Source organism: Nelumbo lutea, chromosome 4 (genome assembly GCF_056320005.1).
Source record: "Nelumbo lutea isolate HS-2025 chromosome 4, American lotus-T2T, whole genome shotgun sequence".
Lineage (NCBI taxonomy): Eukaryota > Viridiplantae > Streptophyta > Magnoliopsida > Proteales > Nelumbonaceae > Nelumbo > Nelumbo lutea.
The window spans coordinates 47,144,094-47,216,182 of NC_142687.1; the positions used below are offsets into that span (position 1 = coordinate 47,144,094).

General features: G+C 37.8%; 3 protein-coding genes across 6 annotated transcripts; 2 read left to right on the plus strand and 1 right to left on the minus strand.

Moving 5' to 3' along the window:
* Positions 1-2,560: 2,560 nt before the first annotated feature.
* Positions 2,561-24,806, plus strand: LOC148855604 (ubiquitin-like protein ATG12). Of its 3 annotated transcripts, none has more exons than XM_088983266.1 (6): positions 2,561-2,827; positions 2,929-2,987; positions 4,718-4,786; positions 5,186-5,248; positions 17,536-17,642; positions 24,534-24,806. In XM_088983266.1, exons 1-5 carry the CDS (start codon positions 2,794-2,796, stop codon positions 17,593-17,595), a joined length of 285 nt encoding a protein of 94 aa, XP_088839392.1. In that variant the 5' UTR covers positions 2,561-2,793; the 3' UTR covers positions 17,596-17,642; positions 24,534-24,806. The 3 variants fall into 3 exon arrangements, with proteins under 3 accessions (XP_088839392.1, XP_088839393.1, XP_088839394.1); XM_088983267.1 differs by having other exon boundaries at positions 2,566-2,827; positions 24,513-24,806; XM_088983268.1 differs by having other exon boundaries at positions 2,566-2,827; positions 24,688-24,806.
* A 1,189-nt stretch (positions 24,807-25,995) lies between these two features.
* Positions 25,996-42,855, plus strand: CRS1 (maize chloroplast splicing factor-like protein). 2 transcript variants are annotated; one of them, XM_088983263.1, is made up of 10 exons: positions 25,996-27,291; positions 27,966-28,071; positions 28,185-28,496; positions 29,280-29,410; positions 30,917-31,267; positions 31,370-31,526; positions 38,310-38,602; positions 38,738-38,797; positions 42,195-42,373; positions 42,498-42,855. In XM_088983263.1, the coding sequence occupies exons 1-9, from the start codon at positions 26,365-26,367 to the stop codon at positions 42,258-42,260; spliced, it is 2,403 nt and encodes an 800-aa protein (XP_088839389.1). In that variant the 5' UTR covers positions 25,996-26,364; the 3' UTR covers positions 42,261-42,373; positions 42,498-42,855. The 2 variants fall into 2 exon arrangements, with proteins under 2 accessions (XP_088839389.1, XP_088839390.1); XM_088983264.1 differs by having other exon boundaries at positions 42,521-42,855.
* A 3,923-nt stretch (positions 42,856-46,778) lies between these two features.
* Positions 46,779-56,536, minus strand: LOC148855606 (putative disease resistance protein At4g33300). The gene is made up of 5 exons (XM_088982529.1): positions 55,719-56,536; positions 50,372-50,772; positions 48,255-48,607; positions 47,918-48,135; positions 46,779-47,769 (listed from the first exon to the last, which is right to left on the minus strand). The coding sequence occupies exons 1-5, from the start codon at positions 56,362-56,364 to the stop codon at positions 46,943-46,945; spliced, it is 2,445 nt and encodes an 814-aa protein (XP_088838655.1). The 5' UTR covers positions 56,365-56,536; the 3' UTR covers positions 46,779-46,942.
* Between the last annotated feature and the right edge of the window lie 15,553 nt (positions 56,537-72,089).

A 72,089-nucleotide genomic window follows, 5' to 3' on the forward strand; every position in this document is an offset into this window, starting at 1 on the left:
TTTTTATTTTGCTTCAAACAATTGAAATATTTGTGCACAAGTCAAAAATGTTCTCATAAAAGACCCTAATGGGCTGTTCAACCCCACCCGAAGTGAGAGGGATTATCAAGACAAAAGGTCTTTAAAGTCATCCTATGACCAAAATTCAAGAGGGAGGCCTGACATCCTAAACCATTAGTCAGCCACCTCAAGTTTTTCTTTGAGGGGTTTGAAACCTTCCTTCCAAGGGACTAAAAACAAAGTATTTCCTTAATCATCCAAGGCCCATTTTTTAGAACATTGTCATAATCCGATTTAGAACAAAGAGTATCTGATAGTAACCATTACATATAGTTTGAATCTCAATTTTGTAGTTGATTTTCCATTCATTGATCTTTTCAGCAACAATCTTAATTACCTCTGGCTCTCCAAGGAATTTGCCAAACAGGCATAGAGCCCAACAAAAAACTTTTCTTGACTTTCAGATTCCATCCATGTTGACAGGTCAAGCCACATTGGAGATCACTAACTTACTGGAGCTTTCTTCATTTTTTGTGCCGACTGGTTAGCTTCCAATTGAAAATCAGAGTTTGAACGACATTCTGGCTCTGCTCACTTCACCAACTCGAACTTCGTCTGCATGGGTTTGCCCTCACCCTAACCTGATCTTCCATGCTTCTACTCGAATTTGACATAATGACATATAGTTTCTAAACCTGACCCAACCCTACAGAAATCCGAAACCAACCAGACTTGCTTCTTTTCAATTGTATTTTAATATAGTGTATTTGAAAACCCAAGTAAAGATGGCAATCTAATATGCCCTTATTGGGTCTCCAATTTACCTCGCTTCAATTAGAAAAATTGTTTTAACTATTGATCAGGTTTATAGTGGGTTTTAGGGAAGCCTAAGCTTTGATGGCCAATTGTCTGGTCTAAGCTTTGGTGACCCAAAACCATTTTGGCCACCGATTTTTAGGTCAACGGTTCGATTGTTTGGCCTAAACGAATGATCCATTGCAATTTAAAAAAATAAAAAATAACAAAAAACCATTGCCTAGGTTGAACAGGTTGATGGTTTGATTGCCTGGGTCAATGGTTGTTGACCCAATCAACGATTTTTGGCAAAGGAACAATTCAGGGGTGAAACGGAAACAGTTACTTGCATGGTTTTCCGAATGCTCTAATTGTCCATGTCAACAATAGTCGAAAAACCCAATTCATCGAACCCTCCTTGATCTTGACACTAGTCCCCTGATCGATAATGTGTACGATATGTTGTTTTTATATTGTCTTATCTTTTATATATAAATATTATAATATGACACCTACAATATATATTATATATAATATTTTATATTTCCTATCAAAAAAATAAATTTTTATATTATGTATTGTATATTTTATACAATACATTATATTGTATAATTGATGGTTTTTGAGCCATCATCGACTCGGATGGTTGGACCCATAAATTGTCTATACAATTGGTTCCAATTTACCCCTAAACTGATCCTTTGCAAAAAATTGTTGACTTGATCAACAACCTGCTAACTCGAGCATTCGAACCATCAACCTATTTCACTCAAGTAATGGTTTTTGACCATTTTTTATTTTAATTATGTTTTTATTACTTTATTTTTTTTTGAATTCGAATGGGCCATCCATTCAAATTGGATGGTTAAACCATTGGTCCAGAAATCAGTGGCATAAACAATTCTAGTTCCAGGTCGATTTTTAGATATTCAATCTCAATAAATATTATTAAAAAAGTTTAATGAAATTTCAACAAATTTATCAAATAATACATACCACTAAAATAATGCTTACAATGAATTTAGTCCGACTTAACTCCACAAGGAATTACATAAAGTTCTCTTTATAGCTCAATTTCTAACAACAAATCCCATGGTCCTGCCTAGTATTATATTATATTATATAAAAAGGATACATGCCTTAATTTCGGGTCATAGAAGTAAATATATCTATGATTAATACTTGCTCATACTTGCGTTGTGTTACACGAGTCTGCTACAGGTTTTTTTTGTAATACATAGGCTTGAACCCGACCCAATCCAATCCGAAAAAATAGGGTTAGAGTCTCATATTTAGCTACTTGAATGTGAAAATGACCTAACCTGGCCCAACCCGAAAAAATTGGATTGGGTTGGGTTGGGTCATGGGTCAACCCACTGATCCATTTGTCAAGTTTAATTGGGATTATTTATACATTGTTGGAAGTTTCCACTCTTTATTTTTTTTTTATTTAGTCTTTGCTTTTTATTGTTTACTCTTTAAATTGTTAAATGTTCAAATTTTTTATTTTATATTTAGAATTTTAAGGTTAATTCTTTTAATTTTGACAATTTTCATGTAAATTTCAATTATTTTTTAGGATGACCCAAATTGATCCATAGGTCAACCCTAACTCGAACATTTAGGATTAGGATCTAGCATTTGACAACCCAATCCGAAATTTAACCCAACCCAAAATTAACCCGAAGTAACTTGATCCATCCCAAACCCAAACCCGACCCACCCAACCCAATTGCCAGGTCTAATACGATTTTGCTTTTCAAAATGAGAAGGCAGGGTTGCTGCTCAGCGGCGGTCAGCTCAGCACACAAGCACAAAATTTCCAGGCTGGTCCAGGCAAAGAACTCCTATGATTCATAGGACTCCTATAATTATCACCCACACAGAAGTCAGAAATTGCCACCTTCCGCAGCAAAGAACTCCTATAATTCATGTATATGCTGCAACACACTGGGGCAAGAATAACCTGTAACGCTGCAATCTGTTTCCTTCAAAAGGATGACTTCAGAGCCCCCGAATTCAGCACGCAAAGGCAAGTAGTCTCTGCGGATGATCTGATTTAACTTAGGGCCAGGGTTTCTGTTTCTGTTTGACTCTGTTTCTGTTTTTTTTTTTTGGTTGTTTTTCCTGTAGTTGTCGTGCATCTTAGAGCCACTGGAGATGCTCCTATCCTGAAGCAAGCCAAGTTCAAGGTACCACCCTGCTTGCCAAGATCATGCCTATTTTGGTTTTGCTTTTATTTTCAATGCTTTTTTTTTTTTATTATTTTCCCTGAAATTTGGGGCTTTTAAGCTTTATCTTTGGAATCCTATATCGGTCTGGTCTTTTGGTTCTATTTGTTTTGTTGGCAATGTGACTTCTTGCATCTTTTGTTGGATAATTGGTGATTTGGGACGTGCATTAGGGTATTAGTTAGCTTCTCAATGTTCTGAGAACCTTCCCCCTCTTTTACATAAATGATTTTTCGAGACAAATCATGGTGAGAAGGTGCTGCTGACATCAGTTGTTTCAAATTGACACAGTCCGACGTCTATGTCATACAAATTTTACCTATGTGGGAATTTCTGCCTTCATTTTTTTTTTGAGAAACATCTGCCTTCATAATAATATTACAAGTTCTATAGCATTGGTACCAAGTTAGTGCCTTTAGCAAGGTGCCAACTGGCTAGTTGGTAAGGTCTATTTCTGGTTGTAGTGGAGACTTGGGATCGAATCCCACCTGCACCAGGGTTGGGGGAGTCATGGATTTGAGGGATGGGCTACCCCATGGAGCAAAAAAAATAGGTTAGTGCCTTCATACCTGTCTCAAGCATTCCAATTGTTTGGGGATTCCACAGAACTGTTTTTTTTTTTTTTTTTTTTGATCATTTCAGAGAAGTGCTGAAAACCAGCTCCAAAGGCTACTAAATTTTGTAGAAAACCATTTGGTTGTGTATACAACAACTGTAGTTGCGTTTAAGATGGTTCTGAAAATGCACTCAAACAAATACCAATTACATGCTAGTTTCAATTGTGTCCAATTCACACCATTTCTGCATACAAAGCATTATACATAGAACTTCTTTTTACTGGATGTACCATGTACCAGTACTATCCTAGTCTTTGTATCACTCACCTAGTCCTAGCAACTAAGCTCATGGGTTGGTTGACAGCCTTCTCCTTGCAAACCGTATTTGTCTACCAATGCCTCAAGTCTGCATTTCTCCCATTAATATGAGCACAATTCCCAGAAAATCAGACACTTAAATTCACATTTCTATGAAACTGGTAACTCTGTCTTTTTCATACATTTTATGTCTTTATGGAAGAGTTGCCACCTTAGTGAGGAGTCGAGACATGGCATGATCAACCCATTAATCTTACTACTATGAGAGTCTCATTATGCAGGGCAACCTGTTTTATTACATTATCAATGAAATACATCAAACTACCCATTATCTAGGACAACCAGTCTCAGTCTCTTAATCAGTAGTTCATAGTGAGGGCATTCACCGTCTAAGACAGCTGGTCTCATCAGGAATTGTTGCAACGGGTCTGTATTATCTTGTGTTCCTACCTTTTTCTCTATGTTCCTATTTGATATCTAATGAGTCATATAGACCAACCCACCATATGTTTTCTTCCACACAGTTTCGATTTGTTGTTAGTTGTTACGTTGGGGCTCTCACTTCACTGCCTATATTGGTATGTTCCAAACTTGAGAAAAGCTAATGTATTTTTCTGGTAGTTGTAGAATGATACATGGAAACCAGTACATGGGTACCATATCATTTCAGAAACTTCAATTTTTAGTGCAAATTTTGTAACCAATGCTATGTCCAGCCGTGCCCTTTGATATCTGCTAAGAGTTGCTTTTATGTTGTTTGTTAAATAGTCATTCATAAGTGTTGTATTTGTATAATAAATGCTCTTAAATTGGCAGATAGCTGGAACAGACAAATTTGCTAAAGTAATTGACTTTCTGCGGCGGCAACTTCACAGGGACACATTGGTAAATGCTTTTCTAAAGATTACTAGTAAGCATGAACGTGCATTTGCATGTGACAGTATCTCCAAGACAAAACTATTTAGAATTCATGGGTAGTTTTTGAACAGTTATAAGTGGGCAGTTTCTTAACTGTTATAAGAGGACAGTTTTTAAACAGTTATAAGTGGGCAGTTTCTTGATGGTTATAAGTTGGCAGTTTTTGGAGTGAGAGTAAAGGACATATATGCCCTTTCTTATGCCCATTGTACATTGCTTAGATAAGGGGTAAAAATGTCTAATGAAAAGTCCAGAAAATGGGGCTATTTGCTCTTTTATTAGTAGTATAGATATAGATTTATCATAATGTTCTTATCTATTCTGGCTATGAGAATATTGATCAACTTCTTTTTTTTAAATTTACAGTTTGTGTACGTAAATAGTGCCTTTTCACCTAACCCTGATGAATTGGTGATCGACCTATATAATGTAAGTTGTCAACTCAACTGAACAAATCTTATGGAGTCAGCTATCAATATATGTAATGTAGATTCTTGGACATATATAATGCATGTAGTATTGTAGTTTCCATAGTTTTCAAGACACCAAGGCGAGGCTCAATGAACATGGGGCGCCTAGGTGCCTAGGCCTTGCCTAGGCAATGGAATCTAAAATAAGAATCCTACAGATTTCTATCCCTCCTGAACTAGTTTTTTGGTTTTATACATTAACCTACAAATCTCGAAACAAACTTTTGTGCTTGTGGTTCTTGCAGTCTTGTTTCAAGTATGCAAAACAAAATATTAGAGTTAGAAGCTAGAACTTAAAAGAGCAACTGAAGGGGGCGTGACCCCGGTTTTAGACCAAAACAAGAAAAAAAGAATTGAAGAAGAAAATAGGGAGATGGAGCCCCTGCTTTAGACCAAGAAAAGTTGGGGAAAAGTACTCAAATAAAAGAAAAAATGACGAAAAGAAGGGGGCAGAGCCCCTGTTTCAGACCACCCATGATGAGAAAAAAACTGAAAAATTGCAAGAAAAAATGGCAATTTTCTCCATCCTTGCTGGTTACCTGTCCTCCAACCCGACCGGGTTGGGGATGAAGCTTTTCTGGTGGGGATGGGGAATTGTTTTGATACCTGATTGGGGATAGGGACGGGGATGGGGAGTGAAGTCCCCACCTCGCCCTGACCCATGACCCCGAAATTACTCATGAGGTGCCTAGAATCACTCTAGGGTATGGGAATCATAGTTTAGAGGTGGCATCTTGCGCCTCTTTGTGGGGATTATATAATATGTATCCTTTGTGCTTTTATTAATAAAATAACCTTTATCTATAAAAAAAATAAAGAAAAAAAAGTCAGGCCCACTTCTTTTAGCTTTATTCTATGATCTAGATTAAGGGCCCGTTTGGCAAGTCTTTTTGGGAAGATCTTCTGGTAGCTCTGACAGTCAAAAGACGCATTGAGCTTTTGCATGAAGATTTGAGCAGCTTGAAGCTAGTTTGGTAGATGCACGTCTTTCCGTGCATTTTTCCCTGTCTTTCCACGTGAGAATAAAACACGAAAGATGCAAAAAGCTTCATTTGAAGCTTCCTGAAACCAGCCCAAATCGGCTTCTCGCGTCTTTTCGGCACTCCGGCTTTTGGTGGCTAGATCTTCTGCAAACCAAATAGAAATAGACCGAAAATTGGTCTTCCTGGCTTGTAAATAGACGAAAGACAACACGAAAAGATGCACCAAATGGGCCCTAAGGTTACCATAATGGATCTGTATTTTGTGACTTGAAAGTGAATGATCATCCAGTACAAGTTAGGAAAGGGCTTCTCACTAGACCTGTTCATGGGCCGGGCTGGGCTCGGGCTGGGCTTTGACTCTTTATTAACAGAAAAATGTTAGGCCCGAGCCCGAGCCCGGCCCGACCAACGGGCCTACAACTTGGGCCCGAGCCCGACCCTGATAAAAAGCCCGAAGCCCGAGCCCGACCTAATAAAAGAAATTCGAATTTTTCCCTATTCAAATGGACATTTTCTATTTTAATTTAGATGTTTTTTCCCCCTATTTAAATGAACAATGGGCCTACAAGTGAATCAACAACATTCTCAAATCAAAAAGTTTATTCAAATGGACATCACATAGGGTTTTTACTTAGGTTTAACTATAGGTCGGGCCGGGCTGGGCCGGGCTCAGGCTGGGCTATTTTGGCAAAATCCGAGTCCGACTCGAATTTTATGCGGGTCGGGCTTTTTGGCTCGAGGTTAAGCCCGCGGGCCAAAAAGCCTATTCAAGCCCGTCTGGGGGTCGGGTCGGCCCGTTGGGCCACTAGGCCCATGAACAGGTTTACTTGTCACAAATAGAAATAACGGATTTTAGGGAGAGACACCACTACTTGGAAGGCAGTGAGCAGACCTGAAGAATGTTGCTTCAATCTGTGGAGGTGTTTGCACTTGCCTCTCTCTTGACCCATAGAAGAGTAAAGCCCCTTGTTAGAAAATACTGTTACATAATTTCTTTTTCTTATGATATTTCGATCTTGTGGATCCCATGTTGCATGTTATTTGCTAATGCCATAGTTTTTCTTGACAGTGTAGCCGACCAGAGATAGGTGGAAGAGGAGAGGAGAGAAGAGAAGAGAAGAGAGGAGAGAAGAGAGAAGATTTGCAATGTAACAGTACTGGCGGCGCCAATGTTTATTTTACTATATATAGGGCGATAGAAATAACAAGGGAAAAGACCCTGTGCCCCTGAGTACAATAACAGACATAACTGAAATAAAAAACGAAATAAAAAACACTTTAACTAGACAAACAAGCTCTAACAACTGCAACTAAGTTATTTTAACATTATTCCAACACTCCCCTTCAAGTTGGAGCATAGATGTCAATCATGCCCAACTTGTCACACAAATCTTTGTGTCGCACATGATGAAGACCTTTGGTGAAGATATCTGCAAGTTGCTCTTTCGAGTTGACATATGATGTGCACACTTCTCCACTTTCAAGTTTCTCTCTGATAAAATTCTTGTCCACTTCAATGTGTTTCGTCCTATCATGCAGAACTGTATTAGCAGCAATATTGATGGCTGATTTATTGTCACAGTAGAGTGACGTAGGATTGCTTACTGCGAAACCCAGCTCACCTAACAGATTTCTTAACCACATGATTTCCGCAATCCCATGAGCCATCGCTCTATACTCTGCTTCAGCACTGGATCTAGCCACCACACTTTGTTTTTTGCTTCTCCATGTGACAAGGTTTCCTCCTATAAAGGCACAATAACCACTGGTAGACTTTCGGTCATTGATTGCTCCTGCCCAATCTGCATCAGTATATACTTCCACTTTTAAGTGACTGTGTTTCTGGAACAACAAATTGGCTCCAGGAAACTTCTTGAGATATCCTCTCTGCAGCCTCAAAGTGAGTTGTCATCGGGCTGTGCATGAATTGACTAAGGACACCCATTGCATAGGCAATATCAGGCCTGGTCATAGACAAATAGAGAGGTCTCCCCACGAGTCTCTGGAACATCTTTACATCTTTCAAAAACTCTCATTGACTGTTTCCCAGATGGTGATTAGGTTCAATAGGTGAATCAGATGGTTTTACCCCCAACTTGCCTGTATCTTCTAGTAGATCTAGTACATACTTCCGTTGGGAAATAAAGAGGCTAAGAATTTTTTGTCTCTGGATTTCAGCCTCCCAATCTCCTGTGATCACTATGTCGTCCACATACACAATAAGAGCTGCAATTTTACCTTCACCTCTTTTTACAAACAAGGTATGATTTGACTAGCATTGTTTGAATCCCATTTGTTGGACTGCTACATGGAACTTACTAAACGAAGCCCGAGGTGATTGTTTCAATCCACATAAGGACTTTTTCAACCTGCACACCTTTTGTTCACTGCCTTTGGCACAGAACCCTGGGGGTTGGGTCATGTACACCTCCTCTTCCAAGTCACCATTCAAGAAGGCATTCTTGATGTCCAATTAATGAAGATCCCAGTCAAGATTTGCCGCCAAGGAAAGGAGAATCCGAATGGAGTTCATCTTCGTTACAGGAGCAAAAGTCTCTGCATAGTCCACTCCATATACCTGTGTGAAGCCTCTTGCTACCAGTCTAGCCTTGTACTTTTCAACAGTTCCATCAACTTTGTATTTCACTGTGAACACCCACTTGCACCCCACTGGTTTCTTCCTACATTGCATCTGTCCATTCAGGTTTTGACAAAGCTTCTACCACGGTCTTAGGGATGGGAACACTATCCACAGAGGAGAGGAAGGCACGGTACGAAGGTGAAACATTCTCATAGGACACAAAATTAGAGATAGGATGATTAGTGGTACAAGATCTAACACCCTTTCTCTTAGTAATAGGAATATTAAGATCATTGGGGACATGTGAATCAACATTTAAAGGAGCAATAGGAGCAAGTGTACCTGGCTGATGAGACGGATCTGCCTTGGGTGAATCCGATGATGTTGGTTGCATAGTGTCCAGTTCCACGGCTCTTGAACTCTGCTGGCTCTTATGACGATGATGGAAAACCTGGAACGGAGGAGGATCGGGTAAAGGAGGTAGTTGAATCTGAGTCGTCGCCTGTTTCTCCTCAACCCTACTCTCCCCCTGAGGAGAAACCGAGAAGAACGGTTGACTCTCAAAAAATGAGACATCAATGGAAACATAGTACTTGCGGGCAATGGGATCATAGCAACGATACCCCTTTTGAGATGAGGGGTAACTAAGAAAAACACAAGGAACAGACCGAGGGTCAAGTTTACCACGAGTAGGTGATAGGTTGTGGACAAAACAATAACACCCAAAAACACACATCGGAATGGTGGACAACGGGGCTGTAGGGAATAGGAGCTGATGTGGGGCCTTATACTCTAGTAGCCGAGAGGGCATGCGATTGATGATATATGTCGCACACAATACTGCATCCATCCAGAACTGTTTTGGCACATTCATATGAATCAGCAAGCCACGAGCAACTTCGAGAAGGTGACGATTTTTTCGTTCAGCCACACCATTTTGTTGGGGTGTCCTGGCACAAGAGCTTCGCTGAAGTGACCCACTCGAAGCAAAGAACTTCGTGAGATCACTATGGAAATATTCCTTTGCATTGTCCGACTGGAAAATATGAATTTCCGTTTGGAACTGATTGAACACCATGCGTTGAAAATCTTTCACAATTTGTGGCATTTCGTCTCGAGATCGCATGGGGTAAACCCATGTGTATCGAGAATAATCATCAATCAAAGTAACAAAATACTTATAGCCAGCCGTAGTAGGTAGAGTAACAGGGCCCCAAACATCAGAATAAACAATATGAAATGGAAATTCAGATCTTTTATTTCTTAAAGGTAAAGAACTTCTACAATGCTTACTCAGCTGACAAGTTTGACACTATAACTGACTCATTGACAAGGACTCAAACAACTTTGGGAACATAACTTTTAATGACTCAAAAGAAAGATGACCTAAACGACTATGCCATAAATAGGCCTGACTCTCACTCGACGAACTTGTGGACTCAGTCGCCACTAGACCAGCATTATTCTCCAACACGTAGAGACCATCCACCATGCTTCCTCTACCAATCGTCTTCCCCGAGGTCAAATCCTGAAACACACATGAAGACAGAAAAAAGGTGACTGAGCAGTTCAAAGAGTGAGTAATACTACTAATGGACAACAAATTAATAGGTAATTTCGGAACATGCAGGACATTAGGAAGAGTAAGGCCAAGTGGGAGAGATATGGTGCCTCGACCAGCTATGGTAGAAAAAGAACCATCGGCCAGTCTTACCTTATCTCTCCCAGAGAGAAGGTTATATGTCTGGAACAAATTTGACTTACCGATCATGTGATTTGAGGCTCCGGAGTCAATAATCCAAAGTGAATCAGTAGTATGAGATGACACATGGAAGGTTGTGGCATTACCTGATGTAGACGCAAATGAGGTAGGAGTAGGCCCAGAATCCACCTGGCGGGGAGTCCTACCATACAATTCCAAATTTCACGGAAGGAGTTGATAATATCTTCCTTAGGGTCAGAACCGAGATGTCTCTCCTGAGTTACGGAAGGAATAGTTTCTGTCGATGCCATATTAGCTGAGTTATACCTTCTTTGATTTTGCTGGCCTGTTTCTTGCCCTGATCCGGTGCTGACTTCTTACCCAAATCCTGTGCCCATTTAGGTTTTCCATGGAGATCCCAGCATGTATCTTTAGTGTGTCGTGTCTTCTAGCAGTGAGTGCACCAAAGCTTGCTTTTATCTTCTGGTTTTTCCTTAGTGTCACCCCTTTTAAAGCCACCTCCGACATTTGTATCTGAATTTCCCCGAACCGCTAGGGCAACTGACTCCCCTTCTACACCATTCATCACACTTCTTCTGCTTTCTTCTGACTGCACCAAGGCATACACCTCCTGGACTGATGGCAAGTCTTTACTACCCAAGATCTGTACCCTGATGGACTCATATGACTGATTCAGCCCTAGGAGAAAGGCAAACACGCGTTGCTGTGATACAAGTGACTTATAGGCCTTTGCATCTTCATCACACTTCCAATTCACATTCTGATAGTGATCAAGTTCTTTCCATATTGATGTCAAATCAGAATAGTACATCGAGAGACTCCTCTCCCCCTGCTTGCAAGTAGAAGATTCAGCTTGTAGTTGATATATCTTGGCATAGTGTCTCTGTTCTAAATAAGTGGACTTCGCTTGTTCCCATATCTCACAAGTAGTTTCAGCTCACATAAAGGTCTTCCTTACTTGTGGCAGCATTGAAACCAAGAGCCAAGACATCACCATACTGTTCTCTTGGTTCCACCTATCATGCTCAGCACTTCCATACATCGGTTCCTTACTCTCCCATTGATGTATCCTATTCGCCCCCTTGTCACGGGGTTAATCAGCGAGGCCCCGTGCGGCGCTCGATGGGGTCGAGAAAGCCTACGAAAGCAAGCAACAACACACACTAGACAACAAGAATGCACACAGATTAGACAAAAGGTAACTTGTATTGCATTAATCAATGGTAAGCACAAGCACATAGTACAGTGTCGAGGGGATCTCGTGCTTAACCTTTACACGCTTATGAACTCACTCGACTACCTACCTCCCCTCAAAGAGTACGTTAAGCTTTTGGGGGAGTGACAGTAAGAAACATCAAAAGAATGAAAATTCATGCTATGTATTTACAATAACGCCATTGGCGGTCCCCCCTTACAAAATACATGCGTAGCCCACCCATGACACACATGTTGACACCTTGAAGGCATGCGGTTGGCACTCTGAAGGCTCATGGTAGGTGCTTGATGGCGCGGCAAAGGAGTCACTCGTGACATTCTCCCCCACTCAATTCAATCTTCGTCCTCGGAGATTGGCTTCGGCCGGTCCCGTAGAGTCACTACTGCGGAAGGAAGGTTCTTCTGCTGCTCGCGAACCTGCTGTTGTCCAAGGCCGAGGTGTATAGTCTTGTAGCATGGTTGGGTTGGCCTACTCTGTTGGGGTTTCCTAGGGCTAAGTCCTTTCCTAGCGGCCTCAAGGTATGTTAATGGCTGATTCGACCTGGTTATTGGGTAGGTTTGGGCCAGGTAAGGGTCAAAATGATGGTTTGGATTGTTGGGGTATTGGTTTGCATGAATATTTCCCCAAGGGTGACTCAAAAGGCTACTACATGATTCAGTCTCAGGGATGGCGCGAAAGTGGTCCCTAGGCAGCTTGGGTGGCACTCGCTTTCCCCTGTGGTTGTGGTGATGGGCGATGTTGAACTTGGACACGGCCTTGGGTCTTCTGCTTTGCTTGATGGTTGTCGACGTGCACGAACTCTGTTGCTGGAGAGGTGTAGACGGCTGGATGGCCTGCTGTTTCCTACTGCTGCTGTAGTTGTTGGCTCGAGGTGCGGCTTCTTCAGCTTGTAGAGTGGGGAACTTCTCTGCTTCCTTCATGTTGGCGTTGAACAAGACTTCTCTATGAAAAAGTTGTAGTGCAGAAACTTGCTTCTCATGAACTCGGGTAGAAGTCACAACTGGTACCATGCAAGGGGAGCGCTCGTCCAAGATGCATAGAGAGTTGATGTGAGGCAGGAGCGCGGCTTCTGCTTGTCTCATGAAGTCCATTCCCAAGACAACTCGGAAGTCATCCAGGGGTACAACTGAAAGATTAATCTTGTCTGTCCACGGCCTAACTTGGAGGTCAACCCCACGAGCCGTGCCTTCAATCGCCTTTGCCCCGGAGTTCACGGCCTTGATCCACCCTGTCTCTTTCACGGTGTTCAGCTTGAGTCGCTTGGCCTCGGCAACTGAAATGAAGTTGTGGGAGGCCCCTGTATCAACAAGGGCTTGAGTCGGCTTCCCGCCGAGGAGGATGTCTACATACTTCAGCCCCTTTTGGGCTCTCTTTGGCCTTCCATGATTGGCCTCTTTCTTCACCATGGCGTTGAAGAGTTGAAGGGCGCCCACTCTTGGCGCCTGCACAGACTTTTCCTCATCACTTTGCTCGTCATCACTAAGCTTGGCAACAAGGGCATTGATCTTTTTCTTGGTTGGGCAATTGCGAACCAATTGATTTCCCCCACAAAGGAAGCAAGAAATTGGGGACCCAGCGGTTCTGGGCTTGTAATGGTGCTGAGGGCCTTGCTCTCCTTGTGGCTTCTTCCCGTAGTCTTGTCTTGCTGGCTTGTTGAAGCTGGAGTTGTCGTACGGAGGGCGTGAGCGCCTTGCTCCCCCACTCAAATTAGGGGAACGCGGGCTTTCTGGCTTAGGAGCTTCTTCATCTAACAAGCTGGTCTCATTGAGTTGCTTCGCCACTGCCATTGTTGTGGCGAGGTCCTGTACGTTGCGGTATTGGAGTTCTAGCTCGGCCCATGGCTTCAGTCCGTCCATGAAGTTGAACAGTAGATCCTTGTCGGACATGTCCTTGATCTCCAAGGTAAGGGCTGAAAACTCTTTAACGTAATCGTGGAGTGAGTCCCCATGTTGGAGTGCTTTCAACTTCTTCCGCGCCAAGTACTCCACGTTCTCTGGGTAGAATTGCCACTTTAGTTCTCGTTTGAAATCAGCCCATGTCTCAATGGTGCACGTACCCCGTTCAATGTCTTGGCATCGCCTGCGCCACCATAGCATAGCAATGTCAGTCAAATACATGATCACTGTACGAATTTGCGTTAGGTCATCATCAATGCCAGCGGCATGGAAATATTGTTCCATCTGCCACAAGAAGTTGTCAAGTTCTCTAGCATCTCGGGAGCCGGCATAAGGTGTGGGCTCTTGAATCTTCACCCGAGCAGGGGCCAACGTTGTGGAGGGGCTTGGAGTGCTGGCCACCAGTCTCTTGAGGAGCGACATGTCTCCTCTTAGTTCATCCACTTGAGTCTGGATGTCGGAAGGAGAGGCCAGGGCTACTTTCATGGCCATCCATTCAGCTTTCATCTCATCCACCTGGTCTTGGATGTCAGATCGAGATGAGCTCCCTTCTTGTCGAGATTTTGTTCCAAGGACTTCCTTGAGGGTTCTATTCAGGACGTCTTGGACCTCATTCATAATGCCATTTAAACGGGCTTCTAGCTCCACCATGGAGCTCTCAATTGTTTTCACATTCAAGTGGATTTCTTCTACACGGTCACGCATCTCCCCAACAGTCACTTCACAGCGAAGGATGCGTGTGTCGAAGGCAGCAAGCATGTCAGCGCTGACTTGTCAGGCTTGCTTGTCTTGGATGTGCGACCCTTTGGGGCCTTCTCTACAGCGGCTTCATCGCCTAGAGACTCATCAGTCTCCCTTGCATGGGCAAGGCCATGCCTAATCTCGTCGGTGAGTTCCTTGTTGTGCTTCATTGCGCCACCACTAGTGTTGCTATGCAAGGGTCACGAGCGTTGAGGAGCAACCTGCTCTGATACCAACTGTCACGGGGTTAATCAGCGAGGCCCCGTGCGGCGCTCGATGGGGTCGAGAAAGCCTACGAAAGCAAGCAACAACAACACCAGGCAACAAGAATGCACACAGATTAGACAAAAGGTAACTTGTATTGCATTAATCAATGGTAAGCACAAGCACACAGTACAGTGTCGAGGGGATCTCGTGCTTAACCTTTATACGCTTATGAACTCACTCGACTACCTACCTCCCCTCAAAGAGTACGTTAAGCTTTTGCGGGAGTGATAGTAAGAAACATCAAAAGAATGAAAATTCATACTATGTATTTACGATAACGCCATTGGCGGTCCCCCCTTACAAATACATGCGTAGCCCACCCATGACACACATGTTGACACCTTGAAGGCATGCGGTTGGCACTCTGATGGCTCATGGTAGGTGCTTGATGGCGCGGCAAAGGAGTCACTCGTGACACCCTAGCAGTGATGTAGAGTTTTATCCCCCTAGACCACTCAAGGTAATTCAGACCATCAAAGGGAATGATAGCCATGGGAAAGCTCATATCCATTCCCCCACTCACTCCATTGTGACTCCCTGAGATCTCTGAAGTAGCAGAATTCTCAGTCGACATGGTCAAGTAGTTAATCAGCCCCACACACTGGACTTAGGACCCCTCCTTACTCCACAAAGCAATGCTCCGCTCAGTTCACACCCACACACTCGGGTTTACCAACTAGATTGAGCACAAACAGTACCAAATTTTGGACAAACCTGAGGTAATACTCGGCAGTTTCAGACCTGTATAGATTTATCAGTCCCCACCTACCAGAATTCCAGAATGGCTAACAGCCCCTAATCAGCAGGAGAGATCCTTCTTGCTTATGTCAACTCAAACCATTGAGAAGACAGGTCAGCATTGACCTACAGTTGTCTTAACACATGAACAGGATCACACGATCCAAGAAAACTAGGGTTACACAGGTTCGACAGCATTCAGCCGCCCCAGATTCATAGGGTTTTCACTCGGCACATGACCAAGGAGAGTAAAGAAGAGAAAAAATAGGGAGAATTGTACCAGTCGTAGCTATTCTGTAGTCCAGAATCAGATTTCCTTTCTGCTAGTCTGTTCGATCTACTCTTTGGGTTGATCGATCTTCTCTTGACAGTAGGGTTGATCGATTTGCAATGTAACAGTATTGGCGGGGCCAGTGTTTATTTTACTATATATAGGGTGACAGAAATAACAAGGGAAAAGACCCTTGTGCCCCTGAGTACAATAACAAACATAACTGAAATAAAAAGCGAAATAAAAAACACTTTAACTAGACAAACAGGCCCTAACAACTGCAACTAAGTTTTTTTAACATTATTCCAACAGTTTTAATTAAAGAAACTAATGAAAGATTAAATGCAAAATTAAGCTTATGGACAAATTCCCTAAAAACAAGAGGTTTTAAAATAAAACTAAAACAGAATATATGATATGTAAATTTAATATTAATAGGAATGCAGATTGGGGTACACTTAGGATTGGAGACCAAAAGATAACTCAATGTGACTGGTACCTTGATTCAATAATTCATGACCAGGGAGAGATTGAGGAGGATTTTGCCCATATAATTAGATCAGGATGGGTAAAATGGAGGGGTGCATCCAGAGTTTTATGTGATAGGTGAGTACCATTTAGAATGAAAGGAAAATTCTGTAAAATAGTTGTAAGGCCAGCTATGTTTTATTGGGTAGAGTGTTTGGGAATCAAGAAGCATGTCCAAAAAACGATTGTGGCAGAAATGAATATGCTGATATGTATGAGTGAAAAAAATAGGAAGGATAAGACCAGAAATGGGGTCATTTATAGGAACTTTGGAGTAGCTCCAATAGGTGATAAAATGAGAGAAAGTAGACTCAAATGCTTTAGTCATATGCATAGAAGACCATTGACAGCACCCATAAGCAGAAGTGATTTGTTCAAGTTGAAGGAACTAGAAGGGCTAGGGGTAGACCAAAAAAGACATGGGTAGAAGTAGAAAGAAATGATTTAAGTGCCAAAAATTACTTAATGTGACTTTGGTTTTTGTGAGTTCAACATAATTTACAGAGGCCTGGGTACTGATTGATATTCAGTAGCAGTTAGTTCTGTCTAGGTTGCTGAAGTGGCTAGGCCAAGATGCCCATTTAGTGGAGATTCTTTGTTTTACATCCTAGTGCAAAAAGCTAGTCTTGTATTTTGTGGTGGATTTTTGAACTCAAGTGAAGAACTGAAATGTTTGATGGAGCTCACAGGCATTTCAGTGGCAAGTACTTTAGAAATCCTAGACTCTCAATCTATAGGGTTAATAGTGGATAGGTGATCGTCAATGGTGTCAGATTCTAATGGTGCGAGATTTGTGGTGGAGTTGCAGATAGAAAGAGACACAATTGAGAGTTGAGCTAGAGTTACAGAGAGACTATGGTGGAAGCAATGGATGCAATGCTGCCATGAAAGGGAATGCCATGTCATTGTTTTAAAGAGGAAGAATGATGTGGTGCAGGAATTTGGAAATGGATTATAAAGTGCAAAGTGTGGTTTACAGTGGGCTTTTGAATTCTTCTGGGCTGATATAGGTTTAGTATACATTTTGCTTCCCTTACAAAAAAAATGTTAGATACAACATTACTCTATTTTTGAGCATGTGATGGCTTTGGTACTAATGAAAATTCAATTCCCTCTTTTTTTGCTAGATTAAATATCACATTTTCATTAAATCAAAGGCATGAAAATTCTATTCTCTTCTGGAATGTACATCTGAATTCTGATAAACTTGAGTTTAGTCATGGATAATTGCTCTTTGTCCTACCTTATGTCATTGATGTCTTGGATATACATTATCATGATTGTTGCTCCTTTGAAATTACAGAATTTTGGGTTTGATGGGAAACTGGTGGTCAATTATGCTTGCTCCATGGCATGGGGGTAAGAGCCATTTGCAGCGTCTGAACAAGTATTTCTCAGACATTATATCTGGTATGTAGTATTGTCTGGGGTATTCATTTTCAGTAATTTTCTCTTCAGATTAGGTTCTCTAAACATTTCAATGATTATGTAACCAACTTTTTGCCCTTGAAAGACACCATCTGTGTTCTTGACACCACAGACGAAGTTATTTATATTGGACCAATCCCCTTGATTGTACTTGGTGGTCATAGTTAATTAGCAAAGAAATAAACTCTGATCATGGAAAGATTGTATGTGGCAATTTTCTTTTCTTTTCTTTTTGTTTGTTTGTTTGTTTTATTATTTAATTTTTTATTGGTAAGAACAAAGCTATGTTTTTTTTTTATTCATCAAAAAAAAAAAAAAAACAAAGCTATGTTTTTTAATCTAGTAACAGTCAAATTTATTATATATTCTAGAAAATTTTATGTAAGAAGAGAAGTGCCATGCACACCAAGAAGACTGTCATTTTTTGTTGATAAATGAATGAAATTGTTATTAATAGTGAAACAGTGAGCATACAAACAGCCTATGAAGAGGCACAAGATGCGACCTCTTCTTTAAGGATGAAAGCACAAAACTCACACTAAACAGAAATCAGTTTACAAAGTTGCCCAGTACAAAGAAACCCTCGAGACCCCTTGTTTAGCAAGAGAATCAGCCAAAACATTTTCTGATCTGCTAACCCACTGAAAATGAACTGACATGTTTCTTGTAAGCCAATTAACTCTTTTTAGGAGATCCCTATAATCCCAATTAACAGTATTTGGGTTTGCCAACCAACCCACAACTACCTTGGAATCTCCCTCAATTACCAAATTCTCCACTCTGTGTTGGTTGGCAAGCTGTATTGCTTGTACTGCTGCTAGTATCTCAGCCCTTGTAGAGTCTCCAACTCCCACTTATCCTGAGTACAAGGAAAGAATGTTGCTATCCTAATCTCTCAAAACTCCTCCTATGCCCAAAGGTCCTGGGTTCCCTTGACTACTCCCATCAAAGTTCAATTTCATAGCGCCCTCCAGAGGGGGTATCCAGCTAGCTTGTATTCTAAATTTCTAATCTTTCGAGAAGATGTAGAAGCCACTTGTGCCCAGTTTCTCCTGAGATCATCATGAGAGTAATTCTCAAAAAGTGCTGAAGTTTTCAGCCAAAGGGTTTCCCTTGTCAAGATACACTCTTTTACTTCAGCAAGACTCCTTTGGTTTCCTTGAAATATTCTGTCATTTCTTTCCTCCCAAATAGTCCTATAACAAAGCTGTTCTAGCACATTTCCACATTAATTTCCCCCTCTTCATGGGTCAACCAAAGATAGACGGATCGAAGAGAAAATTCACATTGGACGGCAAGTTCCACCTGCACCCAAACAACAAGAAAATCCAATTCCAAATAGCTGCAACGAAGGAGCAAGATATCATCAGATGGGAACAGTCCTCTGCATTTTACAAAGGGTGCACCAGTTTGGGGACAAGCACATAAAAGGTTTCTGTTTTTGCGAGTTGTCCAAAGTTAAATTAATCTTACCATGATAAATTTCCCAGAAGAAAACCATTGTTTTAGGGGGGATGGGCCTAGACCAAATTTCTTTAATTGGAAACACCCGCGAGGAGGAAGTGGAGCTGAGGGACTTGAAGAAAGAGGCACAAGAGAAGGAGCCACTCGGAGTTAAGGTCCAAATTCGTCTGTTAGGATTAAGAGGGTCTAAACAAATAGAGTCAAGGAGTAACAGCTCAGCTATACAAGCAGACTGCTCTTCACTCAACCCTCTATGAAAGCTAAAATCCTAGTTTAAGGACAAAGGGAGGACAGGAACCTGGAGGCTAGCTCCTTTTTAAAGAGAGATTTGGAATAAAGGGAGGGAAATAGGTCTTTGAGAGGTTGGTTACCCACCCAAGTATCTTCCCAAAAAAGAATAGAATTACTAGAGCAGGCATCATACCTTACAAACTTGAGGAAATTTGTGAGAATGGCAGAGATTGCCTTCCAGGGTGTTGTAAGAGTAGCCCATCGAGATACCCCAACGTATCAACCACTTTTAGAACAACCATAGATGCTAGCCACCACCTCATGCCACAATCTCTCTCTTTCTAAAGGCCATCTCCATGACCATTTGCCTAGTAGAGCTTCATTCTTATAAGCTAGGTTCCCCAACCCTAGTCCCCCTTCTTCCTTACTTCGGGTAACTACCTCCCACCTGATCGGGTGATCCTTTTTCTCCTCCCCTAGCTCCCATTGGAAAACCCTTAGTTTTTTTTTTCTTCATAGTTTCCCTAGAAGGAATTCTAAAGATAGACAAGAAATAAATCGACGGATTGGCAAGCGTAGCCTTGATTAAAGTTACTCTACCCCCTAGAGAAACATAATTCTTTTTCCAAGTTGCCAACCTTTTTTCAAACTTTTCTACAATAGGGTTCCAAAAACGACTCTCCTTTGGGTTAGCACTTAGGGGAAGACCTAAATAGGTTAAGGGCCACTCTGAGATGGGACATTCTAAGCATTCCACAACAACTTCCACCTCCCTACCTTCCAAATTTAATCCTACCACACAGCTCTTCTCAAAATTTATCTTTAGGTTAAAGGCATTCTTAGAAAGAGTTAAAAGACTCCATAGTTGTCAAGGTGACGCCTAGGCGACAAGGCGCCCTTGGAACTTTTTTGAGATTATAATTATAAAATAGACATTATTAAACAAAAATATTCATTTTTGTGTTTATAAACTAATTTCTGTTTATTTTTTTCTTATTTGTTAGGGTTTAATCAACACAAACATTGCTAACATTTGTATTGAACCCTCAAAGACTTCAGAATTTGAACCAATAAGTAAGGTAAAAACTTAAAGTGTTGTCTAATCAACACATTTCTTCCTCCACATCTTCTTCTTCTTCTTCCACCTTTTCTTTTCTTCTTTTCCTATAACAAAAATAGGGGTTCAGTCCCCATATTTATTGAATTTTCTTTTCTTTCTTATTTTTCTTCTCATAAATATGTTGATTTTCTAGACATAAACATGAAGTTTATAATTTTCTTATGAAAATTATGGATAGTTATTAAGGAAAGATGGTTATGGAACCTAGGGAACTACCAGGATATGTATTTTTCACCTAAAAAAATCCATCGCCTAGGCGACGCCTAGGTGCTCGCCTAAGCGACTAGGTGACAAGGCACCCCCCTGTTGCCTAGCCTCACCTTGGAGCCTTGAAAACTATGAAAGACTCTTTAGATGTCTCACTCTCGTCAAGTCACCCCCTCACAAAAGATTATTATATCATTTGCAAACTGGAGGTGGGTGATCGGAACTTAATCTCTTACTATTCTTCACCCCTTTATTGACCCAGTCTTGTTTGCTTCAGATAAAAGTCGACTCAGCACATCAACAACTAATGTGAACAAGAAAGGGGAGAGTGGGTCACCTTGTCTTAGTCCCCTACAAGCCGGAAAGAAGTCATTTACTACTCCATTTACCAAAATTGAGTAATGGTAAGAAGGTAACCAACAATCCAATTACACCACCTGTTCCCAAAACCACACTTTTGTAAAACCTCTAACAAGAAACTCCAATCCACTAAATCATATGCCTTTTCCAAGTCTAGCTTGCAGACAAAGCCTTGATTGCCTAAAGTCTTTAGGGTGTGTAGCATTTTTCTTCTTTGGAATCATAACAAGAAAAGTAGCATTAACTCTAGGGCTAATGACAAAATTATCCTCCAATTCTTTAAAAACCTCAAGCAAATCCTTTTTCACTCTATTCCAACAATCTTGATAAAAAGCCATAGTGAAGCCATTTAGCCCTGGTGCCTTAGATCTATCCATTGAAAACACTGCATGCCTAATTTCCTCCTCAAAATTCCTTTCTAACCAGCTGTTATTCATTTTAGAAAGTTCTGGCCTATCCAACACTTCCAACTCCTCTCTACTTTCTAGAGGCCTCCATAGGATAGATTTGAAATGATCTACAAAACATCTAGCTATCTCATAATGAGATTTAACTTCTACACGATCCACTTCTAGCTTACACACCAAGTTTTTTCTCCTCTCATTAGCCACTTCATGGAAGAATTTGGTGTTCCCATTGCCTTCATTAATCCATTTAACCTGGATTTTTGCCTCCAAGAGATTTTTCCCGCAACAGGACCTCTTCTAGTTCCTGCTTCAATCTTCTTCTTGACCCCCTTTCCTGTTCATTCAAGGTATTTTGGGATTCCTTTACATCTACTTCCTCAATTTGGGTCATTATATTAGCTTTTAATTCCTCTAATCTCCCAAATTGATCCCTGTTCCGTTCTTTTAATTTTGCTCTCAATCTTTTCAACAACTTGTGGAATTTCATCCCTTTCCATCTCAACCCCCTCATTACTTCTCTCCACCACTTCTCAACATTGTTCACAAAATCTGGATGTGTCAACCACATATTTTCAAATCTAAAAGGCCTAGGTCCATGGCTAAAAGGTTCCTAACCTATCTCAATAGGGCAATGGTTGGAGGTGACTCTGGGCAAAGCTTTGGCAAACAAACCTCGCTAGTGACTTTCCCAATTCTCATTAAAGAGAAATCTATCCTATTTTGAGCAAGTTAGAACTTCCTGGAAGTTGGACCAAGTTAATTGAGCTTGCAAAAGGGGAATCTCCTTTAACTAACAAGTATTAATGAGATCATTGAACTTCCTCATGCTGGTAGTGATGGATTGTTGCAGGTTATTTGATTCATCAGTAAATTGAAATACATTGAAATCCCCCCACCCCCCAAAACACCAGGGACCCTCCCATAACCCTTGGATACTGTATAGTTCTTCCAAAAACTCATTTCTCTCTCTATAGCTGTTTGGCCTGTACACATTGGTTAACACCCATGTGAAACCTTCCTCTACCATCCTAAACTTTAGAGACACCGAAAAATTACCTATTAACTCCTCCACGGTCTCCACAATATCTTCTCTCCAAAAAGTGACTATACACCCTGAAGCCCCCCAAGAAGGTGTAGAGACCCATCTTACCCCTCTAGTCTTCCAACACTTCTCGCCCACCTTCTGTCAATTTCAGCTAATTTGTCTCCTGTATTATCACAATGTCAGGCCTTTCTCTTCTAAGGAGGTTCTTAATTAGCCTTTTCTTCCTTGCACTGCCTAAACCCCTCACATTCTAGCTAATAATTTTCATAATAGCAATTGTTTGAGAGCCCACCTAGAGTTGTCACCCATTACTTGAAATTCTTCCTTCTCTCCCCTCTCCCAGTTAACTCGATATTCTTTTTGATGTCTGAGATCAATCTTTCCACTTCGGTTCTTTTCTTTTTCCTCCATCTGTTTTCTACCCTAGGTTTTCCTTGATGCTCCCTAGGCACTTTTATTTTTCTCGGCCTTTTTTGCACTTTCCTCCAAAGAAATATCTTTCTTCTTGTACTCCTCAAGGAGAGCACATATTAGTTCCCATATCCTCTCTAATTCCTCCTCTTGCTCCTTTTTGGAAGATAAATCCTCTTCTTCCTTTTCACAACCCTTAACCATATTGTCTCTTTCCCCTTCCTTCACCCTAAATTTGGGTGGGCCCTCCGAAAGATCTGTAACTTCCTTGGTCTGTTTAGAGTTTTCCACCATTAATTCCTCTTGCTGTTCATACTCCTCAAGAATATTGCAGATTTGACCCCAGATTCTCTCTAATTCCTCCTGCTTCTTTTCCAATGGTAAAACTCCCCTCCCCCTAGACAACCACTTCCCACTTTCTTAGAGATTCCTCTAGTGGCCATTCCTTCAAGTTGGGACGCTGGAATACCTGTTCCTGGCAAAGAATCCTCATTAATACCCAAAATTTAATTGACAAACATACCTGGCCCAAAGGGTGAGGACTGAAAGGGCGATTGAATCAAATTTGGATAGAGGTATATCTGAATCCAATCTGATAAAAATCTAGGATATTTAAATTCGATCAGCTATCCAACTCATATGTAATTCGAATTCAATTCGTTTACATACCTGGATATCCAATCGTTAGAAATATTAGTAAATTTGTATAAAATTAGCATAACTTTACAAAATTAAATATAAAACAATGGTGTTGCCATAATACTACAAGTAGAAAAAAATAGTAAAGAATTTTACTACAAAAAAATGGTGTTGCCACAAAACAGTAAAAGCATAAAGGAATTTGTGCATTGATAGCTTGCTTGATGCAAGCATAAAGGAATTGTTCCTTCCTCTCCTTTTAGGTAAGCCACCTTTGTTCCTTATCCGTTTCTTTTCCTTCAGTTCACGATGTCTAGCGTTAGCACTGGTAGCTTGCTTGATGCAAGTAGCAAGTCCACCGGGGCCGAGGTGGAAATCTCGTGCAACTCGTGCACGAAGCTCAGTAAGGGGGAAGCAATTTGTGCCCCAAGGTCTAGTGAGTCATCCTGTTTTTCCTAGCATTTTACCACAAATTACATACATCATTAATGTGGAGTCATCGGGCTAGTTTCCATGTAACAGAAAAAATATAAAGGAGTTCCTGTCTTGAAATCCTAAAATGGCTTCAATCTGAGTTCGTTTTTTTTCCCTGATTTGTAACAGAAAATATCAATGTGGTTTCTGGACACCACCAAACATTTTTTTAGTTAAGCATATAATGCCATTTCTATTGTCATACTTTGATTGTTGAGATATATACTGGTAAAATTGCCAGAAAACTTCAGTGAGAAAGTGCATGCATGTAACATGAGAAAGATTGCTTGTAGAGATGGACTCGGTTATTGCTATAGAACATTTAAGCAAACTAAGCAGTAAAATTCATAGTGATCCGCCATAGTTGTTTTTTTTTTTTTTCTTTTTGATGTAAAAAATGGCTGCTGTAGAATGTACAAACTTATCAAGGTCATCTTGCTATTGGTTAAATGTATAAAACACTTTCTTTGTGGATATGCTAACCTTGAACATAGGACACCATGGTTGCATTGCAGGTTTGCAGGTGGATTGCGTACAAATAATTTGATTATTTCATTTCATCAAGTGATTATTCTTCTCAATATGATGTTCTTAAACAGTGATGTCTTTTTTTTCTCTTCCACTTTCGGAATAGGGGAGTGCTCTTATTGATGATTCTCCAAAATTCAGGGTTCAAAATGTTCCATAAAACTCTCTTGGTGGAAGAAAACGTGACCGGGAGATCATACTTGATGAAATTTGGTGAACCTAAGAAATAATGAGAATTCTCTCATTTGTGAAGACTTAAAGTATAGTTATGTTTGATACATGGAATATCGTATAGGTTTTTCACGGTTTCGGCAATCGGAGTGTAGCATAGGTGTAGTTAACACTGTTAACTCTTATCTTATTCTTTTGAGAGATGTAACTCTATCCTATGAACATGATTAACTAAATAATTAGAAAACATGCTTAAGCAACACCCCTAATTAATTTTCTAAACATTAACTTTTAAAATCTTTTATAAACTCTCCCATTTACACGTTAAAAACAATAATCAAAATGACAGTGCCAAAAACACCTAGTAATTCTCTAGATGAAAATTCTTGGAAGCTATTATTTTTTAAAAGGATTCTGAAAATGAGAATTTCTAGAATTGATGCCAAACAAGGCCTTAATACCAAAACAGAATAGGGGTATTTGATTTTTATCTAATAATTCCCATTTTTCGAGTTGAGATTTTTGTTTTTGACAAGAAAATAAAATTTGGAGAATCCATATAAACAAAATGATTAAAATTAAGTTTAAATATCTTCCTCTAAGCTCCCTTGCAATTCCAGGAAATATTGATAGGACTTCCCTACTACAATGGGGGAAAGAAAACCTTGGTGAAGAAACCCCAACTACGGGTAAGACAGAGAACTGAAGCGTAGAAAATTGGAAGAATGACGGTTCAATCCAGGGCCAGAATTTGTAGGCGTAAAGTACTGCTGGGGTAGGTGCTAATTCGGAATTGATGTTAATTCACGGGCGGGCGTTGGTTTATAGCATGGTTTTTAAAACTTATCCCAAACTGGTCAGGGGTCCAGTTATCGGGTCAAATGGTCCAACCGTTCAAATCGAATGGTCAGCCCATTCTAACAAAAAAATTAAAAATTAAAAAAATAAAAACTGATTAAAACCGTTTGAACGATTCAAATGGTTAACCGCCCAGGTTAGCGGTTTGCTAACCAAAATCAACGGTTTTTATGGAAAATCTGATTTTGGGGAAAGTAAAACCAGTCACCTGATCGGTTTTTGGTTTTTCCGGTCCAACCGTCCGGTCTGGTCTGATTTTAAAAACCATGATTTATAGAGTGTGGGTATTTAACCTTTTGAATGTTTATAGATCTGAATTCAGAAATCTGCATTGGGCCTGTTCATACTTTTTCGTAGAAAATTTAGGCAACCAAAACCAAAGCAAGAAAAAAAAAATGCTAGAAAAATGGAAAGAGAAAATCCCAAAACTTACTCATAGAAACAAGCACGAGAGAGTGGTTACCACTTTATGATACCGAATGATTAGTTGCAATTTTTTTTCTGGTATCATGTCTTCCCGGCATCATAGTCGAACCAAAAAAATTGAAAACAGTCATTTTAACCGGGACGTTTAAAGGTCACATATTCCCGGTTGTATGGTCCGACCGTCCGGTTTTTATGGTCTCACAATTGCTAAAATATTGGCTTAAAAGAAGAACAACAAAGAAAAATAAACAAGAAAAAAATGCAACCGTGTGGCTAACGGAATTTGCTGGGATGGGATAAGAAGCAACGGACGTGAAGTATGAACGTAGCTCTTTGATCGGCGATCTCCATAGCCCATTCTAGATGTCAAGTTTAAGTGTTGCTCTGTGTCTCTCGCCATTTCCTCCATCGAACACTTCTCATTTCTCCAACAATCCGAGCCCATCATCAACTCATCCTAACATTTCCGCTCTCAATTTTGTTTCATCGTACCATATCAATCCCAAATTCATTGATTCCTTCAAATCCCTCAGAGTTCTGTCTTCTGAAACACACACCCCTTCAATCGACTCCACTTCTAGCAGCAGCAGAAACAACAACAGCAGCAACAGTTCTCAATCACCCAGTTCTAATTTTGCGTTTCTCTCAGAACCCCCGTCGCGAAAAGATGATGCCACCATTAAAATGCCCACAGCCCCATGGATGAAATGTCCCATTCTCCTTCCCGCCAATGAAGTCTTGGACCTCTCTAAAACTAGGACTAGAAAGAAAAGCAGCAGCAAATCAAGAGATGATGATGGAAACAATGATAAGTGGTTGACTGATAGGGTGAGTGGAGGGAGAGGAAAGCAGGCTATGCGTAAAATCATGCAAGGCATTACCAGACTTAGGCAAGAAACCCATAATTGCAATTCGGAGGTGGAGTCTCATAAATTTGCAGAAGAAGAACTCGCGTTCCGAGTGCCTCTTGGACCAGTTGGCAGCGAAGATGAAGAGGACTCAAAATCGGGTGGGAAAATGCCGTGGTCGAAGGCGGAGAGACTTGTTTTTCCGAGAATGAAGAAGGAGAAGGTGGCCACTGCGGCGGAATTGACTCTTCCTGGAGAGGTTCTGAAGAGGTTGAGGAGTGATGCTGCGAAGATGAGAAAATGGGTGAAGGTGAAGAAAGCAGGGGTGACCCAAGCTGTTGTAGATGAAATTAAGATGATTTGGAGGAACAATGAGCTTGCCATGATAAAGTTCGATATCCCATTATGCCGCAATATGGATAGAGCGCGAGAAATTGTTGAGGTGGGTTCGCTTATTTTTAGCTTAATATAGCTTTCTTTTATGTGAAATTTAGGCTAATAAAGCTCAGTATGAGCTTGAAATCCATAGTAGAAAAAGGGGAAGGTAAGAGAAATATCAGTTTCTGTTTTCTAAGCAAAAAGAAGAATTGAAGAAAGGATTAAGATAGTAATTTGATTTAGCTTGGTATTATTAGATGAAGTTGGAGAAGGCAGCTTTTGTATTAATGAGTTTCAATTGGAAGTTTTGCTTATTGTTCCAACAATTTTTTTTTTTTTTTTCCAATTTCATTTTTGGTGGGATGAGCACTTTTTGATTTTTTTGGCCGGTGCATGGAAAGTGTATGCTTTCATGCTCTTAGAATTTTAGTTTCTTCTTCATGTGGAACAAGTTGTAATCTACTACTTTAGACTATCAAGCTTAGTTGTAATCTACTTTAGGCTATCATGCCTATTCTGATGTGTAGAAATTTTGGGACACTTTGTTTCATCTGCTTGTTTTATTCAACGCTTGAGAATGTGAGGAACTGGGAATTAATTGTCAAAAGCAGCATTTGTTCGGTGAACTGAAGGATAAACTTAGTTGAATCTTCCTCTTCAGTTACTCTGCCATAGTTTGTACCTTTTGGGGCCTCATTTTTCTGGTGGGTCTTACTCTGTTCTTTTGTTACAAAGCAGATTAAGACTGGAGGCTTGGTTGTTTGGAGTAAGAAAGATACTCATGTTGTTTACAGAGGAAGCAGTTATCTATCATCCTCAGAAACTTCACAAGAGTCACATTCAGGTATTTCTGATGTTGCTTGACTATATTCCACAAATTTAGTCCTGAAAAGCCTGAAGATGGCATTGCCATATTTCAAGTAAAACTAATCAGGATTACTGTCACTGGAAGTACAGGTGTTGAGTATGCAGAGCAGGGCTGGCCTTTCAAGAGTATCTCTGTGGAAGAAAATATGGGTCTTAAATCAATAAATAGAACACTGTATGAAAGGGAAGCTGATAGATTATTGGATGGCTTAGGGCCTCGCTTCATTGACTGGTGGAGACAAAAACCCCTGCCTGTAGATGCAGACTTACTACCAGAAGTGGTTCCTGATTTTAGGCCTCCATTTCGGCTGTGCCCCCCCAATGTGAGATCAAAGCTGACAGATGATGAATTGACCTACTTGAGGAGTCTTGCTCGTCATTTACCTACACATTTTGCTCTTGGTAATTATCTTGCCCAATTCATGATTTCTAAATTCCACAATACCGCTTTCCTTCACACAAAAAGGAAAAAGAAAAGTGTTGTTTATCCACATTGTTAAGTGCTTATCCGTGATATTTTGGTTCTGTTTGGGCTTACAAAAAACCAAAAAACTAAAAACCAAAAGCCGAACTGAAACTGGTAACCTGAACTGAAAAATCCGGTTAACTGAACCAGCCGGTTTGGTTTTGGTTTTTGATATTGCAAATTTTCAGTTGTTTGGTCCAGTTTTGGTTGACCTATTAAAAAAACTGTGATTAACCGAACTGACCAGTATATATTTATGTTATTATATATATTTATATTATAAATATTTGGCATATATTCATAATATATTATAAATATAAAAAACTGAAGAACCAAACTGGTCAAAACCAATTCATTCGGTTCGGTATTTTTCAAAAACCGATGGACCAGTTTGTTTTCAAATATGTGCCCACTGTTCACACCCCTAGTTCTGGACAATATTCTTTGTCATTACATCATTTAAGCAGTAATTCACATTTGACTATGACTCTGCATATCTGTATCTGTGGCCTTTTCATTTTCTTTCTTGCTTTATTTCTTTTGGCTGGGGTTTAGGGAATTGTTGGGGAATAGAAATGTTTAGTTGGATGGTGTAGGTGGAGTGGTTCTTTCTATCTTTCTGCTTTCTTTCTTTCTTTTTTTCTTTCCTTTCTTCCTTCCTTCCTTTTCTTTTAAATCCATGGTTCTTAAGATTATTGATTACTCTCATCTTACTGAAGGGAGAAACAAAAAACTTCAAGGCTTGGCTGCTGCCATCTTAAAGTTATGGGAGAAAAATATTATAGTGAAGATTGCAGTTAAGTGGGGAATTCCAAATACAGACAATGAACAAATGGCTTGGGAGCTTAAGGCAAGTTTGATAAGATAGAAGTTTATAGTTCTCTGGAGATTTTAGAAGTAGGTTGATATGGTTAAAATCAAGACTTGGTAGGTCCCACTGGCATTTGATCTGTTGAAATCATTGTATGCATTTTCCATAAGCCATGCAGAATTGAATTAGCTTGACTGGTACTGCTGACTATTAACATATGCAGCCTAATGATTAGGTGTATTAATACCATTCTTGCTGGAAAGGACAAATTTACTCCATTCCCTTCAATTCTCTCACAGGTCGACCCAAACTTAATTTCAAATGTGTTTGATGAAAGTTGTATATGAACTATAGAGTTAAATAAAAATTGTTTTTGTGAAATATGACTCACCACCTTGAAGTTGTTTATGTGAGGAATGTTATGGTCTAGGGTTTATAATTTATGCCTATACAACTCATTAAGTCATAGAAAATGCTATTGGAGTATTAATTGTATATTGAGAATTTATTGCAAAACCAGTTATTTAGAAAGTGCACCTAGGCACACAGGTGAGTTGCACGTTAAGGTATGCGACCTAGGTCCCAAGCGCATCACTTTCAAAAGGTGTGCCCCTGGTGCGCCTTGTGCCTCAACCCAGGCATGTGCCTTTATTTTTCACATTTTGGTGATTTTTAAGCATGGTGGCTAGGGCCTGGACCCCTGACCAAGCTCCTTGAGGCAAGCCCAAACAAACAAGTCCATGTTAAGGTCTTAAAATTCTTAATCCCTAAAAAAGTGATTTTATAATTTTAATTATCTTTTAAAATATATTTTATTAGGATGAATGGATGAATGAACAACATTAGCAAATAGGGGGTTCTTGGAGCTTCGGTGAATAAATGAAGTTGCACCCCTATGGGCAACAAACTGATGTGTTACTGATAAAAAAGTTAAGATTTTAATTGTTCATGATATAAAAGATTAAAAACTCCTTATACTTATTTAAAATGCTCATTTTATTTTTTGATAGTATTGGCAGCCATGGGCTATTTCTTCTTGGTTGCTGTTGGTGGCTGTATAAGAAAAGAGAAAGTTGAGAATTATGACATAACCTGGTTCAAAACATGTTTCCATCAATTTCCTACTAACAATCCATTATTCTTTAATACCCAAAGCAAACCCTCTGGTGAGAAAAGACAGGTTAAGGAATGCATAGTGTTTTCTGTAATTTGCACATGTAATACCAAGATAACCTGCTTAGAGAATGCCATGCTTTCCTGAAATAAGACACTTTCTAGCTTACCACATGATTTCTTTTTCACCTTTTGTCAGGTTATCAATGTTTCTCCTTAAGAAACTTTTAGATTCCAAAGATTGTATTTCTTGACAACCTCCTAGCATAGAGGTGCAGGCTATAAATTAAATTGACATAACATTATGTAACTCTAAATAGGATTAGTTCATTTTGCATTGACAATTAAGAAAGTATTAGCTATTCATTACCTCATATGCCTATTATGCCTGTCAAGCCATATGCCCTTGATGTAGAGATTTTGCTAGTGCAGCATCTCACAGGAGGAGTTCTGATATTAAGGAACAAGTTCTTAATCATACTTTACAGAGGCAAGGACTTTCTTCCTTGTGGAGTAGCAAGTTTGATTGTAGAGAGAGAAATGGAGCTTAGCAGATTCCAACTGCAGGAAGAAGGTGCAAGGTTCAAAGCAATAGAATCATTTCATGTCCTTGATGAGACTCTTACAAGCACCAGTGCTATTGGAACATTTTCAGAATTCCAGGATATTCAGAAAAAATGTATATGGAATGACAATAAAAGTAGGGATATTGACATTAAAACAGCAGCTGAAAAAGAGAAGTTAGAGAAGGAATTAAGAAAACAAGAGCGCATGCTTTTCATTGTAAGATTAGTTATCTTTATCTTGTAGGATCATCTGCTACTCTTTATGACAGAAAAGGAGCTGCCGATGCTGAGGTGCAAATTTTTGTTTTCTAATATGCAGCTGAAGATGAAGATAAAGAAGTCAGCAAAAGAGCTGGCTAATCTTAACTTGGCATGGAAACATTCTGAGCATGTTGCAGATAGAGAAATCATAACTGAAGAGGAGAGAGAATGTTTTCGGAAGATAGGCCTGAAGATGGACAAATTCTTGGTACTTGGTAAGCGCACAGTTCTTCTACTAGTTATATATGTATGGATTTTCTCAGAGTTGAAGGGCCGGAAATAGAAATTTCATGTCTAAATGTTTCTGAAAGATCAATTATTTGATTTTCTGTTTTTTTTTTTTTTCAAAGTGGACTCCATAGCATGTCTATTTTTTTTTTTTTTTTAATTTTTTCTCTTTTCATCATTATGAAGCAGGTTCTAAATTCCATGTCAGGTTTGGCTGATATACCTTTCCAAGATAGGTCTACATTTTTCTGAGCTGACTAAAATCTCCTCAAGGAAATATAAGTGCTAGGATCAATTGATCCCAAGATCTAAAAACCTTGTTGCCTGGTTGCCTAGGCACCAAGATGAGGCTAGGCAGCAGGGGGGAACCTTGTTGCCTAGTCGCCTATGTGATGGATTTTTTTAAGTGGTAAACATAGATCCTAGGATAGTACCCTAGGTACCATAACCATATTTCCTTAATAATTATTCATATTTTTCATAAGAAAAGTATAAAGTTCATGCTAAAGTAGAGAAAATCAATATATTCATGAGAAGAAAAAGAAGAAAGAAAAGAAAATTGAAAAAATATAAGGGCTGAACTCTTATTTTTGTTATAGGAAAGTAGACCTGTTCATGGGCCGGGCCGGGCTGGGCTTTTACTCATCACTAATGGAAATACGCTAGGCCCGAGTCCGAGCTCGGCCCAACCAACGAGCCTATAACTTGGGCCCGAGCCCGACCCTGATAAAATGCCCGAAGCCCGACCTAATAGAAAAAATTACAATTTCCCTATTCAAATTAGAATTAAAAATTCAGATGGTTTTTTTTCCTATTTAAATGAACAATGGGCCTACAAGATGGTTTTTTTCCCTTTCTTTAACATTTTAAAACACATTTTTACATTCTTAAATCAAAATATTTATTCAAATGGACATAATCACATAACCCATTTTAAGTCTAATTTTAGGTCGGGCCGGGCCGGGCTCGCGTCGGGCTATTTTGACAAAACCCGAGCCCGGCTTGAATTTATTGTGGGCCGGGCTTTTTGGCCCGAGTTTAAGCCCGCGGGCCTATAAACATGTTCAAGCCCGTCCGGGGGCCGAGCTTTTTGGCTCGAGTTTAAGCCCGCGGGCCTATAAACATGTTCAAGCCCGTCCGGGGGCCGGGCGGGGCCGTTGGGCCACCCAGCCCATGAACAGGTCTATAGGAAAGGAAGAAAAGAAAAAGTAGAAGATATGGAAGAAAAAGTTTAAGAAAAGAAAAGAAGAAAAGAAGAAAAGAAGAAAAGAAGAAAAGAAGAAGAAGAAGATATAGGAGAAGAAAAATGTGTTGATTAGACAAAAGTTTAAGTTCCACTTTACTTGTTGGTTCAGGTTTTGTAGTCTTTGAGGGTTAAATACAGCATTTAGAAATGTTTGTGTTGATTAAACCCTAACAAATAAGAAAATAATAAAAAGAAATTAGTATATTAACATACAAAACGAATATTTTAGTTTAATAATATCTATTTTGAAATTATAATCTCAAAATATAAAGAATAAGAAAGTATTTTATAATAGAAAGTACAAAACTGCTTGGCGGTTAGGTGAGGCGAACCTCCAAGGGCGCCTTGTAGCCTAGGCTCCTGCCTAGGCATCACCTTGACAACTATGAAACAATCTTAGCATTGTTTATTCTCCATTGCCGTAGATTCTTAGATTTGTCTATTCTGGTCTCTTCAAACCCATCAATGTATTCCCATAACCCTTTTCCTTCCACATAGTATTCGAAGTGGAAAATCAGATATTTAAACCCATCAATGTATTCCCATAACCCTTTTAGACAGTCACTTGAAAAGAGCATATTTCCAGGGGAAAAAAAATGCCTTCACAGTGTTCCAAGATACCACCCCAGATGGAGGTTGGAATGCCACAAGCTGATAGGAGGAACCATTATCAGATCAAAGGGGTCAGAAAAGTATATTAGGTTTACACCAAATCTCTTGGGTTTCACCCATTCATCATCCAGATTACAAGGATCAATGATAAGATCCAAAAAGAAATCCTTCAAAGTTCCAAGGATAGGTTCTGGTTGGACCAGAAATAACAGCCCTCAAAGCTCACAAAAAGAAGCCAAGAAAAATAGATTATTCTGGTCAAAACATCTGTTACATATGAGCAGATCTCCTTTGCTTGTTTTCTTATCTGAATACATTGACTTGACCACTCAACTAGGTCTGAGACAGAGCAAGTTTTACATGTGTAGGTTTGGTTTTCTCTTCAAATCGCCATCATATACAAATCAATCAGTTCAGTAGAGAAGAGAAATTCCCATGATCTAACCAGTTACTCAAGTACCATGTAAACGCGGTCTGATTCTATCAGTCCAAGGTTGAAGAATATTCACCACTAGAAGAAAAATACCATGTAAACCTGTAATGGGCTATCCAATCCTTGTCCCAACTATATGGGGTTGGCTACATGGACCCTGTTTTGCCATTTAATTCTGTTCAGTGCCATATTCATTGTTAACTTATGGCCCAAATATTTGCAATTACATGGAATCCCTTATAGGTGCAGAACAGAAACATAAAAAAAAAAAAAACATATAAGGACTTTACATCAATCAGTGTTTTAAAAGCACAAGGGCCAATTTCACCCGAAGCGCAAGGTGTGGCATGCGCCTTTTTGAAGCAAGGCACAAAAATAACAAAACATGTCAGAAAATTCAAAAAAATGCAAAAAATAAAAATATTAAACATAATATTAATAAGAAATATAAACTTAAATTTTAAAATTAATGGTTTAAAAAACCTATTATCTAAAATTAAAATACATAAACATAACATGTAAAGCATATTCAAATGAAAATTAAAAAAAAAAATCAAACATATAAAACATTTTCAAGCATGTAAAGCCTACAACCTCTTTTTTTCCTCAATTGCATTACTTTAAGTAGCTAATGTAATGTAAAACATATTACACTCTTGAGTCTACGAGTTGCCTTTGTGCCATGCCCCTTGAGGCAAGCCCAAACAAGTCCACATTAGGGTTAAGTTCTTAATTCTCACACAAAAAAATAATGATTTTATAATTTTAATTGCCTTTTAAAAAGATATTTTATTAAGATGAATGAATGAACAACATTAGCAAATAGGGGGTTCTCGGAGCTCTAGCTCTGAGGGCGAAGCCCCCAGTCCAGCAGCTAGGTTCAAAAGAAGGAAAAAAGCATACAATTTTCAAAAGGCACACGCTTGGGCCAAGGCGCAAGGCGCATCAGAAGCACACATGAGCCAAGGCACAAGGCACATCAAGCGTACGCCTAGGTGCACCAGGTGTGCACCTTTTGAAAGTGCTGCGCCTAGGACTTGGGCGAGGCGCCTACCCTAAAATGCACCTTGCCTGTGCACCTAGGCGAGCCTCAGGCACGCCTTTTAAATCACTAACATTAATAAAAGGAAGTGCAATAAATATGATGTATAATGTGCAAGAGCCGGTTCATTTCCTCTTAACTCTTGTCTCTTAAGAGGAATGTTTCAACTTTAAGAGGAAAATGGGTGTTCGTTTCGTCTTATCTCTCATCTCTTAAAAGGAATCTTACAACTTTTTGTTTTCCAATAATACCCCCAAAATACAAAAAAAAATCTCATATATAGGGTTAATATGGACGTTTGACAATTTTCAGAATTTAGAATTCAGAATTCAGAATTCAGAACAACATTCTTTGCATTCAGAGTTCAGAGGAAATAAAAGTTCACCAATGCCAATATACCTCTTAATGTAATTATTGCACTTTCAGATGTCAGACATCAAGCAAACGAACAAGCCCTAAGTCACATGGTCTACTCTCCACACTTCAGGGGGACAGTTCCTTGCCAAATTGCTCTTACCCACAAATAATCATTGTTGATTTTTTTCCATACTAAATTCGGTTCAACATTGCAGTTTTAGCTGAATCTTGGTTGTCCTACTGTATTTCTTTCTGAAATTGTCACTAGGTTTCACTAGATTTCTTAGTGAAGTATACCAATTACCTTTTAAGAAGTGCAAAAGAGCCTATTTATGGTAAAAATGAAATTTGTTAAAGGGAGAAAGGATACAAGAAAATGATAAGGAATCAGTGTGAGAGAAAAGAACAAAAAAAAGACCCCTCAGCCTCTGACAAGTGACAACAAATTATTCATCCATTACAAATACCCCAAAAGCTCTCTCCTTTCAGATAAAGATTGTGCATGGTGATTGGAACAACCGCTTATTGGTTGTGATATTTTCCTTCTCTTTTTGCCCTTGCCTCTAACAAAGATGGGCCATCTGAGAGTGCATGGAATTAATCAATGGGCATCTGGTTTGGGTTCCCAGATTTCATAGAAACCTGAATGACTGGAAAGCAGACCCGTTTGTGTAGTTGTTGGCTAAACTTTATGATGTGATGGTGAATCCCAATACCAGGGGTTCCAGGTTGTGGGTGTGTGAGAAAGATGGTCATTTCTCAACTAAATCCTGTTATAGAGCTTTTGTTGGGGCTGTATGAAAACATTTGCTTGGTCTTGGATTTGGCAAGCTCAGGTTCCATCCAAGATTCCTTCTTTTGAGGATTGCTGGTAGGGAGATTCAGATTGTGTATGCCTTGGTGAGGTGCAGCTAGTAATTTAAAACGCATGCCTAGGTGCACAAGCGAAGCACATTTTAGGGTAGGCACCTCGCCCAAGTCCTAGGTGTGCGCTCGATGCGCCTTGCGCCTTGGCCCAGGTGTGCACCTTTTGAAAATTGTATGCTTTTTCAAAAGGTGGGGGCTCCACCCCCGGAACCAAAGCTTCGAGAACCCCCTATTTGCTAATGTTGTTCATTCATTCATCTTAATAAAGCATCTTCTTAAAAGGCAATTAAACTTATAAAATCATTATTTTTTGTGTGAGAATTAAGAATTTAAGACCCTAACATGGACTTGTTTGGTCTTGCCTCGAGGGGCATGGCACAAAGGCAACTCGTAGAGTCAGGAATGTAATATGTTTTACATCACATTAGCTACTTGAAGTAATGCAATTGAGGAAAAAAAAGAGATTGTGGGCTGTACATGCTTGAAAATGTTTTATATGTTTGATTTTATTTTTAATTTTACATGTTATGTTTATGTATTTTAATTTTAAATAATATCTTTTTGAAACCATTAATTTTAAAATTCAAGTTTATATTTCTTATTAATATTATGTTTAAGATTTTTTATTTTTTGCATTTTTTGAATTTTCTGACTTTTTTTTAGCAATTTTTTTTTTGTATTTTTGCACCTTGCTTCAAAAAGGAGTGCACCTCACCTTGGGCCTTGCGCCTCGGGCGCAAATTGGCCCTTGCACTTTTGAAACACTGGATGCAGAAGGGATTTGGATGGCACATGCTGGTTCTTAGGTGTTGTCTTACTTTTGCTATTAGCTGGGCTGTTTGGAAAGAGCGAGACTGTATAATCTTTGAAGCTAAATCTTCCTTTGAAAGTTATCACTTCTAAGGTAGAATGGTCTCTGAGTGGGTGGGCTGGTATTTTAAGGCTTTTGTGGGAACTCCAGCCAGTCATTTTTGTTGATTAATGGATGTCTATCATTTTCTGAGCCTCTTTTTGCATAGGTTCTGAATGTATATGATCTGTGCATAATTACAGGCACTGCACACTGCACACTAGAAGTCTTTGACTTTCCTTTTTTAGTTCTTTCTAAGAGCTTCACCTACTCATCTGACCTGTCCTTAACAAAACCTTCACAATTTAGACCAAGATAATGCCAGCCTGCCTCTCTATCTCTTCTCAAGTTCCAAAAAAAAAAAAAAAATCTTGCGTACTCCTCACCTCTTCTTTCTCTTGCACTATATTTTCTTCCTGATTGCCAATCATTATGATCTCATTCACTTCAGGCTCCTCCTCTTCATGAACTGAAGATGGAATAGTTCTATATCTTTTGCCTTTTTTGTTCATACTAGTTTCTTTTCCTTTGACACTGATAAGATCCAGCCCAAGAGTCCATTGGCTATACAAGCATCCTGTTAAATATGTTTACACTAAGAAGACACGTCAGCCAGGTGCAATTCACACAGGCTTCAAATCATGCAAGGGACGTGATCTCAACTGATGTGAAGAAGCCTATAAATAACTGCTTCTAGTTGAATAACATAAAAAGGAAATCAGATCTCTCACCTCTATTTCTCTCCCTCTTCTCTTTCTTCTTCCTCTTCTTTCCTTCTCTCCCTCTCCCTTCTCTCTTCTGTAATTCTTCCATTTGAGGAGGTTTAGGCTCCCTTGAAGAAGCTCCAACTTGTATTAGATTTTCCTGGATCTCTGTTGCAGTATATCAGCAACAAATGCTGAAAGCCTAAAACTGCAATTTCTATATTCACTCCTTCACCACTATCAACTCTATGCCTGAAGTCCATCTCCTTCCTCAATTCCTCTTCCAAGGTATTATTCTGGAACTCATCACAAATATGAGAGCTTGATGAGATCTTCACCTCCTCTATTATTACATTGTTGTAAATCTTTCTTTAACTGTTTTTTTTATTGGTAAAATATTTATTTAACTTCGATGAAGATTCATCTAAAGAAATCTATTGGCTACTACTACTCTGTGATCCCTTTACTAGTAGTTAGCCAAGTCTTTGTGATCTTTGGTGTGTGAAATGCTGCTCAGTTTTAACTCAACTTATACTTCTTCCATATATATTTTCAGTCAATCCTATGGTATTTCTAATATATTGCAAATTGCATTCAAGCCTGTGGTCTTTTTATCTTAACTGCTAGTTTTGATTTTCAAAAGAAATGTTTCTGTACAGGGAGGCGTGGTGTATTTGATGGTGTAATTGAAGGTCTTCACCAGCACTGGAAGCACAGAGAAATTGTCAAGGTGATAACAATGCAGAAATCATTTATACAGGTTATGGATACTGCAAAACTGTTGGAGATTGAGAGTGGTGGGATATTGGTTTCAGTTGAGAAGTTAAAAAAAGGCCATGCAATTATTCTTTATCGTGGGAAAAACTACAGGCGCCCCTTGAAATTAGTGCCAGATAATCTCTTGACAAAAAGAGAGGCACTACAACGATCTTTGGAAATGCAAAGAATAGGAGTAAGTAAACATCAATATCTGCAGCTGCTTTTTTCTCAGTATCTGCTTGTGTATAGTGCACACAGACAACCATGAGCAATGGAAATACTTGTGGTTTCTATAATTAAATTTGATCCCTTTTCTTTCTTGTTTCAGTCATTGAAGTTCTTTGCATATCAGAGACAACAGATGATCTTGAATTTGAAGCACAAACTTGTAAGTCTCTAGACTGTCTTTTAATTCTGAAGTTAGTCGAAGGGTTGATGACCCAATGCATTATCTCATTATCATCCTTTCTAGGTTTTACATCAAGATCTGTGGATGCACAACCATGTTCCTGCATGTACCAATGATGCAAACTTGTAAATTTGTAATGGACCAAGAAATAACTAATGTATTATGTTTTGCATTGCATCATTTCATAGGATAATGATTTGGACATATCCGAACCAGAACTGTTGTTCCATTTAAGTCAACTCAACTCAATCTCAACCAAAGTTCAAAATATCGATACTGGCCGATATGCCGGTAGGGCGTATCGATCAGTATCAGCCCGTTTTATTAACTTCCACTTGTTTTTCTTTTTCGATTTTGGTTCAGAGGGGCCGGTTTAAGTCCCTGCTGCCCTCTGAACCAGGCCCTGACCCGATGTAACCCCTGTAGGGGCGTATTGGGAAGGGTCCGATATGATACATATTGGCCAATATGGGCTGATATGTAACGATTTTTTGAACCTTGATCTCAACTATTTGGAATCATGTACAATATGATGGACCCATATGCAGTGGAATATGTGGCCAAGATGAAGAATAAATGATGGCATATGGAATATGGTTGGCTGTATGACAATGTTGCAGAACATAGATTGCAGCAGTAAGAAATTAGAAGAATGCCCAAGATGAGGAAGAATAAATAGTTTTTTTATTAGAGAGAGACATCAAACTAATGAAGATAAGAGAAGAAAAATGGAGAGCAAGTATATAAAAGATTGAACAGAGGGTGCTAGGATCTCTCCATTGTAATTCTATCCTATATATGATGCAGGGGTAATTTGGTCTTATTACCTCCATAGTTGTGAAGGTGATGCCCTGGCGGGTGCCTAGGCGACATGGCGCCCTTTGAGGCTCGCCTCGCCTAATCGCCAAGCAGTTTTGTACTATGTATTGTAAAATACTTCTTTATTCTTTATTTTTTGACATTATAATTATAAAATAGGCACTATTTAACTAAAATACTCATTTTGTGTGTTTATATACTAATTTGTTTTTATTATTTCTTATTTGTTAGGATTTAATCCATACAAACATTGCTAAATGCTGTATTTTTTTTTTTTTGATAAATGATTGCTAAATTCTGTATTGAACCCTCAAAGACTTTAAAACCTGAACCAATAAGTAAGGAAGAACTTAAAATTTTGTCTAATCAACACATTTTCTACTACTACTACTTTTTCTTTTCTTCTTTTCCTATAACAAAAATAAGGGTTCAGCCCCTATATTTTTTGAATTTTCTTTTCCTTCTTTGTTTTTTTCTTCTCATAAATATGTTGATTTTCTATAATTTAACATGAACTCTATTGGCGCTTTATAGGGTTCAGCCCCTATAATCTTCTTCTTATGAAAATTATGAATAATTATTAAGGAAATATGGCTATGGTACCTAGGGAACTACCCTAGGATCTATGTTTTCCATATAAAAAATCCATCGCCTAGGCGACTAGGTGACAAGACGCCCCCCTGACACCCAGCCTCGCCTTGGCGCCTTAAAAACTATGATTATCTCATGTTAAGGCACCCTAACATAAATAATATAGTGACTGCCACCAGGCCCATTGGATTCTCCAAAAAAATATTCTTTATCTTTTCAGAAATAAAAAACAGGGAAAATGAAAAAAACATCAAAGATTTATTTGAAAAAAAATCGGTATTCTCAGTTTGGAAATAGAGGAGAAGAGAAAGCAATTGAAAGGTTGAAGAGAAAGCACCAAAACCAGGCTGTTAGCTGCCCTAATGCATGTTATTATTGAACAGATTACAATTAAGGGTGTAAAGACCTTACTACTCTTACTTAGCCACAACAAAAGAAAAGATGGGCCTACGTTGGCCCAATACGACAACCCCAATAACAGAATAAAATAAAATAAATAAACTGAGCCCATTAAACAATAACAAACCCCAAAGAAACTATAGGTTTCTAATGCATGCTATTATTGAACAGATTATAATTAAGGGTTTAAAGACCTTACTACTCTTACTTAGCCACAACAAAAGAAAAGAAAGATGGGCCTACATTGGCCCAATACAACAACCCCAATAACAGAATAAAATAAATAAACTAAGCGCATTAAACAATAACAAACTAAAGAAACTATAGGTTTCTCAACACTCCCCCTCAAGTTGAGCATAGATAATAATCATGCCCGGCTTCCTTATATAATGCTGTAGCCTAGGCTTTGGAACTCCTTTTGTAAACATATCCTTTAGCTGCTCTTCAAAGGCAATGAATGGAAGACAAACTTCTTCAGAGGCAACCCTTTTTCATATGAAGTGTCTTTTAGCCTCAATATGTTTTCTCCGATCATGTTGGATTGGATTGTAGGCAACATCTATTGCTGCCTAGTTGTTGCATTATAACACCGTTGGCTTCTCATGAACAAAACCAAACTCTCCAAGTAGGTACCTAAGCCACACAAGCTCTAGGGCACCATGGGCCGGTGCTCTATATTTTGCTTTTGTTGATGATCTAGTTACAACAGATTGTTTCTTACTCCAAGAAACTAAATTACCACCAGCAAAGAGTACAATACCTAGAGGTAGATTACTTGTCATCCACAACTAGCCCAATTAGCATCTGTACAAGCCTCTATTCACATATGCCCATTGATTAGCAAACAATATCTGACCATGTCATGCATAGATGCAACAATTTACCAACTAGTTTTAATAAATACTTCCCATTTATGGTCGAGATTTTATGGTTACCATCAATAGGCATAAAACATACTTTCCTTTGTGATATAAATATGTTTACATCTGACCGTGCAACTTCAAAACCCAAGAAGTACCTCAACTCACCCAAATCTTTAATTCAAATTTAGCTCTAAGAAACTATTTTAACTTAACAATCTTCTACTAATCATCACTAGTCACCGCAATATCATTTACATAAACAATAAGAGCAGTATGAAAAGAACCATGCCTCTTAATGAACAATGTGTGATCAGACTGGGCCTGAGAAAGAGACAAGTTTTGACCCTTGAAATAAGGTTGAAAGAAAAGTGACGTGATTACAACATAAACTTTTAAAAAATCTAAAAAAAAAAGATTCTCTTAGTTTTTGGCCCTATCAATACCTCAAAATTGATTGATCCCTTGGTTAGAACCTTCTCTAGAGATTGCTTATTCTGGTGGGACCCGTAGGAGCCTAGTGGATCCCACATAAAAACACAGTTTTCTGAAGGAAGCTCCAAACCCTTAGACTTGCTTCTTTTTCTACTTCTTCTTGGTCAACACATGAACTCTGTCCTGCCATTCTGCTTTATCAGCAGCTGAGTTTGTTGCAAATCGTAAAGTTCTTGTGTCATTCATTTGTTTAAAATATGTAAAACTTGCAGATGGATCTTCAAAGGAGAAGTGAAGAAGCACAAACAGGATTGCAGGATTCACAGAAACTGGAGTAACAAAACTATGTCACAATATCGGTCCTCTAATACCAAATGTTCAATGAAGGGAAGGGGCACACATGCTTCAGCGAAATGAATTCCTACCCCTGAGAATCAATAACTTGATCTGGGTAAGCCTCATGCATTCTCATGATGCCATCCCCATTTATTCCTCAATAACCTGAATTTTCAATTATTTTCTTTTGAATCCCACAATGAGAAGATTCTATTTCTATTAATTTTTTATAATTTTAGGTGTTCTGCAAATCATTTCGCAGCCTGGGTTCACATGAAGAGAGAGGCTGCTGATTAGCCAAGCAGTTCTGCCCATTCCATATTTCTGTTGCACTCCATTCTCAGGAAATCCCAAGATTGGTGGTGAGCTTCGGCAATAAGTGGATCCAGAGTTAGCTATTAGAGTACAGCTGTAAAGTTATTTCTATAGGCAAGGTTAACATTTTGCAATACGTTTGTTTCCCGTTAAGGAAAAAAGAAAATTACTAACATTTCCAATTCATTAGGTTTTAACCTATAGTGATTGAATTACTCCATTGTAACAGTGACTATTCTTGATTAAGATTAAGAGCAATTCTTATTTATTTAATTTTTAAAATCTATTGGTGTATACCTAGAATTTTACTATTGGATCTCTTAAAATATGAGATTATTGTCATGATATATTATATATAGGTATATGGAACTCATCTTGTACTATTTTATAAAATGGGTTTTAAGCACATTTGAATAAAGATGGAATGTTTATCAATACTTTTCATCTTAGTATAATTATGCAATATTTTCTTTTGATACCTAATTAATGAGACCATAAAAGATGTTAACCATGTGATAACATATAGTTAAAGAGATACATAAGAGTGGTGTGAAATTGGACAAAGATTTTCCAAAAAAAAAAAAAAAAGATTAGTTACAAGATTTGAAGGTAGGAAACAAAAGGAAAGGAAAATGTGTCACTCATTCAGGTTTTTCTGCTTTAAAATTACCAGGAAGGCTATCTGCCAATTGGTGATCAAGAAGTTCATTTCAGCCAAGTGAAACATCATATTCGGTAATCAACTAGATAACGCCTATTAAAAAGTCAAATAGAAAAAAATTATAGAAGTTTTAAATAGTCATATTTAGTTGTAAAGTAATGAACAATAAATGCCTTTTTAACCATGGTTTGCAATTTCGATATTGATGGGCATTTTGTACACAAAGACGGGGAAATTTTGGAGATATTTTACTAAAATATTTGGAAAACCGAAAGGCCTAAAATCCATGAAAAACAATTTTATATATGAAACTAATAGGGACCCGTGCATAATGTAGGTATAACATTTGATATAATATCTGTTATGGAGTTTAAAGAAAACTTCAATAATTAACTATCATTTTATAAATCAAGAATGGCCTGTTCTATTTATTCTCATGATTTAGAAATTGTATCCTTAATAAAATGATATTTTTTAAGAATAATTTGATCAAGGAAAATAAGTGCTTAGCTTGTTGATATTCTTACTCCATGTGAAATTGCAAACCTATAAATGTGGAAATTAGTAACGTAGTTTTTTGAAGCCTAATTAGTAAACGTAGTTAATTATGGTTAAGGAGTATATTAGTTTTTTCTTTTCTAAGATCACTTCCTAAGATTATTGGGAACTAGCGGTGGCAATTGGGTGGGGTGGGGTGGGTTGGGTTTGGTTTGGGTTGAGCTTTAACCCAATTCATTTAATCTGTCAACCCATTAATGATCTAGTTGTATAAAATTAAATGGGTTGGGTTCAACCCAAACCCGCTTTAACCCAATTCAACACTCCCAAACCCATTAATCTTATATTTATGTACTTAAAACAAAAAATCAACTTCCTCTTAACAAATAAGTTGTTCATAGCTTGGTGATAATAGTAGTTGCTATTTATACAAGTAGTGAAGCTTCAAGTTACACATTATTAAAAAAAAAAGGTTCAAATCACATTATATGCATGTTATTTTTACACAAGCAACAAATCCATTTGACTATGTTTCGGATTTTGGATTTGACCGAACCACTTAGGTTCAAACCGGTCAGGCCAACTTGAACTATATCTAATTGGATTGTCTTTGAGCTAATCACATCAAGAGTAGTTGCATTGTTTATATCCGGATTAGCTTCAGTCGGATCCGACCAAACCGGTTCACTTTGGTCAGACCAAATCAGACCAGTCCAGTCAATGACGAACTGACTTGGACCGGCCCATATCAGGTTTGTGCATGGGTTTTGGACTGAACCGACTGGCTCGAAGCGAGTCAAGAGAAGTAAATAGGGTCGTTCTAGATTCAGGTCGGATTGTATAGATACGAGCTGAACTGGACGATCTAAATCGAACAAAGCAAGTAGGGAAAATTTAGGGTTCGAACCTACCCGGCTTGATCCTTTTCGTATTTGGGTCGACCCGGACTAGTACGCATTGGGTCGGGTCAGGTTTGGGCTGGGCTAAAAGACCCAAATGAATTGAACTGAGGTGATTGGGGTCTGTTCATATTTAGGCCACATTGAGCTTGTCCAGACATAGGTCAAGTTGATCTGGATTTATGTCGATTTGGGTGAAGTTTGTTGATTTGAGGCAAAACTAATTTTAGTAAATAATTAATAGAAAATTAATGTATTAATTAAAAATTATTTCATTCAAATGAAGAAAATAAAAAAATGGCTAAGAATTGATATTTATATCTTTAGTGGTTAACCCAATGGTTATCCACAACCCAACCCATTTAAATTGATCCAATGGGTGATCAAACCCATTTCCAATCCGGCAAGTGAATTGGCGGGTTGGGTGAAAAACTGCCACCCCTATTGGGAACATCTTCTTTGTCATTCAATGTAGATGTTTATGGATACCAAAGGCCCAGTTGGAACATGTTGGTCATTTATTGTTGATAGCATATCCAAACTTTATAAAGTCACACATTTTACAAAAATGGTAACATGCAAATATGTGAGACGTTGTCAATGTAAGGTTGTGGTGATGTGTGGGTAGGAGATCAAAACACAAGAGTTACACCTAAGAGCTCCTTCCTGCTTTTGCTCTTTTAGATCTTAGATCCTATAAATCCCCCTTCTTAGTTGCACTTGGATTAGAAAACATAGTGTAAGGGCATGGAATTAGCAATCACACATCTTATGGAGTAGGTGCCATTTTGCCATCATTCGAGTAGCCCCATCCTCCTGCACACAAAAGACTTTAGGGGTGGATTCGGGCTATGCCGAGCCGAATACTTGGTTATTCGAGCTCAACTCATAGGAATAGTATCAGGTTCGAGTTCGATTTGAGCTAGAGACTTGAGTTCGAGCTCGGCTCAGTTCATAGCTCGCAAGTTCAAGCTTGACTCGACTCGAGCTCAACTATAAGACAAGTTTTTTTTGAAAAATAAAAATTATATGTATAAAATTATTTTTCAAACAAAAAATTAAGAATTATAAAAATTATTTACTATTATACATAAAAAATAAAAATATTATTATATGTATATATGTATGTATGTATGTATGTATATATATAATAAAAATTATTTATTTAATACTAGGCTCACGAGCCTCACGAGTAAAGCTTCACTGGACTTGAAATCGACTCAATTAGCAAATGAGCCTATATATATACCAGACACAAATTTTACTCGAAGCCAAGTTTAATTTAAACCGAATCGAGCCAAGTTCAAATATCTTGTAAAAGACTCAGCTCATGGCGACCCCTATAAAACCTAATTCTTTATAAAACTAGTTGAAGCACTAAGAGAGCAGCTGTCACATTGAAAATAGTGAAATACTGAAACTTCATAGAAATTCACCCATTGGTCCATAAGGCTGAACCATATTAAATCTCATGTGTTCTTTGTGTTTACACTTATTTTAATATTTTCAGGGTTGTTGGCATATAACAAAATTCTAATGGGTAACATAATCACCCTAGGCTTCATAACTTAGAAATTATGTAAATCCCATATTGCTATTACTAAAATTTTTAATGTCTTGATGTTATGGTTTTAAATATGGAATAATTTCCACATCCTTCCACCTACTATTTTGAAGCCAAGCCCTCTTGCTCAATGTTTTTGAGAGAGAGAGAGAGACTGCCGTCAAAACCTTGAGTACTGACACGTAGTCCATTAGAACAGCTGTTTTCTTGCTTAATTATAATGTGATAAAGGTATTGCCCATGAGCCACCTTGAGCACTAGTTCGTTGGTGTGTTAGATGTCTTTTTCCAGCGTTGATGCGGAATCAAATTCCGCAACCAGCATTCTAGGAAAAAAGGGTCAAGGGAAAGTTAATTATTAATAGTGCATAGCTCCGAATCATATGCTCTGAACATGGCCATCTCTTGGAAATTGGAAGGGCCTTAAGCATTGAATAATGGCCACATATCTTAATGCACCATCTCTTGCTAGCATGTCTGACTTATTGGATGGTGGCAAGATTTTGCTATGACCATAGCCGCGGTAGATGCAAACTCTCCTTACTGCTGTATTTGGTTTGATAGAAAATACAAGAGAGAAAGCCTAAGCAAAACTGATGAATATTTCTGAAATAAATGATGTGAAAAATCAAAATATCCAGTAAGGACACACTTAATTTTCTCCATCTTATGGAAATGAATGCAATACAGAAGTACATTAAAAATGTCCCTTCTTGCTTTCTAGCAGAATTCTTCTTTCATTGGCTCCTCATTTTAAATTTCCAAGCCATTCCAAACTTATTTCATCATTAATCTTCTTTATCTTGAGTTTGGAGAGATGGGACTGAAGGGGTTTCCACAGAAAGGTTGCTTCTTCATCACAAATCACAGTGTCTAGATTTTGAAGGCCAGAGGCTAACCTTGGCAATTCCTTGACTGGGCAGCGTCTCATGTCGAGTTTTCTCAACTCCTTCAACTCACCCATCTCTCTCGGCAACCTCTTCAAGCTCACACAGTCAGATATATCAAGGAACACCAACTTTTGGAGGCCACCAATTGACTGTGGTAACTCCATCAATTCCGTACATGCATGCAGCCTTAGCACCTTCAACTCCTTCATACGCCCAATCTCTTCTGGAAGTGTGAATAAACTATGACAATTTGTGATACTGATCTTTTCTAGGTGGACAGCATCACAGATCCCCAGTGGCAGTTTCACTAGATCATCGCAATAGTCGATCTCAAGCTCAGTGAGATTTGGCAGCATTATGGGACTGCATTTCCTTAAGGCTTGTCCAACTTTACACATAACCAACGATATCTTCTGCAAATTCTTCAAGGATACTGCAATGTCAGAAAGGGGAGGAACTGAAATTTTCTCTAACCTGATTCTCTTCAATTGGGATAGATGATGAAGTGCCTCTAAATTACAAAGTTTGGCATGTCTGAGTCCATTATTTGTGATGATGAGAACCTTCAGCTTTCCCATATTCTCCATGAATGAGGGTAATGAGTAGTTTGTCTCTAGGAAGTCCAGAATTAGAACCTCAGCTTCAGGAATTTGCATGTGGCACCACCTCGAGGAAAACTTCTCACCTAAAATCCATAGCCTAGAATGTAAATTATATGTACAAACAAGGTGAAGCAGCAGTTACGATGCAAATGCATACAAAATATAAGGTTTTGCACTCTACATATTTGTATACTTCTTCCAAGCTGAACCAAAAGAACAAATATGAGTCACCTGTAAGAATAGAGACAAGGCGGGCACTGAAGCTTTCATCAGTTTCTGCATGCCAGCTCTTGGGAAGGGCATCTTCTCTTCTTTCCATTAGAAGTCTCTTACTCTTTTTAATGTCTTTCTGCTTCTCCTTACCTTGGTAGATAGCCAAATCTCTAAGTAGATCATGCTGAACAACGTACTGCTTGTTGAAGTAGCCAAAAAGTTCAGATACGTCTTGCCTATTAAAATCATCAATGGTTGAGGAAACAGTTGGTTAACTACCAAGAAGAAGAAGCAACAATGGAATATATTGATTTGTTTCCTCTTATCTGCAGTTCGAAAGTATAATGCAACATACCCTGTTGTTCCAACCAGATTAAGAAGATTCCGTGTGTAAAGTTCAAGGAGGTTGACATATGCATCATCTCCATCTAGTTCATAGAGCTCAGTCCACATATCTATAAGAACAGATACGGGGATCCTTTGATCTTCAGGAAATGAACCAAAGTCAAGAAAACAATCTCTAACAGTATCATCTTCAAAATCTAAGCTGGTTGCGAGACGATTTAAGATTTCTTTGTTCATGTCGAAATTGAAGCAACTGTTTGATAACTTCCTCTCCATATTGCGCCATATGATTGTTTTTTTCTGCTTCAGTGAACTGGCAATCACTTTAAGAACAAGTGGATATCCCTTGCAACCTTTCACTATCTGCAATTTAGTGCCACCAAACACAACTCATCAATACAGATTGAGCAAACAGGGAAGAAAGTAAACACCCATCACTAAATACTTTGCAACCCTTTTAGAATAACTCATAGATGATCTATCACTCAAATTCGTAAAGGATAAAGTTATCCTAGGTGCCTTTTCTTTCTAGTTATTTGCAAAATGTAGACTATATGTTCACCAAGTTCAACAAGGACCATTTCTGGAGATTATTTCAATTACAACAAAATATTCCCATATTTATCATTATCAACAAGGACTATATTATATTCACCGAGTTTATCATAATGGCACAATATTGATATCAATGAAGTGAATGAATTGGAAATGTTTTGATCATAGCACTGATTCTCCCACCTGTACAACCTCAAAAATCTTTAGCCGCTTGTTTTGTATAGGTGAAAATAAATTATAGAGCAATCTGGTATGGAAACATATTTTGCTGCATCAAAACTAAAAAAAAAAAATCAATGTAGGGTTGTAATTCATGCAATCTTTGGCAACAAATGTTGCACGTCAAGACTATTGTAGCTCAGGTTGTAAATATCTTGCAAACATGCATGAGGATGCAGCATTTACAGCCTGAAGTGCTTTCCCAATGCTTGTGTCATAAAACATGTTTCGTACCATGGAATTTGCTAAAATTGTATCCAGAAGCATATTAGATATCATTATCTTCTTCTAATTAGAAGATTCAGAGCAAACTTTGGTCTTTTAAAGGTTGTGTTCCTTGTTTTGTTGATAAAGAATGGATAGTTCTCATTTTTTAATGGGAAAAAAAAAGGAAATTACTTGGTTTATATGTTTTTTTTTTTGGTAACACTCAGTTTGGAAGGAGTATATATACTGAACATATTTGTATTTGTCCTCCTTTCCAAACTGATCCTAAAGGTTGCTATGCAATTAACCCATACAACATACAGGTTTTATTTTAGCATACAAGAGATTCAAAGTGTTAGGAATTTGGGTCACTGAAACTTGGAGGAGAAGCTCTAAGGCATGTCTGAAGACATTGTCTTCATAACATTATTTGCCCCCACTCAATTCCACTAAGTTTGTTGTTGGGTTATAGTCAAATCTATTTCCATGATACAACAGAGCTTTGGGTGAGAATCTGCAACCAATAAAGTTGAAAAGTCTCCGAAGAAACCTCTATGGGACAAAAGTGCTAATTCAGAAAAGGCTTTTTAAACAATCACAATTTCAAACATTGTGACTGTTAAAAAGTCAGTTAACAGTTAATAACTGTTAAATTTGAATAGTGTCTTTTGATTATACCTAATCGAATCGTGACTGTTAAAACATCAACATTCAGCCTCACACCAAAAGTCAAAAAGTCGCCCTTTGCTAGCCATGCGGGTGTGAGCAAAGTGCGCCTAATTGCACCACACACACACATGCATACGTGTTGTGTAATAGCAAGTCTCCATACTCTCCTATTTATTTCGAAGGAGTATAAATAAGCTCCTATTTAAAACCTCAAAATAACTTTCGTAATTTTCCAATGTGGGACAAGTTAAAAACTGGTTTTAATAAGATAAAAAGCTATTTTCCAAAACATGTGTGTAGATATATTTTTCATGTGATTGATCAATTAAACCCCATTGGATTTATGTATCATAAAAGGATATATTCTTATATATCATAAAGCTCAGAGAATATTAATGAAAGAATTGCATTTTGGTGCATATATGTGCTACTATGTATTGCATCCATGTAGGCAGAGCAGATAGATATATAAAACACCTTGTCTACAAGCTCGCTGTCTATCATCTCGCACTCCTGATTCTCTATCTGAGAGAATGCCTCATGACAGAAAAGCTTCTTTGCATCTTCATGGCTCAACATTTTCATATCATGTGTTGGCTTAGATGGAAATCTCATCCTTGATGTTACCAGTAACTTGTATCTTTCTGTTCTGAAGAGAAATTTATCAACTACTGATTCTGACCAAACATCATCTAGGATCACCAGCATGTCATCTAGTTTGTTTTTCATTTCGTCTTCCAGCTGCTTAATTGCATCTTCTTCGTTTTGGAATTCGATCGGTGAACGCCCGGTAACCTGTTCATATAATCTCTGTACGATTGTCTTCAAATCAGGTGTACTTGAAATGGTCAAAAAGTAAACATTTTCCTTGAATAAACCTGCTCAAACACAGTACAAAGACATTTACAATTGACAGATCAATGTTCCAGTGTAGAGAGCAAATATACAAAAGAATATATAGGAATATAGGATAATAAATGCATGGCAGCTAGTGCTAATGGGCTTAGCGTAAATTCTGGTTTACTTCTGATTCTGGTTTGACTTTATTTGTTTGTTGGCAGAGCTCATTACAAAAAAATGAGTTTAGATTGGTGCCTACAGAGTGCAATTCGATCTCCTACCCACAAAATATGTAAGAGTTATGAGATGTTCCCCATGTGTAGCTGCAATGTTATGTGGGTAGGAAATCCAGACTCTGCAGAGTGTGCCCTATATGCACATTTCTCATACTTGTGATGGGAAGATATTCTCAATACACAGCTGACATCGGCTGTGGGGTGCAGATACTATGCGGTATAAGACTTCCTAAAACACGTATGGCCTACTAAAGGGGTGTTTGGCACAGTGACATTGCAACGCCAGTTGTGTTTTGGGTTAATCAATACAAATTTTTGAGAGAGATTTTCTAATTGAAACACTTTGAAAATGTTTTGAGTAAATTTAAACAAGTTGTTATTTCTACTAAAATATTGAAATGATATTTTTCAAAGATGTACTTTTCTAATTGAAATAACATTTACATGATATGTTGTTTCTACCTAAAACATTGGCTTGATCTTTTTCAGACATGTATTTTTGTAATTGAAATAACACTTACATGATGTGGCACTATATATTTCTCATAAATTTGTATTGAGATAGAAAATACAAGAGTATTTATACATTGAAAATTCCTAATTCAATTGAAATTCTATCTTAATCTCTACCCTTTCATCCTAATTATCATAACAAGATAACCATATCTTAATGGGCAAATTGCAATCACCTCTCCTGAATTTTTTGACATAGTTGCAAGTAGACTCCCTCTATTAGAATCTTCTAAAAGGAAGCATGAAAATGTCTAAAATATCCATGCTGTTACTTTTGACCAAAATACTTATTTTTCAAATTTTCTCTTCATATGAATTGCTCAACCCTTCCAATATCTTTTCTAAGATTTACCCTATCTTAATCTCTACCCTTTCCCCAAGTCATTAGAAACCAGCCAAACTCCTTCCAATGGCCTTTGCAACTCAAAACTGGGTCAATTTTGTATATTAATTCGTTGCACCTCTCATTATTTCCAATGTGATACACTTTTTATACACTATTCACACGTGAATCCCAACAACACCAAAAACAACCTAGATGTAAAACTAAATAAATTAAAATTGGAATTTAAAACCATATCATTTGTTGCAGCAGGAAATCAAACATCCTCCATCATCGGGATCATCACCATTTTGGTTGCTCCTGCCGATCCCACACTCGCCTCCCTCTGCCTGGTGGGTAGACCTGTTCATGGGCCGAACTGAGCTTTTACTATTCATTAACAGAAATATGTTAGGCCTGAGCCCGAGCCCGGCCCGACCAATGGGCCTACAACTTGGGCCCGAGCCCGGCCCTAATAAAAAGACCGAAGCCCGAGCCCGACCTAATAAAAAAAATTAGAAAATTTCCCTATTCAATAATCAATATAAATCAGTATTTATCTACATTAAAAAAATATATATAAAGAAGGGAAAGAGGATGTGGAGAAGAAGAATTTGGTTGGAAAAAGAAGGGAAAGCGGTGAAAAAAAGAGGGGTATTCAACTAGGTTTTCTAAGCTTATTTATAGGTTGGGCCGGGCCGGGCTATTTTGACAAATCCCGAACCCGGCTCGAATTTATTGCGAGCTAGGCTTTTTGGCCCGAGATTAAGCCCGCAGGCCTATATACATGTTCAAGCCCATCCAGGGACCGGGCCGGCCCATGAACAGGTCTACTGGTGGGAAACTCACTGCCCCCTTCAACACTAGTGAATAGTGATTATTCCGACATCTACCCAAAGCACCTGATCTTCTTTGCACTTTGAGCCTGCTCACGATCCCCATTACCTTCAATTTTGCCTTCCTAAATTCCTGAAACTGGGGAAGTTTCACCCTAGAATCTATTGAACATGCACCCTGAAAGCACTACCAATTCGGCCTCCAGATTCTGAGCCCTGTAAATCTCCCCTCTGATGATTGAATATGCTGAGCTCCATTGTCCTTGAGTCAAACCCTACAAAAACCCTGAGGGCGTCACCCAACTCCTTGAACAGTGCCCCATGACCAACCTCCAAATTCAAGTCCATCACCATTGATTTCTGGTCCCTAGCTAGCTGTCTAGTTGCAGACTTCTTCCTCCACATGACAAACAACCATCTCTGCAGTGCGATGCGTCTTCAATGGAGACGAGCGATTAGGCCCGTCTTCCATCACCTGTCACCGCTTCCAACTTGTTGCTGAAGAAGAATAGAATCCTGCCCCCAGCTAACTGTAACATAGAGAGAGCCTCGGACGGTTGAATAAAAAAAACTGGAAAACGGTCAGACCATTTTTCCTTCAAACTGGATTTTTTTCAAGAACAGTTGATTTTGCTCAACAAACCACTAACCCGAGCAATTAACCGTTTGAACCAATTGAACGGTTTTGACTATTTTTTATATTTTATTAGAACGAATCAACCGTTCGAGCCAAAAAGCGGACCTTGACCAATTCGCTCTCCGGATCGATTTTAAAAACCTTGCTTCAGATCCGAGCATAGACCACCGAGGTCCCAGAATACAGGACGTGAGAACTGCTTCTTGTTCTCCAAAAACTTAGAATACCATTTATTTATGTCTGGCAAGGCATGATACCTAAAGATTTTTAAACAATCAACTGATATCAAATTCTTCAAAATGTACGGGTTTAAATCCAGAATCATACTTTTCCGGCATCATAATATTGCCTTATTCAAAACGTACGGATCATTTGATCTATTTTCATGTTGACAGTTCTAACCGACTGTTAGAAAAGTGTTATGAAAATGGGTAAATTACTTATAGTTTTCTCGGGTTGATTTGCCTACTTATACCCCTTTTCCTATGAAACTAGAGGGAGTTTGTTATTAGAAGAGACAGAATTAAGACGGAAATAGAGATTTTACCAAAATGTTCATGATGATGAAATATTAGTCATGTTTTTATCTTTTTGTTGAACTTGTTTTCCATTTCCCATTCGGCCATTCCTTCATTATCACCATGGCATAAAAAAAATGGTCCTTTCAAATATTATAAATGAATGTATTTTTGTTTAGGGTCATCTATTATGTTTCATGGATTTACTAAAACCCACTTTATACTTTGTGTTTTATTAAAACACCCCTTATAATTTGTAATCGGTTTACTTAATCGACATTCCATTAGATGACACTGGAAAATGACAGCTTTAACCTTAACGTCCATTTGCATAAATTCAATAAAAAGAAAATGAAAATATCATTTTTGCCCCTAATAAGATACCAACAACTTTGGTTAATTTTGTTTTTTGTATGAAGAAGAATTAGGGGTACTTTTGGAATAAACAGCCCCGAGAACATGCCCTTGAGCATTTCCCACTCAATTTAGGTTATAGTGTTACTATTTTCAGATGGAAAAACAAACACTTCTGAGTGAAAATGCCGATTAAGTAAAGAGATTGCTATAGGGGTGTTTTAGTAAAATGAAAACTATAAGATATGTTTAAGTATATCCATGAAACTATAAGGGGTGTTCTAGTAAATGACCCTTTTGTTTACACAATCTACTTTCCATCCCTAAAACTGGTTGTATAGGGCTATTAATGGGTTGGGTCGGTAAAACTAGAACTGACCGGATAAGAATTATTAAGGACCTAGAACCAAACCGACAAGTTCTCAGGACAATCAGGTCTGACCCAATGGACCCGATTATAATAAACCTATTGAAAATACTATACATAATATATTAATTTATTTAACATATTATACATTTAAGATATATATATATATATATATATATGTCGGATCAAATCTGAGTTAGTTTGGGACTAGGTGGAACAAATTTCGAATTGATAATAATTGAGACAATATATCAAGAACTGGAGTCAATCCATCGGTTTCAGTTCCTGGAACCAAAACCGACCCAATCGATTCAGGTCCATTGGGTTGGGCTTGATCAATTGACATCCCTAGGATCATATGGGCAGGTGGGAGTGGGGGGGTAACAAACTAGCAATCATCCCAAACCGAAAGGAGTTAAGTTAATGGGTAAAGCCGTGGGGAGGTCTTAGCATTTGACCTAAACCCTAGGGGAAGTAATATAATTTACCCTAGATGAAGTTTGTGTAATTCAAGCACTTACTAGTCATGTTAAATCTTAATTGCCTAGCCTATCAAAAAAAAAATCTAAAAATTCCCTACAACTCCAATTATTAAACAAGACATGTTTACTGTCAAGACAAAAGAACAATAAAAAGGGCATGGGCTAAAGTAGTAAGAAATTATTTAAATGCTCATAATTTAACAATATTAGTTATGATAGTGAACATAATGGAATGGAAAAACAGGAGGATTAAGTGGCGGATCTATGTAGAAGTCAGTGTGGTTATTTCACAGTCGTACAAGGTGTAAGAGGTGAGACCAGTGATATGCGCCCACTGATCAAATGTCCTAGATCAACCTCTGAGGATTCATCATGTAGCTGACTCTATACATGTATAATGGTGATAATGGTGATGATATACATGTATAAATATAACAAATATTAGTAAACTTATTTGGATATATACTAAATTTTAACCAAATTGTAGTACAAAGACATGTGAAAGCTATTTTTATTAGTTGGTTCCATAGTGATCTAGTATTCAAATCAGATCCTTGTTGTCCATTTAAAATCCAGAAAATCACATTCAGATATATCAAACTCAGATTCTAACCCATTTCAGAACTTAATAATTAAGCCAATATATGGGTCCAATGGAGAAAAAAAAATCTTAGTAAATGCATGAAACTAGCTAGGAAGGGAGGACTCTTGTCAATTACCTCTTACTTCTTGATCATGGCATAGCGTGGATGCCAACGTTGTCTTGCCACATCCACCTGGAGCAGATAATACCACCACTGTCACACCTTCCTTAAATAACTCTATCTTCAATTCTTTCAGAGGCACATCCAATCCAACAGTCAGACTCGGGAGACCAGGAACCGCACACAAATTCGAATTATTGAACCCACCACCACCATTTCTCTCTCCCAAACTCAATCCACCAACCCTGTGAGTCAGTTCCTTGACTTCAACCATAATCTCTTGGGTAATGCACCAGATATCGGCCTGTGCATCAAGTTGAAAGAAGCTTCTCAGAGATTCATCCAGCTTGATAAACCTCTTTGAGTACCTGTACTTCTTGATGTAGTTCCACTTGGGAATCGTCTCACACTCTGTGACGAACTTCTTCCCTTTATTCAACTGTTCAACAAGTTTAACAACATTGGGCCTCGGCCGATCTGTTAACTGATCACCTAATGCTTTTCCCCTTTCGACAACAGGCTTTACGTTTTCAAGTGTGTACTTGAGCCGCTCTAGGTGCTGCCGGAATTGGACAGCCTTCTTCGTTTCTTCTATAATCAACTTCAGCAACTCCGATGCCACAGCCCCGACTGCAGCCCCATCAAGCAATGACGCCGCCATGAGAGAATTAACAATCAAGGAGAGCAAAACTGGAATTGCTTCTCAAGGTCTTTTATTTGTGAATTTGTTTCTTCTCCTCCACGGAAGTGTGATCTTTTCAAACTTTGTTTCTCAAAGTCGTCGGCAGACGACCTTTTCAGACTTTGTTTATTTAGCTGGGAATCTCCAGTTCAATTCTACTGCATAAAACATTAATCGCTAATTAATGGGCTGTTCAGGAGTCAGAATCATTAATGCAAACCATTCAGCTCTTCAACTATTCTACAGTTGGATTTGACGACGTGAGACCTTGGATAACAGAAAAGCAGAAAAGTGAATTTCCAAATACATTTTCATTAAACGACTTTTTCGCAATACATGCTCCGGCCGAAAAATCCGGATCTAATGCGAACACTTCCGTTATCAAGCGCACGGATACCTAACAAACCGCGTCATTATCACGCGTGTCGAGCATCATACTGTAACACAGTGGATGAGTGGAAGGACATGGCTCAGAGAAAAAGGGAAAATTCCAAGCACCCTGTATTTTTAAGCGGTATTTGGTTGTAGTACAATTTTATTTGAAATAGTAAAAATACATGAGAATGCAAGGACATGGCTTAAATGCAAATTCTTATTGAGGTTCCGTTTGGTTTGCAGGAATAGGGGTCTAGAATTGGAATCCGAATGCGCTATTTCAAATTCAATTGCTTGGTTGGGCGGAATCAGAATCTCATTTTCATTTTTGCTGCCTGCCCCCTCTTTTGGGAATGAAATCCTATTCATACTGATTTTAATTCCCATTATAATTCCTGTCTATACCAAATAGATTATAGGAATAGACTATTCCAATTCCGATTCCAACTACAAATCAAACGAAATCTTAATTTTGTTTTGGGTTTTATTTTATATGTTTCATGTCTTAATTTACTTCATTTGTATGCAATTAAATAAAATAAGCTATAAAATTTGAAACAAAAATAAGTCAGAATTTACACTTAAATCTTTGCATTGTCATAATTTTGCATCAAAGCAAATTTATTTGTATTGCAACCAAACACAGCCTTAAGGGTAGTCTCGCTTTATTACCTGAACTTTCAAATGTGTCATTGAAGTACTTGAATACCTGAAAACTATCGATTTAGTCCAAAATACATTAAATAGCATGTAAAAGGATAAAAATGCTCTTCATGTATTATCTAATTTTCTTTATCAATTAACCAAAACCAGTTCATTATTAATACCCAAAACAGTTCACTTTTCTTTTGCCATGAAAATGCTTGGCGCGAACTTAAACAGAGGCTCCACTTCATTATTCATACCTAAAATCAGTTCCCTTTCTCACTGTTTTCACAGTGGTTCGAAATCGCTAATTTGTTAACGTGTAAGATTATAACCAGGAGAAGAAGCGGAAGGAAGGAAATCACAGAAGCTGGTTTCTTCGAATTCCTTGGTTTCAAAGCGGTGATAGTCACAAAGGACATCACAGAGGCTGTGTAAATTTATTTACATTGCAATCAAATACATCCTTACGGGTAGTCCTGCTTTATTACTTGAACTTTCAAACGTGTCATTGCAGTATCTGAACTCTTGAAAACTATCAGCTTAGTTTGAAATACTAGGGGTGCTCATTGAATAGTGGGCCGATTTTGTAATTGAACCAGTACTATCAATTTTTAGAAAAGCGGTAACCAAAACCAATTAGTTAACTGGTTGACCGGTTCGGTTCATCGATTTTTTGGTTTTTTATTTTTATAATATATATAATAAAAATTATAAATGTATAAAATATTATATTTTAAATAATAAATGATATATCATATATTATAAACATATATTTATATATAATGCATATTTGTTAATTTATAATATATGAAAAATATTAAATATATATAATATAAAAATACATGTATATCGGTAATTGGTTCGATTAACCACCAGTTTTCTATATTGGTTAATCGAAACTATACCGATACCTTCGATTTTATAAAACACTAAACCAACTAGTTCGGTTAATTGATTTTTCAGTTCTGTTTGATTTTTCGTTTTTTTTTTCTCACCCCTACAAAATACGTTAAGTAGCATGTAAAAAGATAAAAATACCCTTCATGTGTTATCTAATTTTCTTTATCAACCATGTTCATTATAAATGCTGGATTTTAATCTCATAAGAGATTAAATCCAATGGGTTTGATTGGTCAATTATATGAGAAATTGCACCTGCACACTTGATTGAAAAATCAGTTTTTTCTTTTACAAAACTCAGTTTTGAACTTGTCCCAATTGGAAAATTATAAGTTTTGTTTTCAGTATTTCAATAGGAGCTGATTTATACTCCTTAGAATTAGTAGATGAGATTATGGGGATTCGATACCACGCAATGCGCGCGCACGCGTGTGCGTGGCACAATGAGGCACACTTTGCTCGCACTTTGCATGGCTCGCGATGGGTGGCTTTGGTTTTGGTGCGTTGTTGACCATTGATCACCGTTGATGAGATCAACGGTCACGATTTGATCGGGTGTGATCAAGAGGCACAATTCAAAGTTAACGGTCACTAACTGTTAACTACTTTTTAAACAGTCGCAATTTTTGAAATCATGACTGTTCAAGGTGCCTTCTCTAAACCAGCACCTACCTTTTCTTCATACCTCTTCACAAATTATTTAAGAAGCATGAATCAGACTCCAAAACACACAATTTCGAAATTTACTCTCTCTCTCTCAGTCCGGTCTACTATAGTCTCCCAGAAGGTCTCTTTGGAGACTCTTCAACTTTGCTGATTGCAGATTCTCGCCCAAAGCTCTGTTGTATCTTGGGAATGAATTTGCCTGTAACCCAACAGCAAACTCAGTGAAACTGAGTGGGAGCAAATAACGTTCTAAAGACAATATCATCAGACGCGCCTTAGAGCTTCTCCTCAAAAGTTACACTAAAACCATTTTCTCCAACAATAAATACCCAAAACCAGTTCCCTTTTCTTTTGCCATCAAAATGCTTGGCGCACACTCAAGAGAGGCTCCACTTCATTATTCATACCTAAAATCAGTTCCCTTTATCGCTGTTTTCACTGTGGTTGGAAATCACTAATTTGTTAACGTGTAAGATTATAACAAGAGAAGAAGCGGAAGGAAATCACAGAGGCTGGTTTCTTCGAATTTCTTGATTTCAAAGCGATGATAGTCCCGAAGGAGAAAGGCCAAAATAAGATGTGAAGGTTGATAAACATCGAGAAAACTATCTTGGTCACAGTCCAGTTGGAACTTGGAAGATGGCAGAAAGGGAAAGACCTACACTGGAACGCTAGGGGTAAGATATCTCAAAATTCGGACATGGAAGCGGCCAACCAGAGATATGAAAGATTAAAGAAGAGGAGTCCAAAGCTGCAGCATCTGAACTTCAGGGGATGAGCGGATTCCGAACTCTGAAGAAAAGGAGAAGTTAGAGGTGGAACACTTTTATCTGCTTTCAAGTATAAAACAGTCGTTGTTTGTTGTGAATTGTTCAACGGAGCAGATAATGGAGATAATATTTATTCACAGCTAGTTCTTACTTCTTAGGTTCACCGAAATGCAATCCCGATGCAGTCTTCAAGGGGAGAGCACAACCATAAAAGAGACTTCCTTCTAATGAACGTGGGATTCTGTTCATCTTTCTCTCTGCTTTAATCTCAACGAAGGAGATAATGAAGAACGGTGTCTTCTTCTAAAGGGTAATTTTGAAATTTTAAAATGTTTAAAATCACATGTGACATCACGATAGCTTATGCTAATCTGGTAGTTTTCGAAAGTTCAGGTACTATAATAGCGACTACCCCTAAAATGCAGGGTGCTAATCTAGAATTTTCCATTTTTTAAAATACATGATTAGTCGAAACCCATGAGTGCTTATTAAGCAAAAACAAAACTGGGAATATGATATTTTCAATGGGCCAAGCTGGTTCGAGTTGAACCTAAGTTGAATAGGCTTTGTTAAAATTTTTAATTATATTAATAAATTTTTATCATTTTTATTATTTTTCAAAATTCATCTAAATTTTAAATTAATATTATTATTTATTTATTAGTTAATTTTAAATTCTTTAATATATAATCTTAAAATTTTACAATTTTTATTAACTAATTTTAAAAATAATTACATTCGTATATTAATTCTAATTTAATTTTAAATGGAATTTATTTTGAATAATTAAAGGGAATTTAACTTACCCAAGTTATAATTAATTATAATTATTACAAAATTATTAACTAAGTTTGATTAATGCATTTTTTTGTTATATTTTTATTAATTACTGATTATAATATCATTATTTGACACCCATTTTATCTCGCACCCATATAATGTTTGCCATATAGAAAATCGAGTACCATGGGTCAAGAAAATGATTTATTAATTAATTAACTAATATTAGTTAATTACAATTAAACCTACTTATTAATAATTGAATATTTAAATGTGATACATGACACAATTTAACTCGTACCTATATGACACACCTATATGATAAGCAATACCATATGTATGGATCACTTGTTGCTAAGGCTTAGTTCGGAAGGACTACAAATATGAAAAGTATTAATAGCCACCCATAGCAGATAAATGGTAAATCTGTTAGACAATTGTATGCCCTTAGCTCCAATCAGAATGATGTACATTATAAATTTATTGTCAATGAATAAAGTGTATATTTGATTCATGTTCCTGTGGTGTGTTTCTGTGTGATACCCTTAAACTGGACACTTATGAGACTCATGTTAGTTTAGAATATTCACAGTCGATGGATAAGTCTAGGGAGCTTTATCCTGCCAAGGCTGACACTGGTGTGCTGCCAAATGTTGGGGTGGCCTGTCTCAGCCGCCAGGGTGAGACCCAAGGCACATGTAGTGTAGGATTAATTGAATCTTTGAACCGGACCAGATTTCCAATATTGCCCTGGACCTTGGAGATTGATGGGCAAAACTGAAAAGTTACACCTGACCCCTAGACTCGATTATGATACTGCACTAGGTGTCGGATTGGGCCGTCTTTGATATGCCAATCAGTGAGATTCTTAGCGGGGGTCAAAACCTAGGTATGTTGGGACAGCCTGAGAATTCATCTGAGTGGTTGATCATAGTGACAGGATCAGCTCCTTTGTCGAACAAAGGTAATGATCGGGGATGCACTCTCTCTGATGGAAACCAAGACTGCCAACAATCGACTTCAATCGTTGAGATTTGTTTTGCAAAATATATTGCTTGCAAAAGGTTTTAATTCCCGGGATCCATGTGAGTAGAGAATGTAGCACTGCTCCTTGCAGCCGAGGGAGATGTCCTCTCTTGTCGGGCAGTGTTTGATCATTATGGGCTGAGAGGTTAAGTGTAAGACCATTGAGGGTAATACCTCCCTGATGGGCTAATCTTGCATCTGCCCACAATCCCTAGGTGTTACAAGGTGGCTTGTCCCATGGACCACTTAGGGTAAGTGTTGTGCCCATAGAGCCCATGTGATGGGTTTCAAGGGGTGCACTGTCCATAATAGTGTATTCGGCGAGGCCTTGTAACAAAGGCTGGGCTGAACCCATGTGACTGATGTGTAGATCAATGTTTGGGTCCCACGCCATACAAGGAAGCCCAACTGGGCAACAGTTTAGAAGGCTAAGTGAGCACATAACCTTATTGGGCCTAATGCCCATTTCGAACTGGGCTGATTTGATCAATTAAATAAGGGGTGAATTCTGAGATTGGATTAGCAGATAGGATTGGATCTTAACCCTATCCACTCAGAGAGTCCAGATCTAAATGTGATTCAGATCTGGAAACCTCCTAATGAGATTAGGAGAAGGCTAATCTAATCTACAGATAAGATAAGAGTTTACCCTTATCACTTAAAGGGAATTCTGATCCAAATATGATTTGGATCAACAACTCCTAATGGGATTAGGAGTTGATCCATTTAAAGTTATAAAAGGAGGAGGGGGCGATAGCCTTTTGACACACTTCACATATTGTCTTTAGAGCTGAAATCACAGAAGAGAGAATTCAGCATTACTATGCTAAATCTCTCTTGCCGCCGCCATATCTACTAGTTCGATCTCCTGTTCTCAATGGGAGTGATCAAGATCAGATCTTGATATCAGTCTTTTGTTAAAGGGTTGATTGGAAGTAGTGCTCACGTCCCATCCAACTGATTCTTCCGAAGGATCTGGTTCTTGTGAAGAATGCTACTGATTCTGCTCCATCATGCACTGCGTCATCTCCAGTAGGAGCAGTTTTTGGTTCCTTCCTTGGGCATGAACACTTCCATTGGGAGATACTATTTCTCCGTATCAGGTATATCCCTTTCCTACTGCTTTTGTTTAGATCTGGTTCAGTTTTTGGTTCAAGATTGATCCTTGAAAAATATGATTTTTCTAAAATAAGGGAATACGATTCCTAGTAGGATGGAAAGAAATTTTTGAAATTCGTTCATTCTATTCTGCAAGATTTGGGCGTCCATACGATGAATATCTCATTCCTTCAAAATCCCCCCTCAATACATATATCAAAATGAATAATATGAAAAAGCGAATATGATCTCTTTATAAAAAAAAGGAAAAAAGATTATCTTTTATTACTTAATAGATAAGAATTTCCACAATACTTGACAAGTTTACATGACACACAATGAAAACAAACGAAGTCACTCCTTCAAACAATTTTGAAAACAAATGACTTAAAAGTTGCACTTGTTTTTGGTGGAAAATTCATAGATGTAAAACTTAGTTGATGAAAAATTCATAAACGTAAAATTCAGTTGATGGAAAACTCAATTGATGGAATGGATTTAAAATTTTAGTGGACTGTTGGAAATTTCTTTATGTGATAATCGATGTAAATGTATGTCGATAAAATTGATGTATTATTTAGATTGATTATCGATGGAAAAATTAACTAATAAGAAGTTTTATATTGATTTTTTATGTAAACTTTATACTGAAAAATAAACACATGAAAATACGAACTGAAAGTGGAGTTTTACACCTGTTTGTATTTACACCGAAAATAAACACGTGCAAATGCAAACCAATGGTGGAGTTTTACGTTGATTCGCATTTACACCAAAAACAAATGCAGCCAAAGAAGAAGAAGAAGAGAACAAGGAAGGACCAAAATGTAAATGACATAACATGATTCTATTAACAAATTCTAAAGAATAGATTCCAAAACAACTCGTTGACATAGCGTAAGCCAAGCAACTTCAATAAGGTGGTGGTGAAGAGACTAACTCCAAAGGTCTAGAAGAGGTGATTTCTAAAGTTAGTGGAGGAAAGAGGAAGAAGAAAGTGAGAGAGAGAGAGAGAGAGAGAATCTAGGTTCCCTCCTTCATAATGGGTTTAACTAATGTCATCAAAATGAGTTTAAGATCCAAAATTAGGTAAAGGGTTCCAAAAGTCCCCAAAAATGGGTATGAGCATCCCTTTTATAGATTTTTAGGTGAGGTGGATTATGAAAATTCTATAACTTTCTTATTAATTATTAATTCCAATTTTACCCTTATATTCTAAAATGTTTCTTATTTAGTTATTTAGTGTCAGCCTTGGCAGAATAAACCTCCCTAGGCCTATCCAACGGCTGTGAACATTCTAAACTAACATGAGTCTCATAAGTGTTCAGTTTAAGGGTAATTACACAGAAACAAACCAGATATAATACGAATCAATTATGTACTTTTATTCATTTACAATAAATTTTTAATGTACATCAATCTGATTGGAGCTAAGGGCATACATTGTCTAACAAACCCCACCACAATCCCCTTGTCATTTCTTATTGCTCCTCCAATTCCAGACACACCTGGCTTACAAAAGCTACTCCCATCAAAGTTTAATTTAAAGAAACCATACTCATGCATTCCTACTTTCTTAAAGTGGAATCATAAACATGGTAGAAAACAAGGTGTTATTTAACAAATTTTGATTGGTCAAAACTCTTTCCATACCATATTTTTTACCCTTTTGGAAATATGTTTTTGTGACACAATCCCAAATCTCCTTGGTTAAATCAATTAAGAGGTAATGCTAACTTACGTATAAGGGTGGGTTCAAGCTGAGCTGAGCTGAATAGTATGAGGCTCGAGCTCGGTTCGCCAAGGTAGTACAAGGCTTGAGCAGCTCGAGTCAAAAACACATAAGCTCGAGCTTGACTTAATAAAAATATTTTATAAAAAAAATTATATATATAAAATATTTTTTATTTGATATTTAAAAAATTAAGAATTATAATAATTAGTTATTATTATATATATAAATAAAAATATTATATATAATATTTGTATTATATATATTAAGAAAAATGTTTTATTATTATTATTATTATTATTATTATTTTCTATAATTTTATTATTATCATTATCATCATCATCTCATTTTCATTATACATATATAATTTTTTTTTATTATATATATATTATTTTCTATATTATTATTATTAGGGGTGATCATGGGCCAGGTCAGGCCTAGCCTAGCATAGAGTTTCAAGCTTGAAACATAAGCCCGAGCCCAGGTCTACACGAGCCCGAGATAGGCTTGATTTCGAGCCTATGTCTTGCATATATAAAACATTACATATATAATATTGTATATTAAGTGACATAAAACATGCATATAAACTTATTTTATACATTATATTATATAATATAAATTAAATGTGTCATATTATAATATTTTAATATAAAAAATATATATACATAATACAATATAAAATAGCATGTGTACATTTATATACATTATACATAAAATGTGTATATTTAAATACATGCAGGTCAAGCTTGAAGTATTAGGCCCTAGCCTGGCCCTAAAATGTTTGGGCTTGATGTGGGCCTGAACATAAAACCTAAGCCCAAGCCCATAATTTCCAAATCAGGCTTTGTGCAGGCCTAGCCAGGCTAAAACAATCATCCCTACTTCTTACTACCTATTAGATATCCCAACTTGCCTTTGCTACGAATATGAATCTGTATAGATTGTGCCCAAGCCAACTAATTTTTTTCATCAAACATGATTGTAATCACAATATTCAACAAAGGTTCTACAAACCCTATCAAACCAGCCTCAAACTCTAGGTTCTACTTTGTCTTGGCTCCAAACTGTTCCATTGATCAAATGAAAATCAAAATGTGGTATTATTGGCCTAGAAAGACTAACCTATAGTTGATCCAACACTAAAATCACAAAAATCCAAATTTCCACTAAACCCTATAACCCAAGAGAATTGGGAGAATTGTAGTCGCTCCAACCACTGGCTCCAAAAACCTTCCCAACTGCGATCCATCTTCTCTAGTAGTCAATAGCATTTTCCAAGCCCTGAGCACAAGCCTAACTCAGCCTCCTTGGCCCTTAGCAACATTTCTCTCTAGTTAGCTAGGGTTTTGAGCAAGAGAAAAAACAGCAATTTCTTGGCATTCCAATAGCCAGATTCTAGACCTCCAAACCCTTCTCCAACTAAGCAGCAATCTGACTACAAACAAGCAGCAATCTGACTCTCCACAAGATTCTAAATATTAATACAAGCCAATACGTTGGATGGAACTAATCTACCTGTATCTTTGACCACTTTTTTTATAGTTTTGTTTCAAACCTATTCGAGGGGGAGGGGGTATAAGGCATGTCTACCCTCTAAAACAGGCCAACCCCCAAAACCCAACCTAAAGTGTCATATTGGTGGGTCACCAATATGATACATATCAATCAATACAAGCTGATATGTTGCAGAATTTGAATCCTTGACTCTCCATACACTCTTCCAATCAAAATGGTGTATGGGATTGAATAGAAAGAATGAAGAGAAAAAGGTTGCTTTGATACCAAAATGTAAATCAACCCAAAAGAAAAAGATATTTCAATTTAAAAAGCGGAAGTGAAGAAGATAGAAAAAATCAAGAAGAAGAAGATGATGAGAGAATCCTTTTCTTCTGCTTTGTTTTTTGAGACTTCAATTCAGCCTCGTGTTCCTCTTGGGTTATCCTTCATGTTAAAGAGATTTAGAATAAACCCATTCATCCTCGGGTTGGTAGTTTTTGTTGGGAATCTTTCTTAGAAAAAATCAACACAAATAACTTACTTTAGACAGTGGAAAAACGGGTCACCACCTCATGGTTACTTGTCTATTTACTAAAATTGTTTGGGAGTGAGTTTTTTCCCTTTTTGGATGTACTTGGATTCTCCTCGTGAGTGTGAAGCTTGTTCTCTTCTTCGTTCTTTAGATGGCCTAAGAAAAGAGGGAAGGTTATGTGAAGAAGCATTAGGGAGGTAGTGTGCTGATCCATTTGGAAAGAGAGAAACTCACGATCTTTTCAAACAAGGAAAGAACCACAGAAACTCACTAGCTGAAATCTATTGTGCTATTCTCGAAATTTTCCATAGCCAACTTATTGAGAAAGTGGAAAGAGATAACTACCTCTGCCATTGTAAGAGGACTTCTAGGCCCTCTTGGTCCCCCCCCTTGGTCCCCCCCTCCCCCTCCCCCTCCCCCTAGATTCATAAAACTGAAATTTGAAGGTAGTAGCTTAAGGAATCCAGGGCCTTCTAGGATTGGAGGCCAGGAATGAGGATGGGATTATTACTATTATGTTCTCAGATCCAATTGGAGAGTGTGACTCTCTTAGGGTTGAGATTCTAGCAGCTCTAGAAGGAACCCAAAGAGCAAGAGAGTTTAAACATCAGATGCTTGGTTCTTGAAGGGGGCTAGGAAGTGGTGATTAGGTGACTAAAATGAGACAACAGTGGCTTGTGAAGTTACAACAATAAAAAGAAAAAAAAAAATTAAATGGCTGAATAGGGATATTGAGGTGAAGTACAACTGAGTGAAGAGAAGTGCTAACTCAACGGCTAATGATTAGCTAAGCAAGGGGCGGTTAAGGAATATCTGTTTTAAGCTAATTTTTAGCTTCTTTCTTTGTCCTTTTGTTGTTGGGGAGTAAAGATAGTTTACCTCCCCCTTTCTATAAGTAAAGTTTCACAAATCTCTTTCATTAATAAAGCTTATTGTTATTGATAAAAAAAAAGAAGATGGTGAGAGAAGGGAAAAGGAGAAGAGAGTTCGATCAATTCCCTCTCCTATCTCCTAATTACTTTTATTAATCTAATCTCCAAGGAAATTATTACAAAGATGTCCTTAACGTGACGACCAGCTAAAAACATAACATAAAAGAATAAATAAATTATTAATAGACCCATATAGACAAGGCCCATTAATAAAAACATAACAAATAAAAAGACACTAAGGCCCATTCGGCCCAATCTCTCTACACTTCTAACATATATATTAGCAGTCTCCTATTAATACGCCCAAGAGAAAGTGTAGTAAATTTACGATGCGAGACAAGGTAAAAAGAGAAAACAAAGAATTATGAACGGAAACCCATAACCCCCCATTCCTACCTAATGACAGTAGGATTTCATCCCAAATCTTGGCTACAACTAGGCCCAGTTAGTGGGTTAGTTGGGTTAGTGAGAGGGTGCAAACAGGTCCAATTAGCACAATATGGCGAGCCTACCTTTTTGTAGTTTGAACCTGTGCATACATGGATGCCTTCAGTTAACGTGTGGATGACCAATTTCAGACCTGACAATACCATATTTATGCAAAGCTAACCTTAAACAAGGGAGTTAGAGGTACATAAAATTTTACTAGGGCAAAAACAAAATCACGCTTAGCATCACCTCTTTTATTGGAATCAATTCTCTAACTAACTAATACATAAAACCATGTCAATTCTAATAAACATAAGTCTAGTTGAAGATTCATTGGACTATATTATGTTTAAACAATTATCATATGCATATAAAAAAAAGAGAAGTCACATGTTCACATGTTCAATTTAAAATTAAAACGATACATATGGCCAACAAGAAATATGCCCAATAAGTCGCGATCATGCAACACCACATGCAGTGATTACAAAAATCTGATCCGTTTTCGATGTTGGTTTCGATGTACTTCATCATGTATGACGGTTTCTTCCTTGGGCATGTATTGATTAATCCAGATGAAATCATTTTTGTGTATTTGTTGATATGTAAATTTTTGGCTCAAGAAGTGAAGTAAATAGGGCCCAATATGTGATTGAATGAAAAAGGAGTTATTGGCCCACTGAAAAAGAGCTAAGGTGGCACCCAATGTATTAGCCCATTAGCCCAAGGAAACATTGTAGAACAAGTTGTTGGTCCCACTAAGAAAGAGTTAAAGTGGGACCCCATTAGCCTAAAGAGATACTAGTAGGGTCTAACAGAAAGGCTAATTAAAGAAAGTGATTTTATCAATTGATTTCCGAGTGTACCAATCTTACGGGAAGTCAAATTGGAAAGAAAATCACAAATTGACAAAAGTTTAATTATGATCCCATTTAAAAGGCAACTAGGATTCGATATGGGCTTAATTGATCGAATATGGAAGGAAATAATGGCTGGTTAATGGGCTGAACGATATGTGAGCCCAACCCCTTTGCCAAATGGCACTTGATCCTAAGTGTTGGGATTTTAGTCAAACCAATTTACCTTAATAAGGCATGTTGGGGATTGGTAAATTGATCATTAAATGGTAATTAATTGAATTGTAATAATGATTGGTGGATTCAAATCAATTTAAATCTTTTGGGCCGGCTCATCGTCTAAGGGTGAACCTCTACAAATAGAGGAAGCTAGTCCTCCTTTGGCTCTCTCCCTTGGAGCTCCCCTTTGGCTACCCAAATCCTCTCCTTTACTTCCGGTGCTTTTGACAAAGAATAAGAAGAGACATGCTGCATCAAGATCAAGGGAAAAAGAATTAGAATTTTGGTTCATCAACCATTGAAGCTTCGAAACCGTTACAGCTTCGTGCAACGTCGGCTGAAGAATTCTGGCCTTTGAGTTGCTGCAATCAAAAGCTTCATTAAATTACTACAACCGAAAAAAAAAGAAAGAAAATTCTCCTATCTTGTGCGCATAAAATTGATCGTTGCAAGTTTTTTCTACAATTACAAGTTGTCAAGCTTTTCGGATTGTGTCCGTGACAAGCTACAAGTACAAGTTAATTAAATTTCTTTGCCAAAAAGAAAAAAAGAATTTGTATACCACTTAAATTTTTGCAAAAAAAAGTTAATTAAATTTCTTTGGATTTGTCCGCATTTTTTTGTGCTTCAGATTTAGTATCAAATTTGTGCCGACAATATCTATATGTAAAATATATATGGTATAATCAGTACAATCTTTCATATGGTAATATGGTTTTAGGACAAAAGGATCCCACAAATTAGCCTTTTCATCGTCTATTCATGGATAAATTCCATCTTAAAAGCGTTAATCATGTGTATAGTTTCAAATTTAAAAGTTGAAACATCGGATGACTAATACAAATAAAGGATAATGCGAATACATTGTGGAATATAGGGGCAATGTGATGATGTAGACTAAATGATTTTACACAAGGTCAATCTAGATGATCCACCATTTGATGGTTTGTTCAGATTGGTTACATATTTCCTCTTTGTATCAGAAAGGGGACGTCATGTAGGGAAAAACTCGACTTGACTTGGTTAGAACACCTTTATTTTCTGGCTAAACTAATAAAACCACTTAACAACATAAATCCTTTTCCCACATACACACATGCATCAAGAAAACAATGTAAGATAAAATTAGTTTACTAAGCATTTAAGGGGTGTTCTTCTTTTGGATTTTTAGAGTGGGGAAAGTTGGTCAATGGGATTTTGGTTTCTATTGACCAAGAGTCCCATGTTCATTTTTCATATTAATGTGGGGACCAAGGAAACTTTATTTATTTTTGGGTAAGTGATACCCATCTCCTAGGTGGATAATTAACTTTCCCACATAGGAAGAAAGTTGTTAACACTTAAATGGGACAAAAATGCCCCTTTTAATAATAGATTTTTATGATTAAAATGGTCATTATCTTATTTACTTGAATAATAAAAAGACATGAGAAAATGAGATGTTTGAGGAGCAAGCAATGTGGTTAGGCTTGGGTAGTTGATCCAAGCATGTAGATACATTGTATACAAGGTTGCAACTTGGGAAAGCTTGGGATTAACCACACAAACATTGTATATGGGTTAGTGGTGGTAGGCTCATGTGCAAGTCCATTGGCATTAACCACATAGATATGCCTGCACTTCCATGGGTTTAAACCCAAAGCTCCTCAAAGGAAGGGGTGCTGAGTGATTATTGGGTCATAGATCCAGAGATGAAATTCAAGCCCAACTAGACTTATACTTTAGATATATGGTGTTTCGTAAATGCTGAAATAGGAGACAGTGCATATTGGTATCAAATTGCTTAAGTCAAATTTAAGAGAGAATAATAATATATAGAGGGAGAGTTGGTATAGAGAGAGAATAACCAAAGAAATAAACCAATAAAACCAAAGAAACCAAATCCAAGAATAAAGAGAATAACCTTTAATAACAAAGAGAATAAAACTTGATCTCTATAGGACAATGTGCACCGATCAATAGACAGGAGCTAAATGCTTATACTGATAAAAAGGGATACACCACCACATACAACTCCCAATAGAAATGAAAAAAAATAACATAACAGTTAGCTCCATACCTGTGAATTATGACTTGGGAGGGTGACGAAGCAAGGAGTGAGATTCGAGTATGGAAATAAACCAAACAATGTTGGAAGTGAGATACAAGTGTGGAGAAAAGATGAAACGTGGTTTGAAAGATTACTTAAGATGGGAGAAGATTCTAATGGTAGAGAGTTATTGCGAGAATAATCAATAAAAGTATAAAATGGGAATGAAATCAGGGTTTATGTCGAGTGGCATATGATCTCAGGGGTATTTACCATAGTACCCCAATTTTCACATGTAACGAGAGTCACACGTGCTTGTTTTTTATTAAATACAATGTGAGAATGAGATTAGGTGAATTCTCATTCTCAGAATTCAAAATTTTTTCACTCCATAGAGTTGCACTTTTGGAGGAGTTTTCTCATCTCATTTCGAATGAGAAATGAAGGTTTGTATGAATCAAATATTATTCTCATTCTTAGAATCAAAAGAATTGCCAGAAGACATAGATGGAGGTTGTAGCAACTTTGAATAGATATATTGTCCTTGCTCTGAAATCATTTCCTTCATAACCAACATGAATGTTATGTTTTCTCTATGTGGAGCCTAATAAACAACTTAGGCCACCTTTTGGACAAATATGCTCATGAAACTTTCTCAGTTAAACCATAATGATTTTCCTTAAATGTTGATTGGGGATTTTAACATTGATTTCGAAGTAAATTTTGATGATGGAGATGGTAATAGAATTCATGGTAGAAACTCTATGTTGTTTGATATTTTTATGAGCTTCTTGCATTAATTTTGATTGATGAAACTGAATGTTGGGGGATGATATAAAACATTGACAGATGGCTAGTTAGGTTTTGCTAGAATAGAAAACACATTAGATCACTGAGGGTTTAAGTTTCTTCAAGTCTTATAGAGCTCAAGTGGGGCTGAGATGGGGATTAAATGATTAGATCATAAATCTTTATTAATTTCCCTAAATTTTGAAATCTCCCGTCCTAAGCCTTTTAGATTTTTCCAAAGCTAGCTTCTAGAATAGGAATGTGTGGAGATAATCAAAAAGGGATGGAAAATGTTTGTAAGGGATTATGCTAATTTCAGGATTAGTGTTAAATTGGATTTGAGTAAAAACAAACTTAAATTTTGGAAAAAAGAAAAATTTGGGGATGTCAATAGGAAGGTTGATTGGGTTAATGAACAATTG

Coding starts and splice junctions, on each gene's coding strand:
- LOC148855604 (XM_088983266.1), top strand. CDS start 2,794: ATGACTTCAGAGCCCCCGAATTCAGCACGCAAAG. Junction 2,828..2,928: donor CCCGAATTCAGCACGCAAAG/GCAAGTAGTCTC, acceptor TTTTTCCTGTAG/TTGTCGTGCATCTTAGAGCC. Junction 2,988..4,717: donor TGAAGCAAGCCAAGTTCAAG/GTACCACCCTGC, acceptor TTAAATTGGCAG/ATAGCTGGAACAGACAAATT.
- CRS1 (XM_088983263.1), top strand. CDS start 26,365: ATGTCAAGTTTAAGTGTTGCTCTGTGTCTCTCGCCATTTCCTCCATCG. Junction 28,497..29,279: donor ACCTACACATTTTGCTCTTG/GTAATTATCTTG, acceptor ATCTTACTGAAG/GGAGAAACAAAAAACTTCAA. Junction 31,527..38,309: donor GGACAAATTCTTGGTACTTG/GTAAGCGCACAG, acceptor GTTTCTGTACAG/GGAGGCGTGGTGTATTTGAT.
- LOC148855606 (XM_088982529.1), bottom strand. CDS start 56,364: ATGGCGGCGTCATTGCTTGATGGGGCTGCAGTCGGGGCTGTGGCATCG. Junction 48,608..50,371: donor ACAGCGAGCTTGTAGACAAG/GTGTTTTATATA, acceptor ACTAAATTGCAG/ATAGTGAAAGGTTGCAAGGG. Junction 47,770..47,917: donor CCTTGTCTCTATTCTTACAG/GTGACTCATATT, acceptor TATGGATTTTAG/GTGAGAAGTTTTCCTCGAGG.